The 72,089-nt window shown below is 44.7% G+C and overlaps 3 protein-coding genes and 2 non-coding genes across 5 annotated transcripts; 1 reads left to right on the top strand and 4 right to left on the bottom strand.

The window, feature by feature from the left end:
* Window positions 1-36,366: 36,366 nt before the first annotated feature.
* On the bottom strand, window positions 36,367-36,438 carry TRNAH-GUG (transfer RNA histidin (anticodon GUG)). The gene has a single exon. It is a non-coding gene; the product is annotated as a tRNA-His (tRNA).
* Window positions 36,439-36,639: 201 nt separating this feature from the next.
* Window positions 36,640-38,147, bottom strand: LOC123133789 (uncharacterized). The gene is made up of 3 exons (XM_044553197.1): window positions 37,988-38,147; window positions 37,663-37,899; window positions 36,640-37,592 (listed from the first exon to the last, which is right to left on the bottom strand). The coding sequence occupies exons 1-3, from the start codon at window positions 38,039-38,041 to the stop codon at window positions 36,846-36,848; spliced, it is 1,038 nt and encodes a 345-aa protein (XP_044409132.1). The 5' UTR covers window positions 38,042-38,147; the 3' UTR covers window positions 36,640-36,845.
* Window positions 38,148-55,533: 17,386 nt separating this feature from the next.
* On the bottom strand, window positions 55,534-55,605 carry TRNAH-GUG (transfer RNA histidin (anticodon GUG)). The gene has a single exon. It is a non-coding gene; the product is annotated as a tRNA-His (tRNA).
* A 5,461-nt stretch (window positions 55,606-61,066) lies between these two features.
* Window positions 61,067-62,429, top strand: LOC123136224 (fatty acid desaturase 4, chloroplastic-like). Its single transcript, XM_044555555.1, has one exon. The coding sequence runs from the start codon at window positions 61,353-61,355 to the stop codon at window positions 62,196-62,198; it is 846 nt and encodes a 281-aa protein (XP_044411490.1). The 5' UTR covers window positions 61,067-61,352; the 3' UTR covers window positions 62,199-62,429.
* Window positions 62,430-62,599: 170 nt separating this feature from the next.
* Window positions 62,600-66,898, bottom strand: LOC123136223 (CRS2-associated factor 2, mitochondrial). Its single transcript, XM_044555554.1, has 7 exons — window positions 66,731-66,898; window positions 65,969-66,543; window positions 64,866-65,482; window positions 64,251-64,378; window positions 63,920-64,145; window positions 63,637-63,764; window positions 62,600-63,264 (listed from the first exon to the last, which is right to left on the bottom strand). The coding sequence occupies exons 3-7, from the start codon at window positions 65,404-65,406 to the stop codon at window positions 63,151-63,153; spliced, it is 1,137 nt and encodes a 378-aa protein (XP_044411489.1). The 5' UTR covers window positions 65,407-65,482; window positions 65,969-66,543; window positions 66,731-66,898; the 3' UTR covers window positions 62,600-63,150.
* Window positions 66,899-72,089: the final 5,191 nt, after the last annotated feature.

Here is a 72,089-nt window from a genome sequence, read left to right as displayed (position 1 = left end):
CTTAAGGCAAACTTGTTTAACTTATGTCTGTACTCAGATATTGTTGCTTCCACTGACTCGTCTATGATCGAGCACTTGTATTCGAGCCCTCGAGGCCCCTGGCTTGTATTATGATGCTTGTATGACTTATTTACGTTTTAGAGTTGTGTTGTGATATCTTCCCGTGAGTCCCTGATTTCGATCATACACATTTGCGTGCATGATTAGTGTACGATTGAATCGAGGGCGTCACAAGTTGGTATCAGAGCCGACTGCCTGTAGGAATCCCCCTTCCACACTCCTTGGCCGAAGTCGAGTCTAGTCATTGCAAAACTTTTACTAACATGGCTGTGTGCCTTACGGGCCCACGTCGCCATTGGGCGGTATTAGGATCTTTTACTCCTCGATCTTTACTCTGGGATTCTGAACTCTCTTCTATTCGGGTTAAACGATTTTTACTAAAATCTAACTTTAGGATCTCGTTACTACATCCTCCCGGAGAACCCCTCACTACAGGTGATTGCTCCGTGAACCAGAAGAATTTGAAGGTACTCTCCGATATTCTCTCGAGACCTTGTGCCTGTCGCTTTTGTAATTCCCGACCACCGATAAATCCTTATGGATAACTACTTACACTTGCCATTCATACGATCATCCCCCATTGATCTTGTTGTTACAAGATACCCCGAAGTTTTCGCTATTATTCCGAGAATACTTTGTGCCTACTGCCTGGCAGTTCTTTGCCACATGAATACCCCTTCAAATAAATCCTCGCACTTGTCGAAAATCCGCTCATCCCTAGTTGTTCATGTGTTTCACAAAAGTATTCAAAATACTATTCGATCTTCCGAAAATCCTCTGGAGCCTTTTGCTCTTGAAATTCTTGCTTGCTTGCATTATGGTTAATCCCATAAGTCTCGTAGTCTTATTGGCATTCCTTGTCATTATCATTTTGAGTCTGTTGACTCAATATGTTTGCGAATACACGCAATCATCATTGATCCTTATAAATTACCTTCCCGGCTGAGCTGCCATTCTTTTAACTGGAATTGGTTCTCGACCAATCCAATTGTCGTTGATTGTACCCTAAGGCTATTCAACTTATACATCCCTAATCAGAGCATTGCTTCTGATCCCTTGATTTGGAAATGATAATTCCTTTGCATTTGACAATTGAGTTAGTCAGTTGTTCTATAATCTGATCTCCTTGCATTCTTCTTCCCCTAGTTGAGTAACGATGCTCACGTCAGATCCCTTGTGGACCACCAGATCCTTTGTTGGATTTTATTTGACAACGCCCTTCATATTCAATAACCTTGTGAGCCTTTCCTCTGATACATAACGCCTTTGGTAAATTGTATCCTCTGCTTTCTCAACCATGCTCTGCCTTCGAGCTTGAGTTAATTACTTCTAAAAGATTCTGGTATATGATTCTAAGATGCCCCGATGGGTAGAACCAGTGCCTTCCCTTATCGGGGCGAACCCGAAAGATTTCACGGGTCATACTTATCTGGTATTGCACCAGGTAAAACTTTCAAACAACTAATGTCATTTTCGAAAAGCGAGAGGTGAATGGAAGGTTTTACATTGAAGAAGTGGGAGTCGACCTTGAACTTGTGTTCATGCCCATGGACACGATGTAGATCCTATCATGGAAGCTTCTGGTAATAATAACTACTGCCTTGATATAATATCATCTGGTATCTGTGAATTGATCCTTTGCAATCATGGTTCCGACCATATTTTCTACTTGATCCCATTTCTCAAGCAAGTGGAAACACTTGTCTTCTGCAGATCAATACATCCCCGTAACCCCTATGTCAATCAACCTTCGAGTATTATTCCCCTGGTATCTCGAGGATATCATGCCATTGCACTACATCTTATGAATTGGTGCTGGAGTAATACCTTTCCCTATCAGAGTCACTCCATGAGTTCTGGGATGTCGTCAACCGAGAACATCGATAAATGAATTGATTCCGCGCTCCAACCTTCGATACGACAACTCTAAGTAATTTTTGTAGCTTATGAGTTTAATAATCCTTCAAGTCATTCCTAGCCTGATTGGCTATATCATTATCGTGCTAAATTTTAACCGTGCTACCTAGTCCTTCCCGAAGCATAATTTTCGACGATGAGCTAAGCTTACGTCAATATTCCTCGTCATATTATTACACCTTGGACAGCAAGCTTGATTCTGTGTTTGTCCCATACCCGTGGTTCCAATAACCTTTTGCTTCATCATTCCTTTGACTTGATGTCATCGTCGATCGATTACATCTTCATGAACTCTCGTGACAAAGGTGTCGTGATCATCAACATTCTGAGCTCATCCAGGATATCAATTGAATTCATGATGAGAAATACCATCCTTGCCCTCGATGAATTGTATTATCATCGACCACTTTATTGCCTTCCCACCAACACAAGCTTGATCATGTTTGGTGTTATACCTTGAGTTCCTTGCTATCCAGCAATTGTTCTTCTTTACCTTGGAGTATTACCATCCTTTATGTCAAGGATGTCGTGGGAATTTCACCACCTCTTAAGAATTCTTGGTATGGTGATACTTCTCACCATCATCATTCTTCCTTGGTCCCCGTGTTGTTTTTAACTAGCATACCAATAGATGTTGTTTGAGTTCTGTACTTCTAGCAACCCTATTGCTTTGAAGTTAACGATCGACAGTTCATTCTTAGACCGTCGATTATTGAGTCGTCCTTCTATCATTGATCGTGCTACCTAGTCCCATATTTCGGTTGCACCTTTAACCAATGTTTAACTGTGTATGTTTTCCTCAAGCATACATCATTATATCATTAGATCTCACTAATGTTATCTCCTTGTTCACATAATTGTGGAAACCCACCTTTTTGGAAATCTCGAGGATTTTCGTTGATTCCATCAGCTACCCCCTCATCCTTTCCTTGGTTTAAGGAAGAACTGTTGCTTCAAGAACCCGCTCCCATAGTTCATTTCCTGAGAATCTTGAAATGTCATTTCGTCTATTTATGTTGCACCTTTTCTTCTCGGACATCCTGAGTCTGAGGTATCATGACACCAATCGGATCTGAATCTCGGTCAGATATGATGGTTGGGACAACTTTCCAAGAGTTATGTTGTTGGCCCTTTGGTGACCTGGTAACAGGATGTCATGCCTAGCACCCCCCCCCCTGGCAAGAGGACCTATCATTATGGTTTATTTGCAAGGATAACCATTCTTCTTGGAGGAAATTGTAAGACTTATTCTACAAGTTATTCCTGATGGATCCTTCGTGTTTCCAAAGTCTGATCTTCACCTGAAGACCATGTCAATGCTATCTCAAAGCATGTCAATGGTACTCCGATTTGCAACAGGAACATTTGAAGCACGATGCTAGATTTTATTTATCATTTATCCTAACACTGTTGTATGGGTAATATCATGAGATTCCTCCCCCCTTACCTAACTGGTTTTCTACTTTATATCCTGTCATGGATATCTTGCTCTGCTTGTCCTTGGGAAGGATATACCCTTGAAATATGTGTTTAAACATATTTTCCTTTCCATTGTTCTGTTTAATCTGATGATCATATTTTCCTTCCATTGGTTTGTTTAAACCTTTTCTATGATCTATATGATATAAGCAGTAATAATCCACTGCTTGTGCAAACACCTCGATGTACAACTCTGTCAGTAAGACCTTGTTACTATTGTTGATGACATTCCGGTAACCACCGATGGACGGGAACCTATGTTGTTACGCCTCGTTTCAACGAGCAGGAAAATGGTTCTCTTAGTCCCTCGCCCTTGGTACCTATGTTGTTGCCGACATGACCCTCAGACTCTCCTCTGACATGCCTTGCTTACATGGTCGTGCAAGATGTCACCGACCTTCCTACTTTTAACCACATGGTGGGCCCATAACCCACAGTTTCACAGGATCGAAACCTGACTCTCCTGTACACCCCTCGTTCCCAAAGTTATTCCTCCCGCTTGGACTCGTATGTAATTCATGGGCCACCTTCTGATGAGATCATCAATTCTGGCATCGGACACAATAATTATTCCGTTGCTTGAAACCCCTTCACCTTCTGACTAGGCATAGAACGGTCGCCTGCTTGCTCGAAACTTCCCCTGAAACCTCATTACTTTGCTCTCGATATTTTCTTAAGTTTAAATTCGAGAGTTACTTTCTGCCACCTTCCCCAATGTTATCGACCAGATAGTCAACCTTGTAGAGGTTCGTTCTCCTGGAATACCCCTTATTCTTTCGTAAGTACGATGGAACCCCCGAAGAAAGGATACCGACTTCATCTTGATGACTTGAAGCAGAAAAATGAAGGCATCAACGTAATGGATCGACCTCTTCGAGAAGAACAACCAAGACCGATAAGATTCGTTAGAATTTCGTAACCAGACCTTTCCCCTTAGTCTCCCTCTTAAATCTCGGGACGAGATTTCTTGTAGTGGAGGAGAATTGTGACGCCCGGATAATTAAGCCACAGTAACCCTCCGCTAAAGATGCCACGTCACCTCGATTACTGTTGCTAATCTCGCGTTAGTTCGAAATCGCGTCAAATTAAAATTTAAAATTAATGTCGACAATAAAAGTTTTCGAAAGTAGAAACAAAAATGTTCGGTGGGTGCCAAATATTACAAGGGTAGTTATGGTACAGCAATCACATTTTTAGAAGATGTCTAAATAATTTAAAATGATAAAAAAACAGAAAGGAAATAAATAAAAGGAAAAGGTCAAAAATAGAAAAGGAAAAACAAAACAAAACAAGCAAAAGGAGAACAAGCCCCCCCTCCCCACATGGGCCAACCGGCCCAGCCAGCCAACCCAACTGGCCCAGGCCAGCCCACCCCTGGCCTACACATGCCCCCCCCCCACGACACCCGAAACCCTAACCCATTCCCCACTCGCTCCCACTCCCCCTCTCCCGATCCGATCTGGATCGGGATCGATCCCCCACTTCCCCGCCCCACGCCGCTCTGCCTTTCCCCGATCGGATCGGGGCAGCGCCCCGCCGCTTGCCCCGACGACCGCGCTCGACGCCGCCACCGCTCGGGGGCGCCCGAACCCCGCGCCCCGCCGTCGCCGGAGCCACCCACCGGACCGCACCCGCTCGTCATCGCCGTGCGCCACCACCACCACCGCCGCCGAAGGCCCCGCCGTCGCCGCTCGGACCGACCGCCTCCTTGCCGGACCTCGCGTCCTTGTCCTCCTCCCCGAGCTCCGCAGGACGTCGTGTTCGTCGCCCCGACGCCAATCGCCGCCACCCGGAGCTCCTCCGCCTCGACTCCGTCAACGTCGTCCCCATCCTCCTCCTCGCCGGTCCTCCCCAACCTCCCCCGAGCCCGCTGCCCCGTGCCCTACGCTCCCTCGGTGAGGACCCCGGTCCTCCTCCTCCTCCCCGTCCCCTCTCGCCGGCCACCGCTCGCCATGGCCGAGGCTCGCCATAGCCCGTGCCGTTCGCCACCTTTGCCGGTGCCTCGCTGCTACGGTGGCCCCGTGCTCCCCCGCCTCTCCGTCGGCCGCCCCGGCCACCACTGCGTCTGGCCTCGCCCCCGCTTCCCCTTGTCGGCGCCGCGCCGCCGGCCACGGCCTTGCCGGCGCCCCGTTCGGGCGAGCGCCCGCACCCGCGCGCCCGTTTAGCCTCATGGGCCCGCACCCATAACATTTTAATAAAAAAAGGAGGAATTTAAAATAATAATAATAATAATAAATAATGACAATAATTAATTAATTAATTAATTAACTAATTAATAGACTTAATTAATTCTGGTTAATTAAACTAAACAGTTAATTAAGCTAACTAATTAACCTAAACCCTAATTAACCTAAACAGAGAATGACGTGTGGGTCCCACTGGACCCACACGTCAGGTTGACCAGGTCAATGGTCAACGTTGACTACTGACATCACCCTGATGTCATGCTGACGTCAGCATTTACTATTCTGGATAATGTTGGATTTAAATAAATAATTAAATAAAATCGGAAAATGATTAAATCTTTAGAAAATCATATCTTTTAATCCATAACTCGGATTAAAATATTTTCAACATGAAAGTTGCTCAGAACGACGGGACGAATCCGGATACGCAGTCCGTTCGTCCGCCACACACCCCTAACCTATCGAACCCGCAACCTTTCCCCCTCCGGCTCCTCTGCCCGAAAACACGAAACACCGGGGATATTTTCCCGGATGTTTCCCTCCCTTAACCGGCACCACCTCATACCACGTTAGGGCACGCCTAGCATCGTTACTTGTCATGTCATGCATCGATATGCATATGTTTGCATGGTATTCATTGTTTCTTCCCCCTCTTCTCTCCGGTAGACCACGAGACCGACGCTGCTGCTGCCCAGTTCGACTACGGAGTTGACGACCCCTCTCTCTTGCCAGAGCAACCAGGCAAGCCCCCCCCCCTTGATCACCAGATATCGCCTATTCTACTCTATACTGCTTGCATTAGAGTAGTGTAGCATGTTACTGCTTTCTGTTATATCTATCCTGATGCATAGCCTGTCCTTGTTACTACTGTTGATACCTTTACCTTCAATCCTATATGCTTAGTATAGGATGCTAGTATTTTCATCTGTGGCCCTACATTCTTGTCCATCTGCTGTGCTATACTATTGGGCCGAGATCACTCGGGAGGTGATCTCGGGTATATACTATATACTTATACATGATACATGTGGAGACTAAAGTCGGGTCGGCTGGTGGAGCACCCGCGAGTGGATCTTTGTGGCGGAGCGTCAGGGCAGGTTGAGACCGCCTAGGAGAGAGGTGGGCCTGGCCCTGTTCGGCGTTCGCGGATACTTAACACGCTTAACGAGATCTTGGTATTTGATCTGAGTTGGTTACGAGCCTATACGCACTAACCATCTACGCGGGAGTAGTTATGGGTATCCCGGCGTCGTGGTATCAGCCGAAGCACTTCGTGACGTCAGCGACTGAGCGGCGCGCGCCGGATTGGACTGGAACGCCACTAGGCTAGGTCTGCTTCCGGCCGCGTACGCAACGTGCAGGTGTGCTCAGGGCGATGGGCCCAGACCCCTGCGCGCTTAGGTTTAGACCGGCGTGCTGGCCTCTCTGTTGAGCCTAGGTGGGGCTGCGACGTGTTGATCTTCCGCGGCCGGGCATGACCCAGGAAAGTGTGTCCGGCCAAATGGGATCAAGCGTGCTGGGTAAGTTGGTGCACCCCTGCAGGGAAGTTAATCTATTCGAATAGCCGTGATCTTCGGTAACAGGACGACTTGGAGTTGTACCTTGACCTTATGACAACTAGAACCGGATACTTAATAAAACACACCCTTCCAAGTTCCACAGACAACCCGGTGATCGCTTTTCCACAGGGCGACGAGGGGAGGATCGCCGGGTAGGATTATGCTATGCGATGCTACTGGAGATGCTACTTGGAGTTGCTACTTGGAGATGCTACTTGGAGGACTTCAATCTACTCTCTTCTACATGCTGCAAGACGGAGGCTGCCAGAAGCGTAGTCTTCGATAGGACTAGCTATCCCCCTCTTATTCTGGCATTCTGCAGTTCAGTCCACTGATATGGCCTACTTACACATATACCCATGCATATGTAGTGTAGTTCCTTGCTTGCGAGTACTTTGGATGAGTACTCACGGTTGCTTTCTCCCCCCTTTTTCCCCCTTTCCTTTCTTTCTGGTTGTCGCAACCAGATGCTGGAGTCCAGGAGCCAGACGCCATCGTCGACAACGACTCCTACTACGCTGGAGGTGCCTACTACTACGTGCAGCCCGCTGACGACGACCAGGAGTAGTTTAGGAGGATCCCAGGCAGGAGGCCTGCGCCTCTTTCGATCTGTATCCCAGTTTGTGCTAGCCTTCTTAAGGCAAACTTGTTTAACTTATGTCTGTACTCAGATATTGTTGCTTCCGCTGACTCGTCTATGATCGAGCACTTGTATTCGAGCCCTCGAGGCCCCTGGCTTGTATTATGATGCTTGTATGACTTATTTATGTTTTAGAGTTGTGTTGTGATATCTTCCCGTGAGTCCCTGATTTCGATCATACACATTTGCGTGCATGATTAGTGTACGATTGAATCGGGGGCGTCACACTACTTACGTCAAACATAACCCAGAAACCGTGTTCACTTCCCGGACTCCGCCGAGAAGAGACCATCACGGCTACACACGCGGTTGATGTGTTTTAATTCGGATCAAGTGTCAAGTTATCTACAACTGGACATTAACAAATTCCCATCTGCCACATAACCGCGGGCACAACTCTCTAAAGTTTATACCCTGCAGGGGTGTCCCAACTTAGCCCATGATAAGCTCTCGCGATCAACGAAGGATATACCTTCTCCCAGGAAGACCCGATCAGTCTCGGAATCCCGGTTTACAAGACATTTCGACAATGGTAAAACAAGACCAGCAAAGCTGCCCGATGCGCCGACAATCCCGATAGGAGCTGCGCATATCTCGTTCTCAGGGCACACCGGATGAGCAAGACGTCGGGTTGGCATAGACCCTGGTTGCCCAGGGGGCGCCGGACATCGCTCGGTTTGGACCAACACTTAGACAAGCATTGGCCCGGGGGGGCTAAAATAAAGATGACCCTTGGGTTAATTACTCCCAAGGGAAAAGTAGGTGGTGGTGAGGCAAATGGTAAAACCAAGGTTGGGCCTTGCTGGAGGAGTTTTATTCAAAGTGAACTGTCAGGGGGGTCCCATAAATCACCCGACCGCGTTAGGAACGCAAAATCCGGGAACATAACACCGGTATGACGGAAACTAGGGCGGCAAGAGTGGAACAAAACACCAGGCATAAGGCCGAGCCTTCCACCCTTTACCAAATATATAGATGCATTAATAATATAAGAGATATTGTGATATCCCAACAAAACCCTGTCCACCATGGAGTAATCTTCAACTTCACCTGCAACTAGCAACGCTATAAGAGGGGCTGAGCAAAGCGGTAACATAGCCAAACAACGGTTTGCTAGGAAGGGTGTCAAAGGTTAGAGGTTCATAGCAATTTGGGGAGGCTTGAAGAGCAAATGATAGGTAACGCAGCATAGCGATAGAACGAAGCAACTAGCATAGCAATGATAGTAGTGAGATCCAGGGTAGCGGTCATCTTGCCTGAAATCCCGCAAGGAAGAAGAACGAGTCCATGAAGAAGATGAAGCCACGAAGACGAACCACACGTAGACGAACGAATCCTCACGATCGCAACAAAACGGGAACTATCAAGAAGAAGCACACAACATGGTAAACACACCACACATGACAAGACATGATGCACAACAAGCATGATGCATGAGAAAGCTAGATGAGGCTTCTCATGGCAAGAGATGATGCAAACAAGAACAACACATCAAGGCAAGTTTAAATGAGGCCGGGAACAACATATAACAATTCCGGTAAGTCCTCATATGCAAATTTCGAAATTGGTCCAGATCTGAACAAACCTTATGTTCAAGTTGTTAAATAGCAAGTTAAAGAGCACCAAAAGGATCTACACGAAATTCTAGTCAAGTTACATATAAAGTTCATTAGATTTGGAGCTACGGCCTAGAAGATATGAGCAAAACAAGTTAAACATGGCATCGATACAAAATGCATACAAACATCAAGCAAACACCTCAAAACAAGGATGCAACATGATAATATGGAACTACATGCAAAATCAAGCAAGTTTCATATAGAGCACACTCAAAACGGAGAACAGTTCAACACATACACTCTATACAAGTCATAACAACAATCTGTCCAAAACAGCAACTAGGCATATTGCAAGCATCAAAACAACATGCTACAGCACCCCAACATAATAACAAAAGGCATGGGCATGAAGTACTGGTAAAGCATGACAAAACATGAACGCTGAGCTATCTCCATAAATCACTAGATCATGCTCAAAAAGACATGGGAAGATTGCAAATATTAACAGTTTCAGGCTTTGCAGAAATAACATCAGGTTGCAATGTTTAGAGCTATCAAACAACATGTTACAGGAACTTATCATGCCAAACAAAGGCATGGAATGATACTACTAAATGCATAGAACAAGAGTCCCTTACTGACCATGAGCCAAAAAGGCACAGAAGTTAAGATGGCACCCATGTAAACATGGCAAGTTATATAACAGATTCATACATGGCAGGAACAACAATAAGTAGGCATGTTGGTGAGCTTGAACCACTCACCACAGAGCAATACATGGTATGGCAAGGCAATCAACAGTAAGAAGACATGTTTATGAATCTAAGCATGGCAAGAACAAGTTCATAGGGTGCATGTATCACTAGAAAAGCACATGGCCAAAACTGAACTTCATGTTAACAGGTTGACATCAACATTATTTAGCAACTTTGGAGCAAGATTACAACAAGCTACAGCAGGCTATAATTGCAACCAAGGGCATGAATGGATAGAGCATGACATGTATATCAAATCATCCTTAGTGAACATCTCCAAAATAATGCACGAAATGACTTGTAGCAGCAGGTTTACATAGCAACAAAATATAACAAAATCTGTCAGGAAAACAGCAACAGCAAGTACTCTCCTTAACAAGCTTGATGCACTCAGTACTCAACTCACAAAAATACATGGATAGCACCCCTGGAAAGATGGCATACCATAGATCAAAACACATGTGGACATCAACCTCATAGGATGCACACATCAAACATGGCAAAAATGACAAATGAGCAAGTTATAACAGTTTCAGCAGGTTAACAGCAACATGCACTCTTCCAACAGCATTTCGGGCATCAAGATGAGCTCAAATGAAAATGATGCAATGGAGTGAAATGAAGTACTCGTTGAGGCGAACAATTTGACAAATTACACGCACGAAACGGAGAAGCGGATGCAGAGATATCGTGCGATGAACAGAGCAACATATTATGATAATTTCGGGACTTAGCAGATTTTTGAAAAAAAACGGACGGACGCAGTTTAACTAAAAGGTGCTCGGGTGGGATTTAGGGGCTGCTCACCTCACGGGCCGTGGCCCAAAACGGTGAGGTGGTGAGGCAGGTGGGCCGGGCAGAGCTGGGCTGGGCCGGACGCGAGGCGGGGCCCACGCGGTCAACGGGGCAGGGCGGATCGGGGCTCCTCCACGATCCTGTCACGCGGCGGCGGCGACGGGCCAATCCTGCCGGCCGGCAAAGGCGGCGGGGAGCTTCGGCGCGGGGGCGGCGCGGAGGAGGGATGCCGGCGCGGGGCGCGGGGGCGGCGGAGGAGGCTGGATCCGGCGGTGGCGCGGGGCTCGGGGGTCGGCCGGCAGTGGACCTTGGCGGCGGCGGAGCACGGGAGCTGGCGGCGGGGTTCCGCGCGGGGAAGACGGCGTGCGCGGGTGGCGAGACGGCAGCGCGCTCCGGCGCGGCGGAGCAGTGCGCGGAGGCGGCGGCGGCGCACGCCGGCGGCGGGGCGGAGGCTCGCCGGTGGCGGGGGCGAGCGGGGATCCAGGCGGCGGGGCGCACAGGCTCGGGCGGGCTTCCCAGGGCCCGATCTGGGTCCTGGCGGGCCCGCGGTGGGAGGCGCTGACCGGCGGCGGGGTTTGCGACGTGTCCGGTCCGGTCCGGACATGTCCTGTGGTGGCTGGGGAAGAGGCTAGGGTTTTCATCCGTGAAAAATGGAAGGGGAGGGCATATTTATAGGTAGAGGGAGCTAGGAGAGTCCAAATGAGGAGCGGTTTTCGGCCACGCGATTGTGATCAAACGACCGAAAGCATGGAGGGGAGTTTGCTGGGTTTTGTGCCACTTTGGAAGGGGTGTTGGGCTGCAAGGAGAAAGAGGCTTTTAAGGTTACCCGGTTAACCGTTGGAGTATCAAACGACCTTCAAATGGCATGAAACTTGACAGGCGGTCTACCGGTGCTATACCAAGGCCGCTTGGCAAACCTCGGGCCATTCCGAGAAAGTTTAACACCCGCTCACAACGAGAGACAAAAAGGGTACGCCGGAGGACATAGGAGTGCCGGATCACAAAACAGACAACGGGGAAAAATGCTCGGATGCATGAGACGAACACGTATGCAAAATGAGATGCACATGATGACATGATAAAATGCAACACGCAAGCAAATGACAAGGCAAAGACGGCGAATAACTGACAGACACCTGGCGCATCGAATCCGGGGCGTTACAGGGACGGGGCGGCCGGCCAAGGAGGGGCGCGCCAGGGGGGAGTCCTACTCCCACCGGGAGTAGGACTCCCTTTCTTTCCTAGTTGGAGAAGGAGAAGGGGGGAAAGAGGAGGAAGAGGGGAAGGAAAGGGGGGGGGCGCCGCCCCCCTTCCCTTGTCCTATTCGGACTAGGAAGGGGAGGGGCGCGCGGCCACCTCCTGCATCCTTCTCTCTTCTCCCTCAAGGCCCATGTAGGCCCAATAACCCCCCGGGGGGTTCCGGTAACCCCCCGGTACTCCGGTAAAATGCCGATTTCACCCGGAACGATTCCGATGTCCAAATATAGGCTTCCAATATATCGATCTTCATGTCTCGACCATTTCGAGACTCCTCGTCATGTCCGTGATCACATCCGGAACTCCGAACAACCTTCGGTACATCAAAATACATAAACTGATAAAGAAACTGTCATCGTAACTTTAAGCGTGCGGACCCTACGGTTCGAGAACAATGTAGACATGACCGAGACACGTCTCCGGTCAATAACCAATAGCGGGACCTGGATGCCCATATTGGTTCCTACATATTCTATGAAGATCTTTATCGGTCAGACCGCATAACAACATACGTTGTTCCCTTTGTCATCGGTATGTTACTTGCCCGAGATTCGATCGTCGGTATCCAATACCTAGTTCAATCTCGTTACCGGCAAGTCTCTTTACTTGTTCCATAATACATCATCTCGCAACTAACTCATTAGTTGCAATGCTTGCAAGGCTTAAGTGATGTGCATTACCGAGAGGGCCCAGAGATACCTCTCCGACATTCGGAGTGACAAATCCTAATCTCAAAATACGCCAACCCAACAAGTACCTTTGGAGACACCTGTAGATCACCTTTATAATCACCCAGTTACGTTGTGACGTTTGGTAGCACACAAAGTGTTCCTCCGGTAAACGGGAGTTGCATAATCTCATAGTCATAGGAACATGTATAAGTCATGAAGAAAGCAATAGCAACATACTAAACGATCGGGTGCTAAGCTAACGGAATGGGTCATGTCAATCAGATCATTCAACTAATGATGTGATCCCGTTAATCAAATAACAACTCTTTGTCCATGCTTAGGAAACATAACCATCTTTGATTAACAAGCTAGTCAAGTAGAGGCATACTAGTGACACTTTGTTTGTCTATATATTCACACACATGTATTATGTTTCCGGTTAATACAATTCTAGCATGAATAATAAACATTTATCATGATATAAGGAAATAAATAATAACTTTATTATTGCCTCTAGGGCGTATTTCCTTCAAAGGGTAGTTAGCAACCGATGTTTGCTTTGAAATAACAACTAAGATTTGGTATGGATAAGAAAGTACGGTCAACAAGTGACAAAGAAATGCAATTATGATGTCTCTCTATATGTCGCAACATGCATTTGGAAACTCAAGTGGGACCTTTAGCTAACCAATTAAATGTGTCGGTTAACTAATATCAGTATCATATCACAATCATACTTGAACAACTAAGCTTTCGAATTCTGAGTGTTGTGTTGTTTAGCTTGAATGGTGGAGTAATGATAGTACGACAGAAAGCACCTATGAAGATCATAGTAGAGTAGATAAAAGGGGAAAACCCTAAGCATTAAGAGAAAAATCAGGAAAGTGGAACTAGCTGGACCAGTGGGTGGCGCACATGCTTTTCGAAACGAATGTAGGAACATTAGGTGACCAATTAAATGTTCTCTGTTTTAGTGATATGAGCATCATATCAGATTCGTATTTCAACACGTAAGCTTTGGGTTGAGGTCTTGAGGAGCAGTGCTAGCTGATGACCCACAAGTATAGGGGATCTATCGTAGTCCTTTCGATAAGTAAGAGTGTCGAACACAACGAGGAGCAGAAGGAAATGATAATCGGTTTTTAGCAAGGCATTCTCTACAAGTACTGAAACAAGTGGTAACAGATAGTTTTGTGATAGGATAATTTGTAACGAGCAACAAGTAACAAAAGTAAATAAAGTGCAGCAACGTGGCCCAATCCTTTTTGTAGCAAAGGACAAGCCTGAACAAACTCTTGTAATAGGAAAAGCGCTCCCGAGGACACATGGGAATATCGTCAAGCTAGTTTTCATCACGTTCATATGATTCGCATTCGGTACTTTGATAATCTGATATGTGGGTGGACCGGTGCTTGGGTGCTGTTCTTACTTGAACAAACATCCCACTTATGATTAACCTCTATTGCAAGCATCCGCAACTACAACAAAAGTATTAAGGTAAACCTAACCATAGCATGAAACAAGTGGATCCAAATCAGCCCCTTACGAGGCAACACATAAACTAGGGTTTAAGCTTCTGTCACTCTAGCAACCCATCATCTACTTATTACTTCCCAATGCCTTCCTCTAGGCCCAAATAATGGTGAAGTGTTATGTAGTCGACGTTCATATAACACCACTAGAGGCTAGACAACATACATCTCATCAAAATATCGAACGAATACCAAATTCACATGACTACTAATAGCAAGACTTCTCCCATGTCCTCGGGAACAAACGTAACTACTCACAAAGCATATTCATGTTCATAATCAGAGGGGTATTAATATGCATAAAGGATCTGAACATATGATCTTCCACCAAATAAACCAACTAGCATCAACTACAAGGAGTAATCAAGACTACTAGCAACCTACTAGTACCAATCCCGGACTTGGAGACAAGAATTGGATACAAGAGATGAACTAGGGTTTTGAGAGGAGATGGTACTGGTGAAGATGTTGATGGAGATTGCCCTCTCCCGATGAGAGGAGCGTTGGTGATGACGTTGGTGATGATTTCCCCCTCCCGGAGGGAAGTGTCCCCGGCAGAACAGCTCTGCCGGAGCCTTAGATTGGTTCCGCCAAGGTTCCGCCTCGTGGCGGTGGAGTTTCGTTCTGAAAGGTTGCTTCTTATTTTTTCTCGACGAAAGACCTCATATAGCAGAAGATGGGCATCGAAGGGCCGCCATGGGGCCCACGAGGTAGGGGGCGCGCCCTAGGAGGGGGGACGCGCCCCCAACCCTCGTGGACAGGGTGTGGGCCCCCTGGCCTTCATCTTTGGCGAGGATTTTTTATTATTTATTGTAATATATTCCATGGAGTTTCAGGACTTTTGGAGTTGTGCAGAATAGGTCTCTAATATTTGCTCCTTTTCCAGCCCAGAATTCCAGTTGCCGGCATTCTCCCTCATTATGTAAACCTTGTAAAATAAGAGAGAATAGGCATAAGTATTGTGACATAACGTGTAATAACAGCCCATAATGCAATAAATATCGATATAAAAGCATGATGAAAAATGGACGTATCAACTCCCCCAAGCTTAGACCTCCCTTGTCCGCAAGCGAAAGCCAATAACGATAAATATGTCCCCATGTTTAGAGGTAGAGGTGTCGATAAAAATAAAATACAGACATGAAGGCATCATGATTATTCTCATAACAACAACATATATAGATATTGTCATATGATTTCTTATGTTCAAGTAATAATCCATTCACAATGCAGAGTACAAATCATAAACTTTATTGAGAACCAACAAACAATAATCTCAGTCATTGAAGCAATTGCAATTTATCATAACATCGGAAAGAGTCTATGTCAGAGCTTAATAGCAAGTCCACATACTCAACTATCATTTAGTCCTTCATTCTTAAGTAATATGATTAATTGAACTTAAATTTATCATGAACTTAGTCCTGGTAGTATTTTGCAAATTATGTTGTAGATCAATAGCTCGCATTGTTACTTCCCTATGTTTTATATGTGTTGCTAGAGAGAACTAAGTTGAAAGATGTTAGTAGCAATTATGCGGATTGGATCCGTGATCTGAGGATTGTCCTCATTGCTGCACAGAAGAATTATGTCCTTGATGCACCGCTAGGTGACTAACCTATTGTAGGAGCAGATGCAGACGTTATGAACATTTGGCTAGCTCAATATGATGACTACTTGATAGTTTAGTGCACCATGCTTAACGGCTTAGAATCGGGACTTCAAAGACGTTTTTGAACGTCATGGACCATATGAGATGTTCCAAGAGTTGAAGTTAATATTTCAAGCAAATACCCGAGTTGAGAGATATGAAGTCTCCAACAAGTTCTATAGCTAAAAGATGGAGGAGAATTGCTCAACTAGTGAGCATGTGCTCAGATTGTCTGGGTACTACAATCGCTTGAATCAAGTGGGAGTTAATCTTCCAGATAAGATAGTGATTGACAAAGTTCTCTAGTCACCGTCACCAAGTTACTGGAACTTTGTGATGAACTATAGTATGCAAGGGATGACGAAAATGATTCCTGAGCTCTTCGTGATATTGAAATTGGCGAAGGTAGAAATCAAGAAAGAGCATCAATTGTTGATGATTGACAAGACCACTAGTTTCAAGAAAAGGGCAAAGGGAGAGAAAGGGAACTTCAAGTAGAATGACAATCAAGTTGTCACTCCTGCGAAGAAGCCCAAAGCTGGACCAAAGCCTGAAACTGAGTGCTTACACTGCAAAGGAAATGGTCAATGGAAGCGGAAATGCCCTGAATATTTGGTGGATAAGAAGGATGGCAAATTGAACAGGGGTATATTTGATATACAGGTTATTGATGTGTGCCTTACTAGTGTTTATAGTAGCCCCTGAGTATTTGATACTTGTTCGGTTGTTGTGATTAGTAACTCGAAATAGGAGTTTCAGAATAAACAGAGACTAGTTGAAGGGGAAGTGACGATGAGTGTTGGAAGTAGTTCCAAGATTGATATGATCATCATCACACACTCCCTATATTTTCGAGATAAGTGTTAAACCTAAATAAATGTTATTTGGTGTCTGCGTTGAGCATAAATATGATAAGATCATGTTTATTGCAATACGATTATTCATCTAAGATAGAGAATAAATTGTTATTCTGCTTACATGAATAAAACCTTCTATGGTCATACACCCAATGGTGATGGTTTATTGAATCTTGATCATAGTGATACACATATTCATAATGTTGATGCCAAAGATGCAAAGTTAATAATGATAGTGCAACTTATTTGTGGCACTACCGTTTGGGTCATATCGGTGTAAAGCGCATGAAGAAACTCCATAAAGATGGATTTTCGGAATCACTTGGTTATGAATCATTTGATGCTTGCGAACCGTGCCTTTCGGGCAAGATGACTAAAACTCCATTCTCCGGAACAATGGAATGAGCTACTGACTTGTTGGAAATAATACATACCGATGTATGCGGTCCAATGAGTGTTGATGCTCGTGGCGGATATCGTTATTTTCTGACCTTCACAGATGATTTGAGCAGATATGAGTATATCTACTTAATGAAGCCCAAGTCTGAAACATTTGAAAAGTTCAAAGAATTTCAGAGTGAAGTGGAGAATCATCGTAACAAGAAAATAAAGTTTCTACGATCTAATCATGGAGGAGAATATCTGAGTTACGAGTTTGGCTTCATATAAAACAATGTGGAATAGTTTCACAGCTCACGCCACATGGAACACCACAGCATAATGGTGTGTCCGAACGTCATAATCGCACTTTATTGGATATGGTGCGATCTATGATGTATCTATCGATTAACCACTATCGTTTTGGGGTTATGGATTAGAGATAGCTGCATTCACGTTAAAATAGGGCACCATCTAAATCCGTTGAGACGACACCGTATGAACTATGGTTTAGCAATAAACCTAAGCTGTCGTTTCTTGAAGTTTGGAGTTGTGATGCTTATGTGAAAAAGTTTCAAGCTGATAAGCTCGAACCCAAATCAGAGAAATGCATCTTCATAGGATACCCAAAGGAGACTGTTGGGTATACCTTCTAATCACAGATCCGAAGGCAAAATATTCGTTGCTAAGATGGATCCTTTCTAGAGAAGGAGTTTCTCTCGAAAGAAGTGAGTGGGAGAAAAGTAGAAACTTGATGAGGTAATAGTACCTTCTCCCGAATTGGAAACTAGTTCATCACTGAAATCAGTTCCAGTGATGCCTACACCAATTAGTGAGGAAGCTAATGATGATGATCATGAAACTTCAAATCAAGTTACTACAGAACCTCGTAGGTTTTTTCAGAGTACGGTCCGCACCAGAGTGGTACGGTAATCCTATTCTGGAAGTCATGTTACTAGACCATGATAAACCTACGAACTACGATGAAGCGATGATAAGCCCAGATTCCGCGAAATTGCTTGAGGCCATGAAACCTGAGACGGGATCCATATATGAGAACAAATAGTGGACTTTGGTGGTGTTGCTCGATGATCGGCAAGCCATATTGTATAAATGGATCTTCAAGAGGAAGACAGACGCTGATAAGTAGTGTTACTATCTACAAAGCTAGACTTGTCGAAAAAGGTTTTTGACAAAGTTCAAGGTGTTGACTACGATGAGATTTTCTCACTCGTAGCGATGCTTAGGTCTGTCCGAATCATGTTAGCAATTGCCACATTTTATGAAATCTGGCAAATGGATGTCAAAACTGCATTCTTTAATGGTTTTCTTAAATAAGATTTTTATATGATGCAACCAGAAGGTTTTGTCAATCCTAAAGGTGCTAACAAAATGTGCAAGCTCCAGCGATCCATCTATGGACTGGTGCAAGCATCTCAGAGTTGGAATATACGCTTTGATAAGTTGATCAAAGTATATAGTTTTATACAGACTTGCGGTGAAGCCTGTATTTACAATAAAGTGAGTGGGAGCACTACCGCCTTTCTGATAAATATATGTCAGTAACATATTGTTGATCAGAAATGATGTTGATGTAGAATTTATCTGTTGGGGAACGTAGTAATTTCAAAAAAATTCCTACGCACACACAAGATCATGGTGATGCATAGCAACGAGAGGGGAGAGTGTTGTCTACGTACCCTCGTAGACCGAAGCGGAAGCGTTGACACAACATAGAGGAAGTAGTCGTACGTCCTCCCGGTTCAACCGATCCAAGCACCGTTACTCCGGCACCTCCGAGTTCTTGACACACGTACAGCTCGATGACGCACCCCGATCTTCGATCCAGCAGAGGCACGGGGAGGAGTTCCGTCAGCACGACGGCATGATGACGATATTGATGTTCTACTGTCGCAGGGCTTCGCCTAAGCACCGCTACAATACGACCAGGTGTAATCTCGTGGAGGGGGGCACCGCACACGGCTAAGTAACGATCTCAATGATCAACTTGTGTGTCTATGGGGTGCCCCCCGCCCCCGTATATAAAGGAGGGAGGGAGGAGGAGGCCGGCCTAAGGGGGAGGCGCGCCCTAGGGGGGTCCTACTCCCACCGGGAGTAGGATTCCCCCTTTCCTAGTCCAACTAGGAGTCCTTCCATGTATTAGGAGTAGGAGACAAGGAAGGGGAAGAGAGAAGGGAAGGAAGGAGGGGGTGCGGCCCCTCCCCCTAGTCCAATTCGGACTAGGCCATGGGGGGGGGGCGCGGCCTGCCCTAGGCAGCCCCTCTCTCTTTCCCGCAGGGCCCAATAAGGCCCAATACTTCTCCCCGGTGAATTCCCGTAACTCTCCGGTACTCCGAAAAATACCCGAATCACTCGGAACCTTTCCGAACTCCGAATATAGTCGTCCAATATATCGATCTTTACGTCTCGACCATTTCGAGACTCCTCGTCATGTCCCCGATCTCATCCGGGACTCCGAACTCCTTTGGTACATCAAAACTTATAAACTCATAATAAAACTGTCATCGAATGCTTAAGCGTGCGGACCCTACGGTTCAAGAACAATGTAGACATCACCGAGACATGTCTCCGGTCAATAACCAATAGCGGGACCTGGATGCCCATATTGGTTCCTACATATTCTACGAAGATCTTTATCGGTCAGACCGCATAACAACATACGTTGTTCCCTTTGTCATCGGTATGTTACTTGTCCGAGATTCGATCGTCGGTATCCAATACCTAGTTCAATCTCGTTACCGGCAAGTCTCTTTACTCGTTCCGTAATACATCATCTCGCAACTAACTCATTAGTTGCAATGCTTGCAAGTCTTAAGTGATGTGCATTACCGAGAGGGCCCAGAGATACCTCTCCGACATTCGGAGTGACAAATCCTAATCTCGAAATATGCCAACCCAACAAGTACCTTTGGAGACACCTGTAGAGCACCTTTATAATCACCCAGTTACGTTGTGACGTTTGGTAGCACACAAAGTGTTCCTCCGGTAAACGGGAGTTGCATAATCTCATAGTCATAGGAACATGTATAAGTCATGAAGGAAGCAATAGCAACATACTAAACGATCGGGTGCTAAGCTAACGGAATGGGTCATGTCAATCAGATCATTCAACTAATGATGTGATCTCGTTAATCAAATAACAACTCTTTGTCCATGGTTAGGAAACATAACCATCTTTAATTAACAAGCTAGTCAAGTAGAGGCATACTAGTGACACTCTGTTTGTCTATATATTCACACATGTATTATGTTTCCGGTTAATACAATTCTAGCAGGAATAATAAACATTTATCATGATATAAGGAAATAAATAATAACTTTATTATTGCCTCTAGGGCATATTTCCTTCAGTCTCCCACTTGCACTAGAGTCAATAATCTAGATCACATCACCATGTGATTCACATCGATAGTTCACATCATCATGTGATTAACACCCATAGTTCACATCACCATGTGACCAACATCCAAAGGGTTTACTAGATTCAGTAATCTAGTTCACATCGCTATGTGATTAACACCCAAAGAGTACTTAGGTGTGATCATGTTTTGCTTGTGAGAGAATCTTAGTCAACGGGTCTTTCACATTCAGATCCGTTATGTATTTTGCAATTTTTTATGTCTACAATGCTCTGCACGGAGCTACTCTAGCTAATTGCTCCCACTTTCAATATGTATCTAGATCGAGACTTAGAGTCATCCAGATCGGTGTCAAAACTTGCATCGACGTAACCCTTTACGACGAACCTTTTGTCACTTCCATAATCGAGAAACATATCCTTATTCCACTAAGGATAATTTTTGACCGCTGTCCAGTGATCTACTCCTAGATCACTATTGTACTCCCTTGCCAAACTCAGTGCAGGGTATACAATAGATCTGGTACACAGCATGGCATAATTTATAGAATCTATGCCAAGGCATAGGGAATGACTTTCATTCTCTTTCTATCTTCTGCCGTGGTCGGGTTTTGAGTCTTACTCAATTTCACACCTTGTAACACAGGCAAGAACTCTTTCTTTGACTGTTCCATTTTGAACTACTTCAAAATCTTGTCAAGGTATGTATTCATTGAAAAAACTTATCAAGCGTTTTGATCTATCTCTATAGATCTTGATGCTCAATATGTAAGCAGCTTCACTGAGGTCTTTCTTTGAAAAAACTCCTTTCAAACACTCCTTTATGCTTTGCAGTATAATTCTACATTATTTCCGATCTACAATATGTCATTCACATATACTTATCAGAAATGTTGTAGTGCTCCCACTCACTTTCTAGTAAATACAGGCTTCACCGCAAGTCTGTATAAAACTACATACTTTGATCAACTTATCAAAGCGTATATTCCAACTCCGAGATGCTTGCACCAGTCCATAGATGGATCGCTGGAGCTTGCACATTTTGTTAGCACCTTTAGGATTGACAAAACCTTCTGGTTGCATCATATACAACTCTTCTTTAATAAACCCATTAAGAAATGCAGTTTTGACATCCTTTTGCCAGATTTCAAAAAATGTGGCAATTGCTAACATGATTCGGACAGACTTTTAAGCATCGATACGAGTGAGAAAATCTCATTGTATTCAACATCTTGAACTTTGTCAAAAACCTTTTTCGACAAGTCTAGCTTTGTAGATAGTAACACTACTATCAGCGTCCGTCTTCCTCTTGAAGATCCATTTATTTTCTATGGCTTGCCGATCATCGGGCAACTCCACCAAAGTCCACACTTTGTTCTCATACATGGATCTCATCTCAGATTTCATGGCCTTAAGCCATTTCTCGGAATCTGGGCTCATCATCGCTTCCTTATAGTTCGTAGGTTTGTCATGGTCAAGTAACATGACCTCCAGAACAGGATTACCGTACCACTCTGGTGCGGATCTTACTCTGGTTTACCTACGAGATTCGGTAGTAACTTGATCTGAAGTTACATGATCATCATCATTAGCTTCCTCACTAATTGGTGTAGTAGTCACAGGAACAGATTTCCGTGATGAACTACTTTCTGATAAGGGAGAAGGTACAATTACCTTATCAAGTTCTACTTTCCTCCCACTCACTTCTTTCGAGAGAAACTCCTTCTCTAGAAAGGATCCATTCTTAGCAACGAATGTCTTGCCTTCGGATCTGTGATAGAAGGTGTACCCAACTTTCTCCTTTGGGTATCCTATGAAGACACATTTCTCGGATTTGGGTTTGAGCTTATCATGATGAAACTTTTTCACATAAGCATCGCAACCCCAAACTTTAAGAAATGACAACTTTGGTTTCTTGCCAAACCACAGTTCATATTGTGTCATCTCAACGGACTTAGATGGTGCCCCTTTTTAACGTGAATGCAGCTGTCTTTAATGTATGACCCCAAAATGATAGTGGTAAATCGGTAAGAAACATCATAGATTGTACAATATCCAATAAAGTACGGATATGACGTTCGGACACACCATTATGCTGTGGTGTTCCAGGTGGCACGAATTTGTGAAACTATTCCACATTGTTTTAATTGAAGACCAAACTCGTAACTCAAATATTTGTCCCCGCGATCAGATCGTAGAAACCTTATTTTCTTGTCACGATGATTTTCCCACTTCACTCTGAAATTCTTTGAACCTTTCAACTATTTCAGACTTATGTTTCATCAAGTAGATATACCCATATCTGCTCAAATCATCTGTGAAGGTCAGAAAATAACGATACCTGCCGCGAGCCTTAACACTCATTGGATCGCGTACATCAGTATGTATTATTTCCAATAAGTCAGTTGCTCGCTCCACTGTTCCGGAGAACGGAGTCTTAGTCATCTTGCCCATGAGGCATGGTTCGCAAGCATCAAGTGATTCATAATCAAGTGATTCCAAAATCCCATCAGCATGGAGTTTCTTCATGTGCTTTACACCAATATGACCTAAACGGCAGTGCCACAAATAAGTTGCACTATCATTATTAACTTTGCATCTTTTGGTTTCAATATTATGAATATGTGTATCACTACGATCGAGATCCAATGAACCATTTTCATTGGGTGTGTAACCATATAAGGTTTTATTCATGTAAACAGAACAACAGTTTATTCTCTTACTTAAATGAATAACCGTATTGCAATAAACACGATCAAATCATATTCATGCTCAACGCAAACACCAAATAACATTTATTTAGGTTCAACACTAATCCCGAAAGTATAGGGAGTGTGCGATGATGATCATATCAATCTTGAAACTACTTTCAACACACATCGTCACTTCACCCTTAACTAGTTTCTGTTTATTCTGCAACTCCCGTTTAGAGTTACTACTCTTAGCAACTGAACCAGTACCGAATACCGAGGGGTTGCTATAAACACTAGTAAAGTACACATCAATAACATGTATATCAAATATACCTTTGTTTACTTTGCCATCCTTCTTATCCGCCAAATACTTGGGGTAGTTCTGCTTCCAGTGACCAGTTCCTTTGCAGTAGAAGCACTTAGTCTCAGGCTTAGGTCCAGACTTGGGCTTCTTCACTTGAGCAGCAACTTGCTTGCCGTTCTTCTTGAAGTTTCCTTCTATCCCATTGCCCTTTTCTTGAAACTAGTGGTCTTGTTAACCATCAACACTTGATGTTCTTTCTTGATTTCTACCTTCATCGATTTCATCATCATGAAAAACTCGGGAATCATTTTCATCATCCCTTGCATACTATAGTTCATCACGAAGTTCTACTAACTTGGTGGTGGTGACTAGAGAATTCTGTCAATCACTATCTTATCTGGAAGATTAACTCCCACTTGATTCAAGCGATTGTAGTACCCAGACAATCTGAGCACATGCTCACTAGTTGAGCGATTCTCCTCCATCTTTTAGCTATAGAACTTGTTGGAGACTTCATATCTCTCAACTCGAGTATTTGCTTGAAATATTAACTTCAACTCCTGGAACATCTCATATGGTCCATGACGTTCAAAACGTCTTTGAAGTCCCGATTCTAAGCCATAAAGCATGGTGCACAAAACTATCAAGTAGTCAGCATATTGAGCTAGCCAAACGTTCATAACGTCTGCATCTGCTCCTGCAATAGGTCTGTCACCTAGCGGTGCATTAAGGACATAATTCTTCTGTGCAGCAATGAGGATAAACCTTAGATCACGGATCGAATCCGCATCATTGCTACTAACATTTTTCAACACAATTTTCTCTAGGAACATATCAAAGTAAACATATGAAAGCAACAATGCAAGCTATTGATCTTATAACATAATTTGCAAAATACTACCAGGACTAAGTTCATGATAAATTTAAGTTCAATTAATCATATTACTTAAGAACTCCCACTTAGACAGACATCTCTCTAGTCATCTAAGTGATCACGTGATCCAAATCAACTAAACCATAACCGATCATCACGTGAGATGGAGTAGTTTTCAATGGTGAACATCTTATGTTGATCATATCTACTATATGATTCACGCTCGACCTTTCGGTCTCCGTGTTCCGAGGCCATATCTGCATATGCTAGGCTCGTCAAGTTTAACCTGAGTATTCTGCATGTGCAAAACTGGCTTGCACACGTTGTAGATGGACGTAGAGCTTATCACACCCGATCATCACGTGGTGTCTGGGCACGACGAACTTTGGCAACGGTGCATACTCAGGGAGAACACTTCTTGATAATTTTAGTGAGAGATCATCTTAAAATGCTACCGTCAATCAAAGCAAGATAAGATGCATAAAGGATAAACATCACATGCAATTCAATATAAGTGATATGATATGGCCATCATCATCTTGTGCTTGTGATCTCCATCTCCGAAGCACCATCATGATCACCATCGTCACCGGCGCGACACCTTGATCTCCATCGTAGCATCGTTGTCATTTACACCATCTATTGCTTCTACGACTATCGCTACCGCTTAGTGATAAAGTAGAGCAATTACAGGGCGTTTGCATTTCATACAATAAAGCGACAACCATATGGCTCCTGCCAGTTGCCGATAACTTCGGTTACAAAACATGATCATCTCATACAATAAAATATAGCATCATGTCTTGGCCATATCACATCACAACATGCCCTGCAAAAACAAGTTAGACGTCCTCTACTTTGTTGTTGCAAGTTTTACGTGGCTGCTACGGGCTTAAGCAAGAACCAATCTCACCTACGCATCAAAACCACAATGATAGTTTGTCAAGTTGATGTTGTTTTCACCTTCGCAAGGACCGGGCGTATCCACACTCGGTTCAACTAAAGTTGGAGAAACTGACACCCGCTAGTCACCTGTGTGCAAAGCACGGCGGTAAAACCAGTCTCGCGTAAGCGTACGCGTAATGTCGGTCCGGGCCGCTTCATCCAACAATACCGCCGAACCAAAGTATGACATGCTGGTAAGCAGTATGACTTATATCGCCCACAACTCACTTGTGTTCTACTCGTGCATATAACATCAAACCATAAAAACCTAGGCTCGGATGCCACTGTTGGGGAACGTAGTAATTTCAAAAAAATTCCTATGCACACGCAAGATCATGGTGATGCATAGCAACGAGAGGGGAGAGTGTTGTCTACATACCCTCGTAGACCGAAGCGGAAGCGTTGACACAACATAGAGGAAGTAGTCGTACGTCCTCCCGTTTCAACCGATCCAAGCACCGTTACTCCGGCACCTCCGAGTTCTTGACACACGTACAGCTCGATGACGCACCCCGATCTTCGATCCAGCAGAGGCACGGGGAGGAGTTCCGTCAGCACGACGGCGTGGTGACGATCTTGATGTTCTACTGTCGCAGGGCTTCGCCTAAGCACCGCTACAATATGACCGAGGTGTAATCTCGTGGAGGGGGGCACCGCACACGGCTAAGGAACGATCTCAATGATCAACTTGTGTGTCTATGGGGTGCCCCCCGCCCCCGTATATAAAGGAGGGAGGGAGGAGGAGGCCGGCCTAAGGGGGAGGCGCGCCCTAGGGGGGTCCTACTCCCACCGGGAATAGGATTCCCCCTTTCCTAGTCCAACTAGGAGTCCTTCCATGTATTAGGAGTAGGAGACAAGGAAGGGGAAGAGAGAAGGGAAGGAAGGAGGGGGTGCGGCCCCTCCCCCTAGTCCAATTCGGACTAGGCCATGGGGGGGCGCGCGGCCTGCCCTAGGCAGCCCCTCTCTCTTTCCCGCAGGGCCCAATAAGGCCCAATACTTCTCCCCGGCGAATTCCCGTAACTCTCCGGTACTCCGAAAAATACCCGAATCACTCGGAACCTTTCCGAACTCCGAATATAGTCGTCCAATATATTGATATTTACGTCTCGACCATTTTGAGACTCCTCGTCATGTCCCCGATCTCATCCGGGACTCCGAACTCCTTCGGTGCATCAAAACTCATAAACTCATAATAAAATTGTCATCGAAACCTTAAGCGTGCGGACCCTACGGTTCGAGAACAATGTAGACATGACCAAGACACGTCTCCGGTCAATAACCAATAGCGGGACCTGGATGCCCATATTGGTTCCTACATATTCTACGAAGATCTTTATCGGTCAGACCGCATAACAACATACGTTGTTCCCTTTGTCATCGGTATGTTACTTGTACGAGATTCGATCGTCGGTATCCAATACCTAGTTCAATCTCGTTACCGGCAAGTCTCTTTACTCGTTCCGTAATACATCATCTCGCAACTAACTCATTAGTTGCAATGCTTGCAAGTCTTAAGTGATGTGCATTACCGAGAGGGCCCAGAGATACCTCTCCGACATTCGGAGTGACAAATCCTAATCTCGAAATATGCCAACCCAACAAGTACCTTTGGAGACACCTGTAGAGCACCTTTATAATCAACCAGTTACGTTGTGACGTTTGGTAGCACACAAAGTGTTCCTCCGGTAAACGGGAGTTGCATAATCTCATAGTCATAGGAACATGTATAAGTCATGAAGGAAGCAATAGCAACATACTAAACGATCGGGTGCTAAGCTAACGGAATGGGTCATGTCAATCAGATCATTCAACTAATGATGTGATCCCGTTAATACAAGCTAGTCAAGTAGAGGCATACTAGTGACACTCTGTTTGTCTATATATTCACACATGTATTATGTTTCCGGTTAATACAATTGTAGCATGAATAATAAAAATTTATCATGATATAAGGAAATAAATAATAACTTTATTATTGCCTCTAGGGCATATTTCCTTCATTCTCTGGATAGCATAAAGGAGTATTTGAAAGGAGTTCTTTAAAAGAAAGATCTCAGTAAAGCTACTTACATATTGAGCATCAAGATCTATTGAGATAGATCAAGACGCTTGATAAGTTTTTTCAATAAGTACATACATTGTCAAGATTTTTGAAATAGTTCAAAATGGAACAGTCAAAGAAAGAGTTCTTGCCTGTGTTGCAAAGGTGTGAAATTGAGTAAGACTCAAATCCCGACCACGGCAGAAAATAGAAAAGAGAATGAAAGTCATTCCCTATGCCTCAGTCATAGGTTCTATAAAGTATGCTATGCTATGTACCAGACCTATTGTATACCTGGCTCTGAATTTGGCAAGGGAGTACAATAGTGATCTAGGAGTAGATCACTGGACATTGGTCAAGAATATCCTTAGTGAGGACTAAGGAAATATTTCTCGATTATGGAGGTGATAAAAGAGCCCGTCGTAAAGAGTTACATCGGTGCAAGCTTTTACACCGATCCAGATGACTCTAAGTCTCAATCTGGATACATATTGAAAGTGGGAGCAATTAGCTATAGTAGCTCCGTGCAGAGCATTGTAGACAAAGAATATTTGCAAAATACATACGGCTCTGAATGTGACATACCCGTTGACTAAACTTCTCTCACGAGCAAAACATGATCATACCTTAGTACTCTTTGGGTATTAATCACATAGAGATGTGAACTAGATTATTGACTCTAGTAAACCCTTTGGGTGTTGATCACATGACGATGTGAACTATGGGTATTAATCATATACAGATATGAATATTGGTGTTAAATCACATGATGATGTGAACTAGATTATTGACTCTAGTGCAAGTGGGAGACTGAAGGAAATATGCCCTAGAGGCAATAATAAAGTTATTATTTATTTCCTTATTTCATGATAAATGTTTATTATTCATGCTAGAATTGTATTGACCGGAAACTTGATACATGTGTGAATACATAGACAAACATAGTGTCACTAGTATGCCTCTACCTGACTAGCTCGTGAATCAAAGATGGTTAAGTTTCCTAGCCATAGACATGAGTTGTCATTTGATTAACGAGATCACATCATTAGGAGAATGATGTGATTGACTTGACCCATTCCGTTAGCTTAGCACTTGATCGTTTAGTATCACTACGGGAAACAGGTAATTTGCCGTCAGGGGGCGTCTTTGCCGTCAGCTTTTCGTCGGGCAGACGGCAAAGAAACGGTTTGCCATCATCAACAGACGGCAAAGAAAAACTAACGGCAAAATATACTTTGCCACCAACAAAAAACAAACACAGACGGCAAAAAGCTCACTTTGCCGTCTGTAACAAAAAAACAGACGACAAAGATTTTTGCCGTCTGTGGCGAAGATCTTTGCCGTCTGTATTTTTTATTACAGACGGCAAAATATGATCTTTGCCGTCTGCAATAAAAAACACAGACGGCAAAGAGAAAACACAGCACACGGATCAATCCCACGGATCGATGACGTGGCAGCAGATCCATCGCGAGGCACAACCCACCCCGCTATCTCTCTCTCTGCCCGTTGTTGGGGCCCACCCTGACCACCCGCGGCCCACCCCTCCCTTATCCCCACGATCCTCTCTCTCTTCTCACGATCCCCTCTATCTCTCACCCCCGCAATCTCTCTCTCTTATCTCTCTTTACTCCCGATCCGATCCACATCTAGCCGGTGCCCTTGCCCCGACCTCGCCGGCCACCACGTCATCGGATCCACCCATGGCGCCCCGTTCCCAAGCTCCTCTCCTCCGCGCCCGCACCCTGGCTGGCTGGCTTGCTGCTCGGTCGGAGCTCGCTGGAGGAAGCCGGCGACCAGGCCAGCCACACCTCCCCGGCGTCGGTCCCATCCCCGTCGCCTTGGAGACTAGGCCAGCCGCACCTCGCCGGCCCCGTCTCCTCGCGCGCCTCGCCGGCCCCGTCTCCTTGCACGCCTCGTCGGCCCCGACCCCATCGCCGCCGCCGGTCCCTGCCCCGACCCCGACCGCATGGCCCTAGCTGGCCCCGGCCCCGACGACATCGCCCCCGCCGGCCCCGACCCCACCCTCTGCCGCCTTGCGCGTCGTGCTGCACCGGCCACCGCTAGCCGTGTCGGCCATGGGGTCAATCCGGTTCTAGTAGTGCTCCATAGGTTTTAAGGCAAATTCTCCATAGATGATTGTCATATTTCCTATCTGTATGATCTAGTATGTGGTGATTTGTGTATGCGATTTTGTTGTTCCATTCGTGCTGGGAACGGCAAGGATTTTGCGCTCCGAATGGCAAAGGATTTTGTTTTTTATTCAGAGAAGATTGTCAGGCTACTAGAACATGGCATACGTGAACTATTATCAGACTATAAAAAACGCAAGTGATGATTTTGCCAAGGCTTTCGAACATCTCTGGCCACTGCAATTGGACTGTTAGTCCTGTTTATTTCAATAAAAAAATACTTTGCCGTCTGGGATGTATCTGGCTTACGGCAAATAAGGAGTCTGGCTGGCAGCAAAACACTTAACACCATCCGTTCCGTCTGTTGCCAGTTTTTTGCTGTCTGGTTTACCTGCTGACGGCAAACAATATAGACTGACGGCAAAGACCTTTGCCGTCATCCTAAAAAAATAGCAGACGGCAAATTATTCTTTGCCGATTTATCTTTGCCCTCTGACTTTGCTGTCTACTTCCTGACAGCAAATTCTTTGCCGTCTGGATTTACGTCTTTGCCGTCTGTAATCAACAGACGGCAAATTACTTGTTTCCTGTAGTGTATGTTGCTATTGCTTTCTTCATGACTTATACATGTTCCTATGACTATGAGATTATGCAACTCCCGTTTACCAGAGGAACACTTTGTGTGCTAGCAAACGTCACAACGTAACTGGGTGATTATAAAGGAGCTCTACAGGTGTCTCCGAAGGTACATGTTGAGTTGGCATATTTCGAGACTAGGATTTGTCACTCCGATTGTCGGAGAGGTATCTCTGGGCCCTCTCGATAAGGCAAATCACTATAAGCCTTGCAAGCAATGTGACTAGTGAGTTAGTTACGGGATGATGCATTACATAACGAGTAAAGAGACTTGCCGGTAACGAGATTGAACTAGGTATTGAGATACCGACGATCGAATCTCGGGCAAGTAACATACCCATGACAAAGGGAACAACGTATGTTATTATGCGGTTTGACCGATAAAGATCTTCGTAGAATATGTAGGAGCCAATATGAGCATCCAGGTTCCGCTATTGGTTATTGACCGAAAACGTGTTTCGGTCATGTCTACATAGTTCTCGAACCCGTAGGGTCCGCACGCTTAAGGTTTCGATGACAGTTTTATTATGAGTTTATGAGTTTTGATGTACCGAAGGAGTTCGGAGTCCCGGATGAGATCGGGGACATGACAAGGAGTCTTGAAATGTTCGAGATGTAAAGATTGATATATTGGACGACTATATTCGGACATCGTAAAGGTTTCGAGTGGTTCGGGTATTTTTCGGAGTACCGGAGAGTTACGGGAATACGGGGGAAGAAGTATATGGGACTTATTGGGCTTTAGGGGAGAGAGAGAGGCAGGCCGTCCCCCCCCCCCCCAATGACTAGTCCAAATTGGACTAGGGGGAGGGGCGGCGCCCCCTCCTTCCTTCTCTTCCCTCTCCCCCTTCCTTGTCTCCTACTCCTACTACATGGAAGGGGAGGAATCCTACTCCCGGTGGGAGTAGGACTCCTCCAGGGCGCGCCATAGGGGCCGGCCCTCTCCCCCTCCTCCACTCCTTTATATACGGGGGCAGGGGGCACCTCTAGACACAACAATTGATCTCTTGATCTCTTAGCCGTGTGCGGTGCCCCCCTCCATCATAGTCCTCCTCGATAATATTGTAGCGGTGCTTAGGCGAAGCCCTGCGACGGTAGAACATCAAGATCGTCACCACGCCGTCGTGCTGACGGAACTCTCCCTCGACACTCGGCTGGACCGGAGTACGAGGGACGTCATCGAGCTGAACGTGTGCAAGAAGTCAGAGGTGTCGTAGTTTCGGTGCTTGATCGGTCGGGCCGTGAAGACGTACGACTACATCAACCGCGTTGTTCTAACGCTTCCGCTTTCGGTCTACGAGGGTACGTGGACAACACTCTCCCCTCTCGCTTCTATGCATCACCATGATCTTGCGTGTGCGTAAGAAATTTTTTGAAATTACTACATTCCCCAACAGATACTTCCATGGCAAAGGATCCACACTGTCATATGGTATGAGAGTACTACATGATTATATGTTGATGTGCTGTTTGGTTTAATTTTTCCCTGTCCAATTATGTTGGTGAGAGGAAGCACAACATGTATGGTACCCTAATCGTTATGGCACTGAGCAAACAGGAAGATATTTTTTTGCCTTACACATTGCATAGTTTATTTTTTTCAGAAATGCTGCAAATAGAATAAGAACTCAATTCCTTGAGGTGCTGCAGGTACAATATATATGAATGAGGTGCCCCATGTTTCATTGGAGGAAGGATTACATAGTTCACTTTTACATAAATGGGTGCATTTGATTATCACTTTATGGGTTCTATCAGGTGACCTATTTTTTTCCTTTCATTTTTGAGGAAAATTGATTGTCATAGCCAACTCTATACTGAAGTTCTTGCATTGCCTGATATTGTCCATGTCAGTTATAAGGTAAGAGTTATATTGTGTACAGTGGCGGAGCCAGCTCAATCAGATTGCCCGGGCAACATATAAAGGCTCCTGGCCGACAGCCATTTGCCTATGGAAAAGCTTGATTGGTTCTTCATGCCTGCTATTATTTCAAGGAAATGACCACAGGCAGAGCTCGGGCAGCTGCCCCACTGATTGTGTAAATAGATCGGAGCTGTCATGAAGGTTCATAACACTGGATGTAAGCTCTTTGTGAAGGCTCGATAATATATGGAAACCACGCTAATTTTGCATCTACTGTATGATGTGAGCATACAATTGTTATTGACTGCCCTCGGAAGTTTTTTAGGCCTATGTCTGTTTTAATAAGCGTATTTATTTGTTTTTTGTTTCTGTATACTTTTGACACTAAAAGGGGTTATTACTCATGCATCCAACAAAGCTGAAATGGTTGCTTCTGCTAATTCATGATTAGTATATCAGAGACATAAGTCTCGAGTGGTGTTTTTTGTTGCAATGCCATGAGTATATAGTTACACTGGACTCCGAAGATGGATGGTTCTTTTTTCTTCTGAAAACACTTGTTATCGGCATGTTGCATTGGCAATATTACAGCACGTATGTCATGGTTATTAGTCAATGTGATTGGCTTTGAATGAAGTTATTGCACCAGTATTTCTTCCATGGTGAAGCCTTAAGGATGGAATTTTTGTTGCACCAGAAATATTACACCTTGCAGCTACATGAGAGTTTGAGAATTCTTATTAGAACAAGGTGTTGGAGCTATTCTGGACATTTTAGTGGCATATGATCAGTAGGAGTTACTTTAGGTATTGAATCTTATACTCCCTCCGTTCCTAAATATTTGTCTTTCTAGAGATTTCAACAAGTGATTACATGAGTGAATCTACGCTCCAAAATATGTCTACATACATCCGTATGTGATAATCCATTTGAAATGTCTAGAAAGACAAGTATTTAGGAACGGAGGGAGTATATGGGAAGGTTATGTTATTGACAATAGTTTCCATGTTATCGTTACATACTTAAAATAAGAATATATAATAGCCACATTGTAGCTTAGATAGTGAAACATGCCATTGATGAATTATGGTGATGATTCTCGGCGCAGCAAAGCGCGCGAATGATTCTAGTCATCTACTATATCTAAATAGCTAGTCTCCACTACTAGGAATTCTCTCGCTTCTCCTTAAGCCACATCACCTAAATTAATTTAGCCGTTGAATATACTTGATCAGACTACAATAGCCATTGGATCTACACATTAAGAGCCACTGACGCATGCATGAAGTGCAAGTAGTAATTGACTCCTAAAGAGTGTTTTACTTTAATCAATACACAAACTGATGCATGCACGCAACTCATACTCCCGTGCTCTATGAAAGGAAGTGACGCATGGATGCACATTTTGTTTTGTTTTCATCCAATTCTGCACTTATACATAAAGATGTACATTTATTTTATTAAAAATATTGATAAAAAAATTAAATACATGAGAAATCATAAAGACACTAGCTATGTTGATTCGTACATCACAAATTTTATTTCATACAAACTCTCGCAACAACGCGCGGGGCATTCATCTAGTAATAAGAATGGATAGTTCACAGTTAAATGAGCTTATTATTTTGAATGGGATCATCGGCATGGCCGGAAGTTACGATCACAAGACCATATGATACTTCCTCACGTAATCCGGTACGGAAAGCATTATGGAATTTAAAAACTCCAGCTAAGGTTAAGATCCACTGTTGGCGTGCTTTGTATGGCACAATCTCATGCTATGGTGTACTTGAAAATCGTCATATACAGAACTGAAGTGAATGCCCTATCTGCTTAATCGGTTGTGAAAACATTGACCATATTTTCTTTAAATGCCAAAGAGCAAAAGAAATCTGGTCTCACCTAGGGATGAATGGAATTGTTGATGAGGCTTCTCTTGCGGAGGTGGATGGGATTGGCCCCCCTTGAATGGCTACTGTTAGACACTAACAATGTGCCTATGATAGCAGGTATCTGGAGGTGTGATCTTGTGGCTGTAGCCTCTTGATACGCATGGTGGGAACGAAGAAGTTCACAAGAGGTGAGGCGCTGCAAGCGTCGGTCAGGTCAGTTCAAGCCATCTCGATGCTGGCTTTAAACTTTGCTCGAGTGAAAAAATTCAGAACTGCCAAAGTGATCACACATGACTAGACTAAACCAGCCGATGGATTTGTGGAATTAAATGTTGACACTGTTTTAATGAGGAAACAGGCATAGGCGAACAGGGGCAATTATTCGTGATTATACAGGAGCTCCAATTGGAAGTGTGTGCACTTCCGTGATGGTTTGATCATTGTAGGTAATGTAGGATGCAACAAACTCCTAGTCAAAAGTGATTAGATGGAAGTTGTGAAAGGCAATTCTATCATTGCAGGTAATGTAGGATGCAACAAACTCCTAGTCGAAAGTGATTAGATGCAAGTTGTGAAAGGCAATTCTCTAGGTGTGGCGTGGCGGCATCCATTTATGAAGAACGTACTTTTCTGTGCCGTAATTTTACACGTGTAATTTTCTCAGAGTAGAACCTTCAGTTTTCATTCGTGTCGTTTTAGTTGCTGATGTAATTGTGATTCCAGATCAATAAAAATCGTCGCGATGGCTTTCCTCGAAAAAAAGAGAATAACAGAAATGCAAAAAGAAAAGAAAGAGAGGTAAAAAATATAATGTGTAATGTAGCATGCAACAAACTCTTAGTCGAAAGTGATTAGATGGAAGTTGTGAAAGACAATTCTCTAGATGTGGCGTGGCGGCATCCATTTATGAAGAACGTACTTTTCTATGCCGTAATTTTCTATGCAACAAACTCCTAGTCGAAAGTGATTAGATGGAAGTTGTGAAAGGCAATTCTCTAGGTGTGGCGCAGCGGCATCCATTTATGAAGAACGTACTTTTCTATGCCGTAATTTTACATGTGTAATTTTCTTATAGTAGAATCTTCAGTTTTCATTCGTGCCGTTTTAGTTGCTAATGTAATTGTGATTCCAAATCAATAAAAATCGCCGCGATGGCTTTCCTCGAAAAAAAGAGAATAACAGAAATGCAAAAAGAAAAGAAAAAGAGGTAAAAATATAATGTGTAATGTAGGATGCAACAAACTCCTAGTCGAAAGTGATTAGATAGAAGTTGTTTCTCTAGGTGTGGCGTGGCGGCATTCATTTATGAAGAACATACTTTTCTATGCCGTAATTTTACACGTGTAATTTTATCAGAGCAGAACCTTCAGTTTTCGTTCGTGCCATTTTAGTTGCTGATGTAATTATGATTCCAGATCAATAAAAATCACCGCGATGGCTTTCCTCGAAAAAAAAAGAGAATAACAGAAATGCAAAAAGAAAAAAAAGAGAGGTAAAAAATATAATGTGTAATGTAGCATGCAACAAACTCTTAGTCGAAAGTGATTAGATGGAAGTTGTGAAAGACAATTCTCTAGGTGTGGCGTGGCGGCATCTATTTATGAAGAACGTACTTTTCTATGCCGTAATTTTCTATGCAATAAACTCCTAGTCGAAAGTGATTAGATGGAAGTTGTGAAAGGCAATTCTCTAGGTGTGGCGCAGCGACATCCATTTATGAAGAACGTACTTTTCTATGCCGTAATTTTACATGTGTAATTTTCTTATAGTAGAATCTTCAGTTTTCATTCGTGCCGTTTTAGTTGCTAATGTAATTATGATTCCAAATCAATAAAAATCGCCGCGATGGCTTTCCTCGAAAAAAAGAGAATAACAGAAATGCAAAAAGAAAAGAAAAAGAGGTAAAAATATAATGTGTAATGTAGGATGCAACAAACTCTTAGTCAAAAGTGATTAGAAATGCAAAAAGAAAAGAAAAAGAGGTAAAAATATAATGTGTAATGTAGGATGCAACAAACTCCTAGTCAAAAGTGATTAGATAGAAGTTGTGAAAGGCAATTCTCTAGGTGTGGCGTGGCGGCATTCATTTATGAAGAACATACTTTTCTATTCCGTAATTTTACACGTGTAATTTTATCAGATTACACGCGTAATTTTATCAGAGCAGAACCTTCAGTTTTCGTTCGTGCCATTTTAGTTGATGATGTAATTGTGATTCCAGATCAATAAAAATCGCCGCGATGGCTTTCCTCGAAAAGAAAAGAGAATAACAGAAATGCAAAAAGAAAAGAAAGAGAAGTAAAAATATAATGTGGCTGCTGGGATTCGAGCCCAGGTCTCCACGGCCACAACGTGGAATTCTCACCACTAAACTACAGCCACTTCGGTGGTAAGTTTCATAATAATACTTATATATCTCCATTTTACTTGGTTATCTTAATCAGGTGACAGTAGGTTGCCAAGTGATCGATTGATTCCGACTGCGTGTTTGCAAAGGCAAACCTCCACTCCCTGAGCCCTATATGAATCAACGCCAAACCTGAACATCCAGGTGATCAGATACTCAAGTATGGACAATATATATCACACTTCAACAACAAAGCGATGTAAATTAGGTCGAACACTGCTGCGATACGAAACAACGCATTACAGATGCAGACTGCAGAGCGAGCTTCTGCCAAGCAACACAACCATTAAAACTTGGCCTCCTCTGCAACCTACCTATCTAACCTCGCTACGTAGTCCACTGCGCTGCTGCTAGTCGAGCTAGTTGAGCGTCAACCTTAAAACTAGTCCCAGCTCCCGCTGAGCAGCGGCTTCACGTCGGCCACCTCGCCGAACATCTTCACCAGGTCTGAGCACCCCGCCCCGGCGCGGCCGCCCTCGCCGCCATCACCACCAGCGCCTCGCTCCGTCTCCTCCTCCGTCTCCGTCTGCAGCTCCAGGCCCAGCTCCTCCTCCACGTCGTCGGACGCCGAGATCAGCAGCAGCTCGCACCCCTCGTAGTTGAGCAGGTCCGGCGGGTCGGCCGGCGCGTAGCGGTTGCTCCCGAACCGCCCCTGCAGGTGCTCCGGGAACGCGGCCTTCCGCTTGCCCTGCAGCCCGCCGAACCCTCCGCCTCCGCCCCCGCCCCTGCCCCCGCCGCGCTGCTCGGGGTTCTTGATCTGCACCAGGAACGACGCCTCCGGCTCCACGTTCATGGCCTCCTGCGGCTCCCCGACGGCGCCCTCCTCGCCGCCGCGCGAGGGCAGCTCGAGCTTGTAGACGAGGTGGGTGTGCGGGCGGCCGCCGCGGCCCTCGTGCTTGAGGATGCGGTACACGCCCTCGCCCATCGCCCTCGCCGCGGACTGGCGCCGCTTGCCGCGCGTCGCCGTGTCGTACTCCGCCCCCTTGAGCGCGTCCTTGATGTCCTCGATGTCGGTCGTGACGAGGTCGACGTAGCCCCAGAAGGGCCGGCCGTGCTTCGCCGGGTCCGGCAGGCTCTTCTTCCCCATCACGATCAGCCGGAGCAGCGGCTTCTCCTCCACGTTCACCTCCTGCAAAAGAATCAGACAATGACTAGGATCCAGTGTTTGGGACAAACACTTGAAGAACCTCATTTCGTACCTCCTTCCCGTGGCCGCCTTCGTTGCCGCCGTCCGCCTGCCCCTTCTCATCGCCGCCGTGGCGGGTCTTCCTCTTCTTGCCCTCCTTGCCGGAGTCCGGCGCCTGCTTCTCCTCGACGGCGCGGTCGGGGACGGACTCCGGGCGCAGCACGACGTACATCCGCTGCACGTCGTCGGGGCCGTGCGCCTTCTCCTTGTCCACCTTGGGCCGGTAGAAGAAGAACACCTCGCCCTTCTCCTGCACGCAAAGCTTACATCAATCATCCACCATCGCCATTGTTACTGCACGGACTACTTCACGTGTTAAAATCCGTCGACTGATTGACCTGGATCTCCACTTTGGGGTCCTCCCTGGTCTTCACCTCCGTGCCTTGACCCATGGCGCTCGCTCGCTCGCTCAGTTGCTCAACCGTCCACAGCTGCAGAGTGTGGATGAAGAAGATGCAGTGAAGTGTTCGTGTTGAGGTTGGTGCGGCCGGCGGATGCTCTCTTAAACTACGGCGGTGAGCTCGCTTACGCCGTTACACGTGCGCGGGTACGTGGCCGCCGGAAGCGTCTGGGTCCGACATGGTGTGGCGCGCAACGAGGTGGCCGGTCGACGTGTGGCGTGCAACGTGTCTCGCGGCAGAGCCGGCACGTGGGGTCACGAGAAGAGCACGGGCGACAGCGGATCTTCAGTTGCTGCCGTAATACTTCCTGCTGTTGTATGAGAGATTATTGAAAGGTTGCTTGCTGCCGTATTACTTACTGCTGTTGTGTGCGTACCAGAAATTTAGCCGTGTGTTGTTTTGTGTCGGGTGAAGAGCGGGAGGAACAATTTCTACATAAAAGAGAGAGGTGAGATGAACAACTCCGTCCTATCCTATCTCTCAAATCAAACACCAACTGTAACCATTCCATTCCTTTAAATCACCCTTACCAAACAGAAGAACGAACCTTACTCATTTCTAGTGGAATGACGCCATGACATTTTCATTCCACTTTGTCCGTGAACCAAACACACCCAGAAACAACAGATGAAATTCACTGCTTCAACATGGCCCTTTTGACAAAGCAAGCTTCGATGAGTAATTGACAACCCATAATTCTTGTGCGTATCTATATTCATAGCCAAAAAATAATAATCCTTGTGAAGATTTACCAAATGCAAAGAGAAAGGATAGGTCATCTTATACTGGACATTGACAGAGCATCTTAGCAGGAGAAGAAACCGTGAAAGTGTGAAACATGGTCATGTATGGAAAGTTGGTGATGATAACATTACAAAAATATAAAATGATGCATGTGATATTTATATCTCCTTCAAGGATGGTTATTACCAGAAGAACAAACTAGCTATTAACATCCAATTTTATCGATCCAACAACTGGAGAGTGGGGCGAACAGTTGGTTGGTCAAACATTTTGGAGGTAGATGCACGTTGCATTCTTTCAATACCTCTATCGGTTCATGAGATGGATTATTTTATTGCATGAAATTTGACTAAAATGGGCACCGTCTCGGTACGGATAATACCATGCAAAATGGCTACGTCAATTTGGACATAAAATTGTGAGTGTGAATGGAGTTCGAGCTGCTAACTTGAACCCTTTATGGGATGAATTATGAAAGTTGCACTCTCTAGTGAAGGTGAAGATTTTTCCTCTGAATATCTTTACATGATATCTTGCCATGTCGCGCAACATTAGCTGATAGACATATCAAGGTGCAATTGTTGTGTCGTACGTTGCAAGACGGATTTAGACAATGTTGGTCTGCTCTGGGCTTCGAGGAGATTATTGAACATGCATGCATATTTGATCACTCGGGTGAGGCTACCCTAGAGTTTCTTCTTCGCCAGTCGCATTAGTGACCACAAGCGCTTGGACTGAGAAAAGTTGATCATGTTACCGAAGTGTGCCGGTGGTACTTGTGGTGGGAGAGTGGGTATGGCAGTTAGAGCTTTGGTATCCAGCTATTATGTTTCTTACTCGTCGAGTGCCTCTGTCAGGCACGATGGTTGGTCACCTCCTCCAAGGGGTTACGTCAAACTCAATGTTGGTGTGGGTTGCAGTCGCAACTATCTTGCAAGATCAGTTCAGAAGGTCATTACTGCGGCTAATAGCCTCATTCAATGGTTCTCCAACATCTTATCAACAGAAGTCATAACACTGAAGTTTGGCCTCAATCTTGCACAATCCTTGGGGTGTAAAGGGCTCCTGGTGAACTCAGATAATATGGACATCATTGAGGTGATGCAACAAGGGGGGGGGGGGGGGGGGGGGTTGCAGGAAGCAGAGCGGCTATTTTTTATTATTCTTATCACATGTTGAGAGATTTTTTGCACATATCTTTTGAGCACTCGCATAGATCAGCAAATACGATAGCACATGAACTTGCTTCCGTAGCAAAAAATTTCACCCTCTAGTGTTTTAATTGTTGATGCACGACCATCGATCATTCCCCTTATTGTAAAGGATGTAATATTGGTTTCAAATGAATAAAGAGGGGTTCCGATGTGAAAAAGGATATAAAATAATTTAATACTAAACTAAAAGGTCAATATTTCTAAAACAACAACCAAATAGATAAATCATATCTGGTAATTGGGATTTGTGAATCAGGAACTACTCTGGAAATATGGTGAAACTTTAATTCGCCCGTTCAAAACAAGAAATAAATGGAGCATAGGTATGCTATAAAAAGGAAACGGAAATTTAAGAAACAAAAAAAATACAAAACATAAGTTTCTATGAGAACATGCCATTTTCATTTGTCTTTTTTATATAGCCACACAATCATAGTTCATATACACTTTAGGTCCAACCAACTTGTGTGATCCTCATCCTTATGACCACATGCTACCTAATACGAGTCTCCATGTCGGCTTTCCAGCACGCCTTGTCATCTCTTCCTTGGCAATGGAACTTTTTTTTGTTTGGCTGTGTTCCTTCTGAATCGTTCCTTGGGCTTTTTGTTCCAGTATACTTTGTTTTCGTACTTGTCTCCACACCATATCTGTGATGAATCTGCTTATTTATTTATGATATTTTCATGTTTATTTACACATGCATAAAAAACCAAAAAAAATAACTTCCGCATGATTTTCATTCATACTCCCCGTCACCGCATTACTCGGTCAAAATTGAGTCCAGGCTAGAATAGTCTTTCGATCAGAAAATGTTTCAGACAATTGTTTTCTAGGATGATGTTTGAGTTAGACAAATCTTCACTCATAACATCTCTAAGCCATCAAAAACAAATTAATTTCCAAAAAGGTGTCTCTTTAGGGTATTATAGCCATCCACCCATTCCCATACCATTTTGTTCAAAATACATTTTTTGACAAACCGAAGAACTCATCATGCGTTCCAATGAGGTCGGAGGTCTTGTTCCCTCCCAATCCTCAATTCCTGATATAAATATTTGGCAGATGAAATCTCCTTCCCCGACTGCCACCTCCAATGCCGCCAAAGTCACCACCGATGACATCTCTGACCTCGTCGACCACCCATGCCCAATCATGGCATACCCATGCATTCATGGTGCCATAGTTATTTATCTCGGCATCCCGAGCCTCCTTCTATTAAGGCCACCGAGCCGGAGCTTGTGCCCTTCGCTACCCCTTGTCGCCGCCACTCGCTGAGACTCCACCTGCACCCAGCGCACCTCCTCTGGTGTTTTGGTCATTTCCTACACCGCCACGGCCTCAAGTGTCAGCGAGGTCGAATATTCGGTCATGGCACCTCTATGTCTCTACTCGCCCCACCTCCGACCACTGAAGCTTCTATGGAGAGCTCACGCCTGCCGTGCTCTCCTGTCGACATCAGACGGAGCGTGTTCGATGAAATGGCCAATGGAAATTTTTCCTCTTTCTTCCTTTCCTTGTGTTCTATAGTAATGTGAAAATGTAGTTTTTTTTTGTTTTATGTAAAATAAGGTAATTATAAAAAAGGTGGAACTCAGTTTTGAGGATGGGTTAGGTGCCACCCTCCCAATACCCATGATTTTTGGGGATGTGCTTTGGGGAACTAAATATTTTGGATGGATCAAAGTTGTTCTTTGATTCCAGTTTAATCAATATATATATATATATATATATATATATATATATATATATATATATATATATTGATCAACAAAATTTGATGGTTGACCAAGTCATAAGTGGTGGTTAGTGTGAGCTTACCTTTCATTTTTCGTTCATGTCAACGGAGTTAGAAGAATGGGAGGAGCTTCGCCAGGGTTTGCAAGAGGTGACGTTTTAGGGTGAGCGAGATGAGGCATGTTGGCCTTTTATTTCAGACGAGTTACATAGCTCAAAGCCATTGTACAAGATGATCATTTGAGGGGGCATGATTTGAGGATGATAGATTTGTGTACTTAGAGAATTTGAGGATCGGTTGACTAGAGATGTCCTTAGGCTATCCCTCACTCGATTTAATGGGTGGTGTCCGAAAGAAACTTTGGTCGAGATTTTCAATGTGTCTTGATGTTTTTATTCTAGTTGGGCTAGGGAAGTGAGGAGAAAAACTAACTAGGTTGGTTGGGTATTTTTGGAGCGCTTGCTCGGTCAATTTGGGCATTGAAAAATGATGTTGTTTTCTAGCATTATGTTTTCCCTCTTCTTTCCTAAAAAAAGTGTTCTGGTCCTTCTTCTGATACATGACATCTATAAAATGTAAAAACAAAAATGAATTTGTGCATCACTCACTGAAAAAGGGCATATCTTCCCATCACTTCCCTCTATTTGGGCTTTTAAGTAAACTACCCTAAGATGGTTTAGGGCTTCGAACGCGAAACATGTCTTAATATATTGGCAGGAGGAGTTGCTTTTTGGCTAGTGTCCAAATTTTTTTAGGGACTTAGATACTATTGCGGATCAATTGACTAGAGATGCCCTTAGTCTACCCCCTCGCACCATTTAATTGGTTGTGTTCGAAAGAAGCTCGGCTGGTCGAGATGTCCAACATGCTTTGATATTTCATCCTTGTTGGGTTAGGAAAACGAAGGGGGAGACCAACTATTGGGTGATCTATTTTTGAAATGCTAGTTTCATCAATTTGGGCATTTTTTATGTTGTTTTCTATCATAAAGTTTCGCCTCTTTTTTTTGTAAAAGGGATAATATCATTGATCAACGAGAGTTATGTTGGGGATCGTTGCAGAAATTAAAAAATTTCTACGCATCACCAAGATCAATCTATGGAGAGACTAGCAACGAGAGAGAGGGGAGTGCATCTTCATACCCTTGAAGATCGCGAAACAGAAGCGTTGCAAGAACGCGGTTGGTGGAGTCGTACACGTAGCGATTCAGATCGCGGTCGATTCCGATCTGAGCGCCGAACAACGGCGCCTCTGCGTTCAACACACGTGCAGCCCAGTGACGTCTCCCGCGCCTTGATCCAGCAAGGAGGAGGGAGAGCTTGGGGAAGAAAAATCTAGCAGCAGCACGGCGGCGTGGTGGTGGTGGAGCAGCGGTTCTCCGGCAGGGCTTTGCCAAGCTCAAATGGAGGAGGAGAGGTGTTGAAGAGGGGGAAGGCTGCGCCTTGGATGAGGTGCTGCTGCCCCCCCTTCTCCCCTCTATTTATAGGGCAAAGGGGGAAGGGGCCCGACTCCTCTAGATGAGATCTAGAGGGGGGGGCGGCGGCCAAGGGGAGGGGGTTTGCCCCCCTTAGGGTTCCCCCCCCCCAACCCTAGGCTCATGGGCCCTAGGGGGGATGGCGCCCAGCTCACTTAGGGGCTGGTTCCCTTCCATATACAGCCCAAAGGGCCCCCCGGGGCAGGTGGACCCCCGGAACCCCTTCGGTGGTCCCAGTACAATACCGGCAAACCCCCGAATACTTCCGGTGATCGTATGATGACTTTCCATATATAAATATTCACCTCCGGACCATTCCAAAACTCCTCGTGACGTCCGGGATCTCATCCGGGACTCCGAACAACATTCGGTAACCACATACACACTTTCCTTATAATCCTAGCGTCATCGAACCTTAAGTGTGTAGACCCTACGGGTTCGGGAATCATGCAGACATGACCGAGACATCTCTCCGGCCAATAACCAATAGCGGGATCTGGATACCCATGTTGGCTCCCACATGTTCCACGATGATCTCACCGGATGAACCATGATGTCAAGGATTCAAGCAATCCTGTATACAATTCCCTTTGTCAATCGGTACGTTATTTGCCCCAGATTCGATCGTCGGTATCCCAATACCTTGTTCAATCTCATTACCGGCAAGTCACTTTACTCATTCCGTAATGCATGATCCCGTGACCAACTACTTAGTCACATTGAGCTCATTATGATGATGCATTACCGACAAATCCCAGTCTCGATTCGTGCCAACCCAACAGACACTTTCGGAGATACCTCTAGTGCACCTTTATAGCCACCCAGTTACGTTGTGAGTTTGGTACACCCAAAGCATTTCTACGGTATCCAGGAGTTGCACAATCTCATGGTCTAAGGAAATTATACTTGACATTAGAAAAGCTTTAGCAAACGAACTACACGATCTTGTGCCATGCTTAGGATTGGGTCCTGTCCATCACATCATTCTCCTAATGATGTGATCCCGTTATCAATGACATCCAATGTCCACAGTCAGGAAACCATGACCATCTGTTGATCAACGAGCTAGTCAACTAGAGGCTCACTAGGGACATGTTGCGGTCCATCTATTTACACATGTATTGCGGTTTCCGGTCAATACAATTATAGCATGAACAATAGACAATTATCATGATCAAGGAAATATAATAATAACCATTTTATTATTGCCTCTAGGGCATATTTCCAATAGTCTCCCACTTGCACTAGAGTCAATAATATAGTTACATTGTGATGAATCGAACACCCATAGAGTTCTAGTGTTAATCATGTTTTGCTCGCGGAAGAGGTTTAGTCAACAGATCTGCGGCATTCAGATCCGTATGCACTTTACAAATATCTATGTCTCCATCTTGAACATTTTCACGAATGGAGTTGAAGCGACGCTTGATGTGTCTGGTCTTCTTGTGAAACCTGGGCTCCTTGGCAAGGGCAATAGCTCCAGTGTTGTCACAGAAGAGAGTCATCGGGCCCGACGCATTGGGAATAACTCCTAGGTCGATAATGAACTCCTTCATCCAGATTGCTTCATGCGCTGCCGAGGCTGCCATGTACTCTGCTTCACATGTAGATCCCGCCACGACGCTTTGCTTGCAACTGCACCAGCTTACTGCCCCACCATTCAAAATATACACGTATCCGGTTTGTGACTTGGAGTCATCCAGATCTGTGTCGAAGCTGGCATCGACGTAACCTTTTACGGCGAGCTCTTCATCACCTCCATAAACGAGAAACATATCCTTAGTCCTTTTCAGGTACTTCAGGATATTCTTGACCGCTGTCCAGTGTTCCATGCCTGGATTACTTTGGTACCTCCCTACCAAACTTACGGCAAGGTTTACATCAGGTCTGGTACACAACATGTCATACATAATAGACCCTATGGCTGAGGCATAGGGGATGACGCTCAACTTTTCTCTATCTTCTGCCGTGGTCGGGCTTTGAGCCGAGCTCAATTTCACACCTTGCAATACAGGCAAGAACCCCTTCTTGGACTGATCCATATTGAATTCTTCAATATCTTATCAAGATATGTGCTTTGTGAAAGACCTATGAGGCATCTCGATCTATCTCTATAAATCTTGATGTCTAATATGTAAGCAGCTTCTCCAAGGTCCTTCATTAAAAAACACTTATTCAAGTAGGCCTTTATGATTTTCAAAAGTTCTATATGATTTCCCATCAATAGTATGTCATCCACATATAATATGTGAAATGCTACAGAGCTCCCACTCACTTTCTTGTAAACGCAGACTTCTCCATAAGTCTGCATAAACCCAAATGCTTTGATCATTTCATCAAAGCGAATGTTCTAACTCCGAGATGCTTGCACCAGCCCATAGATGGAGTGCTGGAGCTTGCATACCTTGTTAGCATTCTTAGGATCGACAAAACCTTTCGGCTGCATCATATACAATTCTTCCTTAAGGAAACCATTAAGGAATGCCGTTTTGACGTCCATTTGCCATATTTCATAATCATAGAATGCGGCAATTGCTAACATGATTCGGACAGACTTCAGCTTCGCTACGGGTGAGAAGGTCTCATCGTAGTCAACCCCTTGAACTTGTCGATAACCCTTAGCGACAAGCCGAGCTTTATAGATGGTGACATTACCATCTGCGTCTGTCTTCTTCTTAAAGATCCATTTATTTTCTATCGCTCGCCGATCATCGGGCAAGTCTATCAAAGTCCATACTTTGTTTTCATACATGGATCCTATTTCAGATTGTATGGCTTCAAGACATTTGTTGGAATCTGGGCTCGCCATCGCTTCTTCATAGTTTGAAGGTTCACCGTTGTCTAACAACATGATTTCCAGGACACGGTTGCCATACCATTCTGGTGTGGAACGTGTCCTTGTGGACCTACAAAGTTCAGTAGCAACTTGATTCGAAGTACCTTGATCATCATCATTAACTTCCTCTCTAGTCGGTGCAGGCACCATAGAAACATCTTCCTGAGCTGCGCTACTTTCCGGTTCAAGAGGCAGTACTTCATCAAGTTATACTTTCCTCCCACTTACTTCTTTCGAGAGAAACTCTTTCTCCAGAAAGGACCCGTTCTTGGCAACAAAGATCTTGCCTTCGGATCTGAGGTAGAAGGTATACTGATACGTCTCCAACGTATCTATAATTTTTGATTGTTCCTGTTGGGGAACGTGGTAATTTCAAAAAAATTCCTACGCACACGCAAGATCATGGTGATGGCATAGCAATGAGAGGGGAGAGTGTTGTCTATGTACCCTCGTAGACCGTCAAGCGGAAGCGTTATGACAACGCGATTGATGTAGTCGTACGTCTTCACGATTCGACCGATCCAAGCACCGAACGTACGGCACCTCCATGTTCAGCACACGTCTAGCTCGATGACGTCCCCCGGGCTCCAATCCAGCGAAGCGTCGGGGATGAGTTCTGTCAGCATGATGGCGTGGTGACGATGATGATGTTCTACCGACGCAGGGCTTCGCCTAAACTCCGCGACGATATGACCGAGGTGGAATATGGTGGAGGGGGGCACCGCACTCGGCTAAGGAACGATCCGTAGATTAACTTGTGTCATGATGGGGTGCCCCCCTCCCCCGTATATAAAGGGGAAGAGGAGGAGGGGGCCGGCCAAGGGGGGAGGCGCGCCCTAGGGGGGCAATCCTACTCCAAGCAGGTTTGCCCCCCCCCCCTTTCCTATTAGGAGTAGGAGAGGGAAGGAAGAGAGGGGAGGGAAGAAGGAAAGGGGGCCCGGCCCCGTTCCCAATTCGGATTGGGCTTGGGGGGCGCCCCCTCCTTTTCTCCTTCTCCCTCCTTTCCACTAAGGCCCAATAAGGCCCATATACTTACCGGGGGGTTCCGGTAACCTCCTGGAACTCCGGTATAGTCCCAATCTCATCCGGAACCTTTCCGGTGTCCAAATATATCCGTCCAATATATCAATCTTTATGTCTCGACCATTTCGAGACTCCTCGTCATGTCCGTGATCACATCCGGGACTCCGAACAAACTTCGGTACATCAAAACTTATAAACTCATAATAAAACTGTCATCGTAACGTTAAGCGTGCGGACCCAACGGGTTCGAGAACTATGTAGACATGACCTAGAACTATTCTCGGTCAATAACCAATAGTGGAACCTGGATGTTCATATTGGTTCCTACATATTCTACGAAGATCTTTATCGGTCAAACCGCATAACAACATACGTTGTTCCCTTTGTCATCGGTATGTTACTTGCCGAGATTCGATCGTCGGTATCCAATACCTAGTTCAATCTCGTTACCGGCAAGTCTCTTTACTCGTTTCGTAATACATCATTTCATAACTAACTCATTAGTTACAATGCTTGCAAGGCTTAGGTGATGAGTATTACCGAGAAGGCCCAGAGATACCTCTCCGACAATCGGAGTGACAAAACCTAATCTCGAATTAGGCCAACTCAACATGTACCTTTGGAGACACCTGTAGAGCACCTTTATAATCACCCAGTTACGTTGTGACATTTGGTAGCACACAAAGTGTTCCTACGGTAAACGGGAGTTGCACAATCTCATAGTTGCAGGAACTTTGTATAAGTCATGAAGAAAGCAATAGCAACATACTAAACGATCAAGTGCTAAGCTAACGGAATGGGTCAAGTCAATCACATCATTCTCCTAATGATGTGATCCCATTAATCAAATGACAACACATGCCTATGGTTAGGAAACATAACCATCTTTGATCAATGAGCTAGTCAAGTAGAGGCATACTAGTGACAATATGTTTGTCTATGTATTCACACATGTATCATGTTTCCGGTTAATACAATTCCAGCATGAATAATAAACATTTATCATGATATGAGGAAATAAATAATAACTTTATTATTGCCTCTAGGGCATATTTCCTTCAGTTCCATGCTATTATATTACCCCTTTTGGATGTTTATGGGCTTTATTTTACACATTTATATCATTTTTGGGACTAACCTACTAACCGGAGGCCCAGCCCATATTGCTGTTTTTTTTGCCTATTTCAGTATTTCGAAGAAAAAGAATATCAAATGGAGTCCAAACGGAATGAAACCTTCGAGAGCGTGATTTTTGGAACGAACGTGATCCAGAGGACTTGAAGTGCAAGTCAAGAAGCAGCCGAGGCAGCCACGAGATAGGAGGCCGCCCCCCCCCGTAGGGCGCGCCCCCTGTCTCGTGGGCCCCTCGGGCGGCCACCGACGTACTTATTCCTCCTATATATACCTACGTACCCCGAAAACAGCCAGGAGCACCACTAAACACGATTTCCACCGCCGTAACCTTTTGTATCCGCGAGATCTCATCTTGGAGCCTTCGCCGGCACTCTGCCAGAGGGGGAATCGACCATGGAGGGCTTCTACATCAACATCCTTGCCCCTCCGATGGGTTGTGAGTAGTTTACCACAGACCTACGGGTCCATAGTTATTAGCTAGATGGCTTCTTCTCTCTTTTTGGATCTCAATACAATGTTCTCCCCCTCTCTTGTGGAGATCTATTCGATGTAAACTCTTTTTGCGGTGTGTTTGTCGAGATCCGATGAATTGTGGGTTTATGATCAAATTTATCTATGAATAATATTTGAATCTTCTTTGAATTCTTTTATGTATGATTGAGTTATCTTTGCAAGTCTCTTCGAATTATCAGTTTGGTTTGGCCTACTAGATTGATCTTTCTTGCCATGGGAGAAGTGCTTAGCTTTGGGTTCAATCTTGCGGTGTCCTTACCCAGTGACAGAAAGGGTTGCAAGGCACGTATTGTATTGTTGCCATCGAGAATAACAAGATGGGGTTTATATCGTATTGCATGAGTTTATCCCTCTACATCATGTCATCTTGCTTAATGTGTTACTCTGTTCTTATGAACTTAATACTCTAGATGCAGGCAGGAGTCGATCGATGTGTGGAGTAATAGTAGTAGATGCAGGCAGGAGTCGGTCTACTTGTTATGGACGTGATGCCTATACACATGATCATGCCTAGATAATCTCATAACTATGCGCTTTTCTATCAATTGCTCGACAGTAATTTGTTCACCCACCGTAATACTTATGCTATTTTGAGAGAAGCCTCTAGTGAAACCTATGGCCCCCGGGTCTATCTCTTATCATATTTGCTTTCAATCTACTTTTATTTGCATCTTTACTTTTTGCATCTATCTTATAAAATACCAAAAATATATTTATCTTATCTTACTATCTTTATTAGATCTCACTTTCGCAAGTGGCCGTGAAGGGATTGACAACCCCTTTATTGCGTTGGTTGCGAGTTCTCAATTTGTTTGTGTAGGTGCGTGGGACTTTTGAGGAGCCTCCTACTGGATTGATACCTTGGTTCTCAAAAACTGAAGGAAATACTTACGCTACTATCGTTGCATCACCCTCTCCTCTTCGAGGAAAACCAACGCAAGCTCAAGACGTAGCATATACCCAATGGTTTCCTTAGGGTATCCTATGAAGACGCATTTTTCCGACTTGGGTTCGAGCTTTTCAGGTTGAAGTTTCTTGACATAAGCATCGCATCCCCAAACTTTTAGAAACGACAACTTAGGTTTCTTCCCAAACCATAATTCATACGGTGTCGTCTCAACGGATTTAGACGGTGCCCTATTTAAAGTGAATGTGGCTGTCTCTAAAGCATATCCCCAAAACGATAGCGGCAAATCGGTAAGAGACATCATAGATCGCACCATATCCAATAGAGTGCGATTACGACATTCGGACACACCATTATGCTGAGGTGTTCTAGGCGACGTGAGTTGTGAAACAATTCCACATTTCCTTAGGTGCGTACCAAATTCGTGACTCAAATATTCTCCCACACGATCTGATTGTAAGAACTTTATTTTTCTGTCACGTTGATTCTCTACCTCACTCTGAAATTCCTTGAACTTTTTAAAGGTCTCAGACTTGTGTTTCATTAAGTAGACATACCCATATCTACTTAAGTCATCAGTGAGGGTGAGAACATAATGATGGCCACCGCGAGCCTCAACGCTCATTGGACCGCACACATCAGTATGTATGATTTCCAACAAGTTGGTTGCTCGCTTCATTGTTCCGGAGAACGGAGTATTGATCATCTTGTCCATGAGGCATGGTTCGCATGTGTCAAATGATTCATAATCAAGAGACTCCAAAAGTCCATCTGCATGGAGCTTTTTCATGCATTTGACACCAATGTGACCAAGACGGCAGTGCCACAAGTATGTGGGACTATAATTATCAACCTTACATATTTTGGTATTCACACTATGAATATGTGTAACATCACGTTAGAGATTCAATAAGAATAAACCATTGACCAGCGGGGCATTGACCATAAAACATATCTCTCATATAAATAGAACAACCATTATTCTCGGATATAAATGAGTAGCCATCTCGCATTAAACGAGATCGAGATACAATGTTCATGCTCAAAGCTGGCACTAAATAACAATTATTGAGGTTTAAAACTAATCCCATGGGTAAATGTAGAGGTAGTGTGCCGACGGCGATCACATCGATCTTGGAACCATTCCCGACACGCATCGTCGCCTCGTCCTTCGCCAGTCTCCGCTTATTCTGCAGCTCCTCTTTTGAGTTACAAACATGAGCAACCGCACCGGTATCAAATACCCAGGAGCTACTACGAGTACTGGTAAGGTACACATCAATAACATGTATATCACATATACCTCTGGTGTTGCCGGCCTTCTTGTCGGCTAAGTACTTGGGGCAGTTCCGCTTGCAGTGACCGTTTCCCTTGCAATAAAAGCACTCAGTCTCATGTTTGGGTCCATGCTTTGGCTTCTTCCCGGCAACTGTCTTACCGGCCGCGGCAACTCCCTTGCCGTCCTTCTTGAAGTTCTTCTTACCCTTGCCTTTCTTGAAACTAGTGGTTTTATTGACCATCAATACTTGATGTTCCTTTTTGATTTCCACCTCCGCTGATTTCAGCATTGAAAATACCTCAGGAATGGTTTTCACCATCCCCTGCATATTGAAATTCATCACAAAGCTCTTGTAGCTAGGTGGAAGTGACTGAAGGATTCTGTCAATGACCGCGTCATCCGGGAGATTAACTCCCAGCTGAGACAAGCGGTTGTGCAACCCAGACATTTTGAGTATGTGCTCGCTGACAGAACTATTCTCCTCCATCTTACAACTATAGAACTTGTCAGAGACTTCATATCTCTCGACTCGGGCATGAGCTTGGAAAACTATTTTCAGCTCTTGGAACATCTCAGATGCTCTGTGCTGCTCAAAACGCTTTTGGAGCATCGATTATAAGTTGTAAAGCATGCCGCACTGAACCAGGGATTAATCATCACTACGCGACTGTCAGGCGTTCATAACGTCTTAAGTTGCCGGGAAAACAGGTGCTTCACCTAGCGGTGCATCAAGGACATATGCTTTCTTGGCAGCTATGAGGATGATCCGCAAGTTACGGACCCAGTCCATATAGTTGCTACCATCGTCTTTTAACTTGGTTTTCTCTAGGAACGCGTTGAAGTTGAGGGCAACATTAGCATGGGCCATTTGATCTACAAGACATATTGCAAAGATTTTTAGACTAAGTTCATGATAATTAAGTTCATCTAATCAAATTATTTAATGAACTCCCACTCAGATAGACATCCCTCTTAGTCATCTAAGTGACACATGATCCGAGTCAACTAGGCCGTGTCCGATCGTGACGTGAGACGGACTAGTCATCATCGGTGAACATCTTCATGTTGATCGTATCTACTATACAACTCATGTTCGACCTTTCGGTCACTTGTGTTCCGAGGCCATGTCTGTACATGCTAGGCTCATCAAGTTAACTAAGTGCTTTGCATGTGTAAATCTGGCTTACACCCATTGTATGCGAACGTTAGAATCTATCACACCCGGTCATCATGTGGTGCTTCGAAACAACGAACCTTTGCAACGGTGCATAGTTAGGGGGAACACTTTCTTGAAATTTTATGAGGGATTATCTTATTTATGCTACCGTCGTTCTAAGCAAATAAGATTCAAAAACATGATAAACATCACATGCAATCAAATAGTGACATGATATGGCCAATATCATTTTGCTCTTTTTGATCTCCATCTTCGGGGCGCCATGATTATCATCGTCACCGGCATGACACCATGATCTCCATCATCGTGTCTTCATGAAGTTGTCTCGCCAACTATTACTTCTACTACTATGGCTAACGGTTTAGCAATAAAGTAAAGTAATTACATGGCGTTATTCAGTGACACGCAGGTCATACAATAAATTAAGACAACTCCTATGGCTCCTGCCAGTTGTCATACTCATCGACATGCAAGTCGTGATTCCTATTACAAGAACATGATCAATCTCATACATCATATATATATCATTCATCACATCCTTTTGGCCATATCACATCACACGACATATGCTGCAAAAACAAGTTAGACGTCCTCTAATCGTTGTTGCAAGTTTTTACGTGGTTGTTATAGATTTCTAGCAAGAACGTTTCTTACCTACGCCAAAACCACAATGTGATATTCCAATTGCTATTTACCCTTCATAAGGACCCTTTTCATCGAATCCGATCCGACTAAAGTGGGAGAGACAGACACCCGCTAGCCACCTTATGCAACAAGTGCATATCAGTCGGTGGAACCCGTCTCACGTAAGCGTACGTGTAAGGTCGGTCCGGGCCGCTTCACCCCACGATGCCGCCGAATCAAGATAATACTAGTAACAGCAAGTAATTGAGAAAATCGACACCCACAACAACTTGTGTTCTACTCGTGCATAGAAACTACGCATAGACCTACCTCATGATGCCATTGTTGGGGATCATTGCAGAAATTAAAAAATTTCTACGCAACACCAAGATCAATCTATGGAGAGACTAGAAATGAGAGAGAGGGGAGTGCATCTTCATACCCTTGAAGATCGTGAAACGGAAGCGTTGCAAGAACGCGATTGGAGGAGTTTTACACGTAGCGATTCAGATCACGGTCGATTCTGATCTTAGCGCCGAACAACGGCGCCTCCACGTTCAACACACATGCAGCCCAGTGACTTCTCCCGCGCCTTGATCCAGCAAGGAGGAGGGAGAGGTTGGGGAAGACAAGTCAGCAGCAGCACGACGGCGTGGTGGTGGTGGAGCAGCGGTTCTCCGGCAGGGCTTCACCAAGCTCAAACGGAGGAGGAGAGGTGTTGGAGAGGGGAAGGGCTGCGCCTTGGTTGAGGTGTTGCTGCCCTCCCTCCTCCCCTCTATTTATAGGGTGAAGGGGTAAGGGGGTCGGCCCCTCTAGATGAGATCTAGAGGGGGGGGGCGGCCAAGGGGAGGGGGCTTGCCCCCCAAGCCAAGGGGGATGCCCCCCTTAGGGTCCCCCCCCCCCAACCCTAGGCGCATGGGCCCTAAGGGGGATGGCGCCCAGCCCACTTAGGGGCTGGTTCCCTTCCATATACAGCCCATAGGGCCCTCCGGGGCAGGTGGACCCTCCCGATGGACCCCCGGAACCCCTTCGGTGGTCCCGGTACAATACCGGGAAACCCCCAAATACTTCCGGTGATCGTATGATGAATTCCTATATATAAATCTTCACCTCCGGACCATTCCGGAACTCCTCGTGACGTCCAGGATCTCATCCGGGACTCCGAACAACATTCGATAACCACATACAAACTTTCCCTATAACCCTAGCGTCATCGAACCTTAAGTGTGTAGACCCTATGGGTTCGGGAATCATGCAGACATGACCGAGACATCTCTCCGGCCAATAACCAACAGCGGGATCTGGATACCCATGTTGGCTCCCACATGTTCCACGATGATCTCATCGGATGACCACGATGTCAAGGATTCAAGCAATCCCGTATACAATTCCCTTTGTCAATCGATACGTTACTTGCTCGAGATTCGATCGTCGGTATCCCAATACCTCGTTCAATCTCGTACCGGCAAGTCACTTTACTCGTTCCGTAATGCATGATCCCGTGACCAACTACTTAGTCACATTGAGCTCATTATGATGATGCATTACCGAGAGGGCCCAGAGATACCTCTCCGTCATACGGAGTGACAAATCCCAGTCTCGATTCGTGCCAATCGAACAGACACTTTCGGAGATACCTCTAGTGCACCTTTATAGCCACCCAGTTACGTTGTGACGTTTGGTACACCCAAAGCATTCCTACGGTATCCGGGAGTTGCACAATCTCATGGTCTAAGGAAGTGATACTTGACATTAGAAAAGCTTTAGCAAACGAACTACACGATCTTGTGCTATGCTTAGGATTGGGTCTTGTCCATCACATCATTCTCCTAATGATGTGATCCCGTTATCAATGACATCCAATGTTCATAGTCAGGAAACCATGACCATCTGTTGATCAACGAGCTAGTCAACTAGAGGCTCACTAAGGACATGTTGTGGTCCATCTATTCACACATGTATTACGGTTTCCGGTCAATACAATTATAGCATGAACAATAGACAATTATCATGAATAATGAAATATAATAATAACAATTTTATTATTGCTTCTTGGGCATATTTCCAACAAGTTATTGCAGTCCTTGGAGCAAAGCTCTCGAATCTCTGCTGGCTTAACATGGAGCCAAACAACAATACATGGACCAGCTCTCCCCATCTAGCACAACTTATGACTAACTTCATTTTATCCTCGATGAACATGTGATAGTGCATGCTCTTTACCTACACTCAGGAGCCTTTTAGTCTCATTCACCATGGCTGCCAAAGGGGAATGGTCCCTGGCTGGGCCTCGGATCATATCCACCGCAGTGGTGCAGTCCATCTCTAGGATGAACGGGAGAGTACTCCACTCCATTGTAAGATCCATGTCGTCCACGACCACTGCTAATTCAGCTTCAAGGTCACTTGAGTAATTCTGCAGGTAGCGGCTGGAAGCAAAAAATGATGTCGCACCATACATGCGCCTCCATCTCCTACATCTTCAACATAGGCGACATCAACATTGAGCTTAGCCCACCCCTGGGGAGGCTTTTTTTTAAAAGAGCCAAAAGAAAAATGAACTTGTTGCTTGGGTTAGGAAAATAGTTGGGCTAGGTAAAAACGCTGTTGTTTTCCACGGCAACATTTCGCCTCTTTGGATACATATGACATCGACAATGATCAACAGAAAAGAAAATGAACTTGTGATTGCTGGGCTCTTTTCAGAGGGCTTCGCTTAGTCAATTTTGGTCACGAAGAAATGATGCTGTTTGTTTTTGAAGGAATAATGGTGTTTTGTACTGTACGTATAACATCTGTAAACTGGAAAAGAAAAAAAATTGTGGCTGCTGGGATTCGAGCCCAGGTCTCCACGGCCACAACGTGGAATTCTCACCACTAAACTACAGCCACTTTGGTTATGTAATTCACACAGAAAGTTTTACTATGTCAGTTACAGTACAGTGTCCAGGTATCCTTATGTTTTCCACTCAGTTTTGACTTTTGAGGCTACGAAAGGGTGATTAACAGTTCGTTGCCTGGTCACCAGTGACTTCGATCGCGAAAACACTAATCACCACACTTCATCGTGCATGTCCATGCTTTGGCACTGCGAATACGGAAGCCTACCAGACAAGATCGATATGAGGCCGCATAACCCCTAAACAGATGTGCATAAACTTGTATTTTTTCAAAGAGTAAAATGCACTGGTGGTCATTGAACTTATCGGATTCGCTCACTTTGGTCACTGCACTTAAAAATACGGTCAATACGGTCACTATATATGCGTTGTGGTGATTATACGGTCACTGCAAAATCGTGTGGCTCCGTATTCCATCTGATTGACCGGTCAAATAGTCCACATGGCCCCTTGTCAGGTCGCTTTCTCTCTATGACTACGTGGGTCTTATCTATCAGTGTGTGAAAGAAAGAAGTAGAAAAAAAAATGTGCCGATGGGGTCTCGAACCCAGACCCAACGCCAAAAGGCCAGCAAGCTAACTACTTGTGCTGAAGTAAACATTTATATATCGTGCTCACATTCACAACATGACAGTCATTGAGGTTTCTACCGTTTTCGCGTGGCCGACGGACGCTGACACGACCGAACTGGAACCCCAACAGCACGAGCTTTAGCTTAATTACAGTCCACGACAGTACATCGTCTCGAGTTAGCAAGGCCACGACAGTACAGTGCGTGCTCCGGTTGCATGCCGAAGCAAGTGGCGAGTCTTCGCTCTACGACATCATTCCGTTCAAGGGAACGAAGACGACGCATGGGGCCTGCAGGCCAAGTGATTGAATCGATCGACCGAGCTCGTGCGGTCGTGCCGTGGTCATGACTTGATCGTGATAATTTTTATTTTTTTGCAAGGAATTTTGTTTGGAAGTTCTGCAAAAAATTAGGGTGGTACATACAGGTGCAAGGAATTTTGTTTGGAAGTTCGGCAAAAAATTAGGATGACACGTACAGGTAAAACATCATAACTGTTTATGTTTTCTCCGTAGATCTGGTGGCGACATGGAACACTTAAATGTCCTCCATATTTCTCTTTGAATAAAACTGCTAGTAGTGCTGTCTTCCTAATCATATGTACGAGTACAGAGTACTGCCACATGAAACGGTTATGATTTAAATTCCAATGACTGTCACGTAAATGAAAAAACCCGCACAAAAAGTTGTCTTTCTTATTTAGACACGATCTGGGACAGACAAACTGATTAGCCCGCTGCCCTATTAGCGTGAAGTCTGCGGGTTGAATCCCATCGGCACACAATTTTATTTTTCCCTTTACTTTTTTCTTTCACCAGCCGACAGATAGGACCCACATAGGCAGAGAAAAAGTGAGCTGGGTTGTTTGACTGGTCAACAAATGGAATACGAAGCCATACAATCTGGCAGTGACCGTATAATTATCACAACACATATATAGTGATCGTATTGACCGTATTTTTAAGTACAGTGACCAAAGTGAGCGTACACGACAAGTTCAATGACCATCGATGTATTTTACTCTTTTCCAAAGATCAGAATGCACCGGTCACCATTAACTTTTGCAGAACACTTTAGTCCATAAACATGCAAGTAGTTAAATCAAACCTCTATTACTATGCTAAAAAAACCTCAAGTATATACATGAATCGCTTTTTCCGCAACCTGCTTCCACCCTTGGCGGCGACTGATCTGTTCCGTCTCCTCGGCAAGACCGCGGAGGGGCCCCTGTCATCTTTTTTTCGATAAAGGGCGATTTTATTATCTCAAATGTAGCATCAAGCGGATACAAAACATTATGAGTAACACCCGGCCTCTGCATAACTAGGATGCACACAGCCAAACACCAAAGTCTGACACTAGAAAATGTAAGAAAACCGACAAAACGACAACAGTAGAGTCCTATGGACCGACACTTTGCCTATGTCGAACTCGGCGATGGATCGATCCGGAGGTTATGCTGCCACCCATGTTGGGAAAAAACCTCCATAGCCGTCTGCTCCAACCATGTACACACCGCCTTGAACAGCGGTTGGTGCTCCGCCTGTTGTAGCGTAGACCACGTACGAAGCAAGTGCGTACAACGGAAAATAACCTGCAGAGGAGAAGCATTTTTGTCATTAAAAATCAAATCATTTCTACATAGCCAAAGCGACCATAGTAAGGCATACGCCCCCACCCTTATTAGCGTTTTGAAACTATTTGAAATTCCGTCCAACCAATGACCAAATATATTGGCAATACTCGTTGGCGGATACAAATTTGACGCTATTTGGATGACTGACCATGTAGAACGTGCAAACTTGCATTGGAAAAAGAGGTGTTTGATTGTCTCGTCATGAGCACAAAAGCAACACTTCTTACTTCCTGGCCAGTTGCGCCGTGCAAGATTGTATTTGGTTAGCACAACTCCCCTACGAAGATATCACATAAAGATTTTAACTTTTAGTGGAATCTTAGACTTCCAAATTTTCTTGTTATTATTCACTGGCACCTCGGAATGCATAAGCGCACGGTACATCGAGTCTACTGTGTAGGACCCTGATGTTGTGAGTTTCCAGTGAAACACATCCCGGCCTTGTGTCAGATTAATCGAATGCAGACGGGATAAAAGATTATGCCATGACAAAAGTCGGGGGCCAATCAAATTCCGCCTGAACGAAATATTTGGTGGGGATGAACTAAGCACTTGCGCAATAGTATTACTCTTATCGCGAGCAATGGCATATAAGGATGGGTATTGCTCTCAGAGACTGGCATTGCCTAGCCACATGTCTTCCCAGAAACGAACCTCTGACCCATCCATTATCGTGAAAGACCCAAAACGAAAAAGATGTTTCTTTGCCGCCATTAGGCCAGCCCAAAAGTGTGAGTCACCAGGTTTCCAATAAGTCTGAGACACCGCCTTTTGGCCTAGATACTTGTTGCGCAATATAGTTTGCCAAACACCATCCTCAGTAAGAAGTTTGAACAACCATTTACTAAGTAGGGCCTCATTCTTGACCTGTAGGTCATGAATTCCAAGGCCATCTTGGTCTTTCAGCCTACAAACCATGCTCCATTTGGCCAGCCTATATTTTTTCTTTTCACCATCTCCCTGCCAAAAGAATCTGGATTTAAAATAGTCCAGTCTTTGGAGGACCCCTTTTGGGTGTTGAAAGAAAGAAAGCATATAGAGAACCATATTTGCGAGGACAGAGTTAATTAAAACCAACCGTCCTCCAACTGAGAGCAACTTGCCTTTCCAACTGCTCAGTCGTTTCTCTAGACGCTCCTCAACATGCTTCCACTCCGCAATGGTGAGACGCTGATAGTGAACTGGTATTCCCAGATATTTAATTGGGAATTGACCATGTGCACAACCAAACAGGTCAGCGTAATCTGCAGCCGCCTCAACGGCTTCTCCAAAGCAGAAAAGTTCACTTTTATGGAAGTTAATTTTGAGCCCCGACATTTGCTTAAATGCTGAAAGCAATAGTTTCAGGTTTCGAGCCTTGTCCAGGTCATGTTCCATAAAAAGAATTGTGTCATCAGCATATTGCAAAATAGAGAGACCACCATCAATAAGGTGTGGCACTACTCTTGCAATCTGGCCGTCCTGCTTGGCACGCTCAATCAGAATAGCCAACATGTCAACAACAATGTTAAATAACATTAGGGACATGGGGTCACCCTGTCGTAGTCCTTTTTTTGTCTGTCCGCCGCTCCAGCTACGAGAGGTGGCAGAGACCCCAAGACTTCGGTCCCAAGGTAGTAGAGTTCGTGATAAAATTAGATTTTGTCTCCGATGGGCAGGGGCGAGACAATGGCGTCGGCGGCGGCGTAGAATAAGGTCGTTCGAGTTCACCATCGTTACAGTGATACTCCCTCCGTCCGGAAATACTTGTCATCAAAATGAATAAAGAGAGATGTATCTAGAATGGAAATATGTCTAGATACATCCTCTTTTATCCATTTTGATGACAACTATTTTCGGACGGAGGGAGTACTTTGTATTCTTAGAGGCGTGTGCAGGATGATGTGTCCACAGATCTAATTCTTTGGGTCTGCATTTTTCTTCTGCATGCTTGTCTTGGTGGCGTAGTCCTGCAGAGCGGGGTAACATGGCTATGCGTCTTGGTCATCCCCGGCTCCAATTCCAACCATTGGAGATTTGTGTTCCCCGAACAACTCTGGCTTGACCCGAGGCGTTCTATAGGCCCTCTATGAAGTTTTCTTCTTCAAGGCGGCGATTTGCTACATATATCGTGGTCGTCATCGTCTTCTAGCCTACATCGATGACATCTCGACCATTGTTTTGACAAGCTCATAAGTTTCAACAAGATGAGACAGGGGCCCACATGTGGCAACGAGCTTTGCTACTTGGATGTATTTTCCATTTTTTCTATAAGGGTGATTTTGGAGGATTTGTGCTACTTAATATATGGTCTTTGGTCTTTCAGGAATAGTAATAATAATAATAATAATAATAATAATAATAATAATAATAATAATAATAATAATAATAATAATTCAAAGCACTAAATTTGGGGGGCAGATTATTTTGGACCACGGTCATACAACACAACTTTTACAAACATGGTGTGCTTTGCCCGTCTGTTTCCTTCGGTAATGGCAAGGGAAGGAGGAGGAGGGGCAAGGTGGCGGCTAGGGTTTGAAATCTCAAGCCGCTCCGAGAGCGACGCAGGGCATGGGAGTCTTCATGGTAAAGGGTCTATGGCTTGGACTGTGGTCGCCATGGTGTGTGTGTGTGTGGGGGGGGGGGGTGAGTTCGCCAGAGCGATCAACACGACAAGTGGGTTCGATCTAGCTGGTGTGTCACGGTGGTGTCCCATGTGTTATGGTCTAATGATGGCCTCATATCGGATGGTGGGTGCTCGGGCTCCGTTGCTTGTTTGGTTTTCGGCATGATTTCCCTCGGCCATTAACATTTTCGATACGGTTTCAACTCTCTTCTTAGTGAATTGCAAAAATGTCTTGAATCTTTGGGGTTTGGCGCAAAAAAAAAGGCAAAACCACAATTTGTGCATGTGCTAAAGGCTCAAGCATTGATGAACGTTTAGAGTGCATGGAAATAATGGCATTGCTTTAACATCTTGGAGCACTGATTTTTTTTCAAGGACTTCTGCGAATGTCATTCCATGATAAAACTTTGCAAGCACTCAACACATTCAGCAATGTTTTATACACACACAAAAAGTTCATATTCTTTTGAGAAAATTTACCATTATTTTTGAGTTTACTGTTCACGGCAGGTGCATATGTGCTCGAGTGCAGAAGAGCATTTTGGCCATGTCCATTGCTTTCAAGTGTCAGTACAATTTTGTTAGAATTGCACTGAGTCAGGATGACGCACCTTCTTTTGAGCAAACACCACAAGTTACCACGTAGTTCATCACTCCACCACATACATGGCTCACAAGTAAACAGCCATAGCCGTGCACTTTCCCAGAGAGAAAGCGATTTGAGAGGGAGAGAGATGAGACGAGGGGAGATGGAGAGAACTCCCTACATACGAGTTCATCACTCCACCACTAATAATTCGCCGTCGTCGACTCACCATTTGCTATGATCTACTCCTATAAAGCCAGCAGACTGCGCAACTTCTGGCTGGAATTCGTTTTGAACGAAAGCCGATCACGCGCGTACGTGGAAGCAGAGGCCAAGCCATGCCAGCCATGTACGCGCTGACCCCCCGCTGCACCCTCCCGCCGCACCGCCGGGCGCCGCCGCCGTGCCGGGCGGCCTCGCCGACGCCGGCGGCGCTGGCCCGCGCCGACCCGGACGAGCTGCGGTCCACGTGGCCGCAGCGCGCGTGGACGCTGGCCGGCTCGGCCGCCGTCCTCTCCTCGCTGTCCGCGTCCGCCTCCCTCGCCGCTGACTCCGGCTCCTACGCCGAGCCGCTCGCCGCCGCGCTCGCCGCCTACACCGTCGCCGACCTCGCCACGGGCGTCTACCACTGGCTCGTCGACAACTACGGGGACGCCTCCACGCCGCTCGTCGGCGCGCAGATCGCCGCCTTCCAGGGCCACCACCGCCACCCCTCCACCATCACGCGCCGGGAGCCCTGCAACAACCTGCACGCGCTGGCGCGCGCCGTGGCGCTCGCGCTCCCCGCCGTGGAGGCCGCGGCCGCGGCCGCCCACGCGCCGGCCGCCGCGCACGCCTTCGCGGGCACCTTCGCGGCGTGCGTGGTGCTGAGCCAGCAGTTCCACGCGTGGGCGCACGAGAAGCGCCGCCGGCTGCCGCCCGGCGTCGAGGCGCTGCAGGCCGCCGGCGTGCTGGTGTCGCGCGCGCAGCACGCCGCGCACCACCGCCAGCCCTACAGCACCAACTACTGCATCCTCAGCGGCGTGTGGAACGGGGTGCTGGACAGGCACAAGGTGTTCGAGGCGCTGGAGATGGTCGTCTTCTTCCGCACCGGCGTCCGCCCGCGCTCATGGGACGAAACGCAGGCCGCCTGGATGGAGGACACCGGCAGCGCCGCCGCCGTCGCTCTGACTGACAGTTCGTAACATACATCGAGCATCTTTTTTGAGTGATGGCCTGTACATACATACTACGGTTCAAAAGGTATACAGAGGATGAACTGGGATTGAATGGATTCAAGTAAACGAGTTTAGCTAGGTGGGAAAATATAAATATTTAATGTATATTTTAGGTTGGTTTTGAGGATGCAAATCTTGTGGTGTATGCAAAGAGAAAAGAATTCTTTTCAATTGAAAATGTGATGATTTTTCATGGTCTTCAGTCTGTCTACGACAACTTTTGTTACCCACGGCTTTCTTGTGGTGCAAATGCATTTGTTCTGGTGGCATGTTCGTCGGATATCCATATCTTCTTGTCCACTTGCCAGAAAAAAGCACAACCAGTTGAGATGATCAACTCTTTGCAATCACAGAGCCACACATGCATATGTCTTAAATCTACATATATCTATCGAGTACTATGTGTTAATTCATCCACCAAAAGTGCGTACAACATCGGCTAAAAAGCTTATTTGAGACTCAGATCTGCTCGATCCTGGATCAGGCAGCTTAAGCAATAGAAATAAGCTGACACTTCCAAAACTGCGGAGGGCGCAACCCAGACGACCGAAAACTGAAGATGAACCCCTCAGCTAAAAGAACTGCTGACCATAGCAATCGCTTCGAAGCAAGGAGATGCTGCTGCATATCTTAGAAATTGTCTTTCTATGCACCCAAAAGAAACCCACTTTCCAGTTGTACCTTGTAAGGTCCACATGCTCTCAAGATAAAATTACTTCAAAGAGCAGCAAGAGATGCTGACAAACAATTAGATCATTTCTTGTAGACTGCAGATCCTTATACTGGTGTAATCGAACGATAGATGGTGGTATTCTCCAGTGAACACAACTCATGCAGCTCACATAAATAACCCAAAAAGCAGGCCTGCTTCAGCTAGCTGCTAATGTGAGCACAGAGCTACAGATTACATGCACTTGCATCACTGTGGTCGAGAAGTACAATGAGCTGAAACAGAGTCCTCCTGACTCTGCTTCCCTCTCCAGAGAATAATTTGTTCATCTTTAAATAGTATAGGGATGCATGGAACCAAATCCTATGAAACCAAAGGAAAGAAACAACAAAGTTAAATAAAGCATTCCGAGTGCTATGTTTGCAAGAGATAAAGGAGTATCTAGTTTCTATCGTAAACTCTCCGGTGTTTCTTACTGTTGTGTTGCAAAGGAGATGTCTTCTGTCTGAAATTCTAAGCAAATTCTAAGGCATAATATACTTTAGCTGCATATATGACGAGCGAACTGCAAACTGCAGGAGGGTCGTTATATCTCAACTGCAAGCTAACTACTACACCAGCACACCTGTTTGATTAGAGCTTTTATTGAAATTCTTTCCAGTTTCATTGTTCTTCCATGTGAATGCAAGACTGATGGGATTAATTCATAGAGAGCATTAGAAAGTTACAACATACCCTCAGCTTCACACCAATTTTTTTGCAATCACTAGTACCGCAATGAGAGCAATCTAGTCTCACAACTTCCAAAGTCTTAAAGGCCTCTCTCACTTTGTCAACAACATTAACATAAACACCATTCCTAGCTGCACAAGACAGAAATATCACAACATAGGAGCGACAATATATTGGCAACAAGATAGTGAGATGGCAGTATGCACTTATGTGATTCGAAATGGTCTTGCTAGAAATATGCGCTTATGTGATTCAAAATGGTCTTGCTAGAAATATTCCAACTTACTCAGTTTCATAAGCGGTGGCGAATGTAATCCTTTGTTTCTCATTTCTTTTGTTTCCTCAAAAGTCAACCCTTCAGCAACATTTTGGACAACCTTAGGATAAATAGGAGCCAATGGCTTCCACAACATCAATGGTATGACAGGCCGTTGTTTTGGATCATAGTTCCGGCCACGATATAGGATGAGTATATTTATGCTACGGTATATGATTCTCCCACCTGTTTTATCCTGCAAAATGGTGCACTCACATCAGAAATTGATGGATAACTGAATTCAACAGAAAAGGAGAGTTCAATCCCTAATTTTCTCAAGCATGTGGCAACACATTATGACCTCAAGATGGAAGCATATATTGTGCATGTCAAGAGTTGCAACCCCAAGACATTTGATTCTGACTGCTTCTGCACGTCTCCAGTGGTTGTGGATGTCATCGAGCATATTATGAGTTACACCATCTTTCCCTGAGAACACGACACATCTTATTTATAGCAGGAACAAGGGAATGCTTTTTAAGAAAAATGCAATTTTTCCTGAGCTACGCGAATGACCAAATGTTCAAATATAACAGTTGCAACAACATAATCTGCACAAATATGCACAATGGCATCTGTAAACAAATATAATCTGCACAAATATGCATAAGCTTCCCATATACTTCCTCTGTAAACAAATATAAGACGTTTTAGATCACTAAACACTTATATTTGTTGACAGAGGGAGTACTATGGAAACAATTGATCCAAATTTTATTACAATGTAAAATATGCAATCTTTTATCACGGATTTGGCACAATTCAATGCTAAAAATTCTAGTACTCGTTATTCCCTCATCAATCAAACAAAATGTGCAATAAGATTGGGATTTGTAATGCAAAAGCTTGGACAACTAAAATCATCAGACAGAAACGCCATTTCAGCACTGAGTTGCTGAGAGCACCAAGAACTCACCCAAATTGATCTGCCGGGAGCAGTCGCTGTGCCGGTACCTCTCCACGAGCTCTGCCACCTCCGCTTCCGACAGCGCCTCGCCAAGCACCTCATCCCTACGACTCAGACCGCCATAAACATCCTCTCTGTTCCCTTCGGTGCTCGCGGCGGCGGCGACGCCGTCCCAAGGCCGGTCAAGGCGGCCGGGGCCAAAGGGCGAAAACCGGGTCGGCTCGCGGAATCCAATGGGCTTCCAAGCCGGGTCAGTCTCCGAGTACGAGTACTGGAAGTCGAAGGGAAGGTCGGAGTGTGCCGGCTCGTCGGGGCTGATCTTGGCAGGCTGGTCTTTGGGCTTCAGCGGCAGTGGCGGCGTTGGACCTCGAGGTGGACTTTTGGGGATTCGTGTAAACGGGGGATCATCATCGTCGAGGTTGGTTGGGTAGAAGGCGCAAAATAGGCGGCGGAGCAGAGCAGCCTGGGCTTGTGACTGCCTGGGGCACGGCCATGAGAGAAGTTTTGGACTGAAGAGCATAGTGGGATACTGAGATTGGACCCAAGACATTTGATTCTGACTGCTTCTGCACGTCTCCAGTGGTTGTGGATGTCATCGAGCATATTATGAGTTACACCATCTTTCCCTGAGAACACGACACATCTTATTTATAGCAGGAACAAGGGAATGCTTTTTAAGAAAAATGCAATTTTTCCTGAGCTACGCGAATGACCAAATGTTCAAATATAACAGTTGCAACAACATAATCTGCACAAATATGCACAATGGCATCTGTAAACAAATATAATCTGCACAAATATGCATAAGCTTCCCATATACTTCCTCTGTAAACAAATATAAGACGTTTTAGATCACTAACACTTATATTTGTTGACAGAGGGAGTACTATGGAAACAATTGATCCAAATTTTATTACAATGTAAAATATGCAATCTTTTATCACGGATTTGGCACAATTCAATGCTAAAAATTCTAGTACTCGTTATTCCCTCATCAATCAAACAAAATGTGCAATAAGATTGGGATTTGTAATGCAAAAGCTTGGACAACTAAAATCATCAGACAGAAACGCCATTTCAGCACTGAGTTGCTGAGAGCACCAAGAACTCACCCAAATTGATCTGCCGGGAGCAGTCGCTGTGCCGGTACCTCTCCACGAGCTCTGCCACCTCCGCTTCCGACAGCGCCTCGCCAAGCACCTCATCCCTACGACTCAGACCGCCATAAACATCCTCTCTGTTCCCTTCGGTGCTCGCGGCGGCGGCGACGCCGTCCCAAGGCCGGTCAAGGCGGCCGGGGCCAAAGGGCGAAAACCGGGTCGGCTCGCGGAATCCAATGGGCTTCCAAGCCGGGTCAGTCTCCGAGTACGAGTACTGGAAGTCGAAGGGAAGGTCGGAGTGTGCCGGCTCGTCGGGGCTGATCTTGGCAGGCTGGTCTTTGGGCTTCAGCGGCAGTGGCGGCGTTGGACCTCGAGGTGGACTTTTGGGGATTCGTGTAAACGGGGGATCATCATCGTCGAGGTTGGTTGGGTAGAAGGCGCAAAATAGGCGGCGGAGCAGAGCAGCCTGGGCTTGTGACTGCCTGGGGCACGGCCATGAGAGAAGTTTTGGACTGAAGAGCATAGTGGGATACTGAGATGGGAGCCAGTGGTGAAGCCAGGATTGAAGCAAACACCAATTTCTATTTCTGTAAAATAAATCAATCGAGTTCCATCAGCACATTAGACATACAGACATACTCACATAGTCACATACACAATCCATTCCATTTAAATTTCAGTTCAACATTTACATTTAAATCGTCTATCCACTGTGACAATCAGACAATGCATATACCAATTCACCAAAGACCAAAAGACCAGCGAGATAATTACCAGCCAGAGGAGGGACGCCGCGGTGGCAGTAGGCAGAAGCAGGCCACACAGCCGGCGGCGGCAGAAGCACGGGGCCGGGGCGCAGAGGAGGGAGGCCGGGGCGCAGAGGAGGGAGGCCGTCGTCGCCGCCGCGGCCAGCAGGGGGCGCACGGCCAGGCTACGCGGCGCGGAGACGTTGACCGGGGGGGGGGGGGGGGGGGCAAAGGGGGACGGCGCCGGCGGAGTGCAGACACTGGGCGGCGGCGTGCGTGCTCGTGGCGTTTGGGCTGGGATGCGTTTTGTGCGTTAGGCTGTTAGAGAAGAGAGAAGAGGGAGAACAGGGCCTGCGCTGCGCTGGCTGGACCCCAGGCCCATATAGAAATATGTGTAGGCTTTTTCATTTGAAGGGGGAGAAATCCGGGAGCTCCTATTGGGCGCCACAGGCGCCAGAAGTCCTCCCTGGCGCCTACTACACCGCTGAGTTGGGCCGGCCCAGCAAACGTATGCAACATCGAAAAATCATAGCGTTTAAACAATTACAGAAATAAATGCCCTGGACAGGTTTCGAACTCGTGCAGTTCTACTCACATATGAGTTCTGCTAACCAGTCAGAATACTTGCCACTTGTGATAGGTAACAGGCACAAATTATATAATAACAATGTTTTCTCGCTATTTTATTGCACAAAACGGTACCAATTACTATTTTTTGAATTATTTGACAAAAAAATCGTGAATTTGAAAAGCCTCATAGATATCGAACAAAGTCCAGAAACTTGAAAAAAAGTTCATCAATTTTTGAAAAGCTCATCAAATTTGAAAAATTCATCGAAATTGAAAAAAGTTCATGGATTTTCAAAATTAGTTCATCAATTTTCAAGAAAAGTGCACAAACCTAAAAAAAGTTCATCAATTTTCAAACAAAAAGTTCATCGGTTTTGAAAAAGTTCATCAAATTTGAAAAAAAGTTCATTGAAATTAAAAAAAGTTCATGGATTTTTAGAAAAAATCATTAATTTTGAAAAAAAATCATCGGATCTAAAAAAAGTTCATCGAAATTGAAAAGGATTCATTGATTTTGAAAAGGTTCACAGAATTTGAAAAAGGATGAGGAACAAAGAAAAAGAAAACCCGACCTGGCGTCAGCAAATAAATTAATGGACTGAAGTTCCTGTTCGTAGGAGTGGTCCTGGCCTGGTGGCTAGAGCCTTGCGCTCTCAGCGACGTGGTTCCAGGTTCGATCCTTGTTTCACGCAATTTTTTTGGCTTCTCTAAAAACAGAAGAAGAAAAACAAACCAAAACGGGCCGAGCCCATCTAACGCGGCTGCAGGCGCCCGTTTGCAACTTGCACTGTAAACGGGCGCTTGCAGCGCCAAATAGGAATTGCCGAGAAATCCAGCCAAATCCTATTCGGCGCCTTAAGCGCTGAATATAGGCCAGCTCGTACAGGGCGCACACCCCCCGATCTCACATCGTCGCTATATGGGCCGGCCCTTTTATTTCTGTTTTGAAAGCGCAAAAGCAAAAGAAAAGCGGGTGCAGTAGGAATCGAACTGGGTACCTGCTGTTTCATCGTACACTACACAAATCACCACGCCATCAAGCCTACTCTGATTATGTGTTCCTTTTCTAGTTCTTTTCTTCCTTGAGCTTTTCTTTTATCATTTTTTGTTTTCCTTCTTTTCTTTTTCTTTTTTCTTTCTTACTGTTCGACACAAAATCGATGAATTTCTCAGATTCGATGAACTTTTTCAAAACTCCATGAACTTTTTTGAAACTTGATGAACTCTTTTTAAACTCGATGAACTTTTTCAATCTCGATGAAATTTTTTCTCAAATTTGATGAACTTTTTTCAAACTCGATGAACTTTTTTCTCAAATTCGATGAACTTTGTTCAAACTTGATGAACTTTTTTCAAACTCGATGAACTTTTTTCATATCCATGAACTTTTTTCTCAAATTCGATGAACTTTTTTCAAACTCGATGAACTTTTTTCAAACTTGATGAACTATTTTCATATTCATGAACTTTTTTATGAAAAGTGATGAACTTGTTTTAAATCTATGAACTTTTTTCAACTTTGTGGTCTTTTTTATCAAAATCGATTAAAAAATTACAAATTTGTGAACTTTTTGAGAATTCATGAACTTTTTTTTCTCAAAACCGATGAACCTTTTTCAAAATCCGATGAACTTTTTTCAAATCTGTGAACTTTTCTTTGAAATCCGCGACCTTTTCAAAATCGGTGATCTGTTTTTTAAATTCCTGAATTCTTTGTTCAATTTTTCGTTCCCTTTTACCAAATAATTTGCACTGCCGCAGAAATTCGGGGTCAAATAAAATTGTTTTCGTACATAGAACATCAATGTTATGATGGTGCTGTGGTTGAAGCCGCAAGAATGTGAGCAAAGGCACGTGGGTTCAAATCCCTCTTTCTACATATATTTTTTGGCCGTTTCTTTTTTATCTTCAGAACGAGGGCTACATATATTTCGGCTCGTTCTTGGGCCGGCCCGCATAACCAGGTGCGTGGGCGCTCGGTTCGTTTGCTGGCGCATAAGGCGCCAGCGAGGAGCTCTCAGAAATCCACGAGAGCTATGTCTTGCATTAGCGAGACAGAAGCTACTCTCACATCGAGAGTCTACAGTGACGGAAGGAGTGCGCGGCGATTCGATCCCGGGTCTCCTGGATAATTCGCAGGGCAGCTAAGAAGTGTGCTATTGTTGAATTACTGATGAAATGTATGACACGTCCTGCTTAAGGAGAGACGGTCTGGTTTTCCACTATTTTTTCCCTTTTCATCGTCTTTTCGCTGTTCTCAAATGAAAGTTTTACTCGTTTTGGAAAGATGGTTTTTCTTCATTTCTTTCCTTATTTTTACTTGTTTTTTCTTTTCTTTTTTTCTTTCTTCTTTCTTCATTATTATTCAGATTTCTCCTTTTTTTTCTTTTTTCCTTTTCTTTTGTTTATTTTTTGGTTTTGCTATATATTCTCCCTTTTTTTTCCTTTTCCTTTTTATTCTGTTCCCATCATTGATTTTATCGGTTTTTTCATTCTTTTTGCATTGGTTTCATCGGTTTTATTTTTCATTTTCTTTTTCCTTTCGTTTATTTTGTTTCCATTTCAATTTTCATCTTTTGGTTTTCTTTTTGGTTTTCATTATATACTGTATATGTAAACAACATCTTTTGATACACATTTAACATTTTTCCAATACAAAATTAATATTATTTTAATATATGGTCAACATTTTTCTATGTGTATTTCTAAAAAAATCAAATGCTTGATTAACATTTTTGGAATACATGGTTAACATTTTTTTCTACAGATTTGTAATATTTTTTAATACATGGTCAACATTTTTTGTTTATAGTTACTAAATGCTTGATTAATAGTTTTGAATAAAAAGGTTAAAAAATTGAATACATGTTCAACATTTTTTCCATACCCATTAACATTTCCAAATGATTGATTAACATATTTAAACACTTGTTCAACATTTTTTTCAAATGTTGTACTAAGATTTTTATATACATGATCAAAATTTTCCATCATTTATTTAGTACATGGTAAACATGTTTTCTATAAACATTTCAACATTTACCAAATGCTTGATTAAAAAATTTCAAATGCTTGATTAACATTTTAAACATGATCAACAGTTTTTCTATACATGTTCAAAATTGTAGAAATTGTTTTTTTTAATATCTGAGCCCAAAAACTCGTTTACTTTTTCCTTTTTGGAAAGCATAGTTGTGTTTTGCCCTTTTCGGCAAGTATGGTTGTGCTCCTCGCGAAAGAACAAACCGTGTTTCTCCTTTTACGGAAGAGTGACAGTGCTTCTCGTAGAAGAATGGGTTGTGTTTCTCCTTTCTCGGGGAAGCACAACTTTTTTCCATTTTAGGGAACCACAAGTGTGCTTCTCGCAGAAGCACATGTTGTGATTTTCTTTTGGGCGGCTATGTTTTCCCTTTTTGGGAAACACAATTGTACTTCTCACAGAAGCGCATGTTGTGCTTCTCACGAAAGAGCATGCTTCCCCAAAACTAGAGGTTGAGTACAGAAAACGGTACAATGCACGACATGAATGCAAGGAGACATGAGCATGGGGTCCGGAGAAGAGAGAGAGAAGGGGTGCCCAGCCCAAAGAAGGAGACTCACACAGCTAATCCCACCAAGCCTAAAACTAGAGGAGCAAACCGAATCAGCCTGTCAAACATCTTCAATTCCAACACCAGGGACTCCGCGAGCAAGCAAGATAGCGCCTCCAAGAAAGGGAATGACGTCGTGATGCCGCCGCCATCCAATCCGAAGAACCGTACCTAGGGTTTTCCCTGATGCTCGAAGAGGGGCTCGGATAAAGGCCATGGCAACGCGTCTAGGAAGGGAAACGACACCCGTAAGTGTCGCTACGGCCAGCATCGGCAAGCAGAGCATGGATTTCGCCTGGCCTGATTCCGAGCAATCCCATAGCCGCCAGATTATGATCCAAAGCTGTGATAGTCAACCTGCCTGTTGCCTGCTACCACAAAAAGGTGGTGGATGGGGTTGCTTTGGAACCGACATGACGTTTATGGACACCTTGAATCCTAGGTGCTCGGGGGCAGCTCCGCTCTTGATGGGAGCGAGAGGAAGAGAAAGAGAAAATTGAATATTTTTTGCTTGTTTTTCGCCACCCAGCTCATGGACACCTTGATCGCGACACCATTTCCCCCTCTATTACTGATTTTCTTTTTCTTCTATTTACAAGCACTTGAATAGACCAGATTGATCCTAGCTCTTCCAACCTTATCTGTTCCGTACGTTGCTTTGTTGGTCAGAATGCTGTGATGCTGGCTTACCGGCGTTGCTCACAGTCATAGCTCATCCACGCCTTCACGCGCCGACGAAGTTTATTGTTGCCATTGTTCTCTCGTTAAGGTTCCGTCGTGGCTTGGTTTTCAGTGGTTATTCTCTCATGAGCTTATGGTGCCTTATTGGTAGCACGAATGACCCCACGACAATAGTTTTGGTCCACTTACAGCCGCATCACCGTTGTGAGAGGCGTCCTCTGCCATCGGCGTTGGATCATCCATGTAGCAACACTGTCGACACATACGCATTTATGGAGCGAAAATGATGAAAGAGGGGAACCAAACACAATATGGGTGACTAAAATAGCAGAGTTTCTCATTTCCACGCAGAGAATGACCATGAAATTCCAAAAAAATGTGAAAGTTTATAGTATGAATACGAGGTTGAAGTTTAAATATCAAAAATTATGAAATTCATCGGCACAAGTTTCTGGGACCCACTTGCATGAATTGATCCGTAAATAAGCTCAAAGTTGCTCCTTGCACATGTATGTTGCTCATAATTCTCATATATACTTGCTGAAA

Source organism: Triticum aestivum, chromosome 6B (assembly GCF_018294505.1).
Source record: "Triticum aestivum cultivar Chinese Spring chromosome 6B, IWGSC CS RefSeq v2.1, whole genome shotgun sequence".
Lineage (NCBI taxonomy): Eukaryota > Viridiplantae > Streptophyta > Magnoliopsida > Poales > Poaceae > Triticum > Triticum aestivum.
This window is presented reverse-complemented; position numbering and strand designations above follow the sequence as displayed.

Coding starts and splice junctions, on each gene's coding strand:
- LOC123133789 (XM_044553197.1), bottom strand. CDS start 38,041: ATGGGTCAAGGCACGGAGGTGAAGACCAGGGAGGACCCCAAAGTGGAG. Junction 37,900..37,987: donor ACCCCAAAGTGGAGATCCAG/GTCAATCAGTCG, acceptor CTTTGCGTGCAG/GAGAAGGGCGAGGTGTTCTT. Junction 37,593..37,662: donor AAGGCGGCCACGGGAAGGAG/GTACGAAATGAG, acceptor ATTCTTTTGCAG/GAGGTGAACGTGGAGGAGAA.
- LOC123136224 (XM_044555555.1), top strand. CDS start 61,353: ATGCCAGCCATGTACGCGCTGACCCCCCGCTGCACCCTCCCGCCGCAC.
- LOC123136223 (XM_044555554.1), bottom strand. CDS start 65,406: ATGTCTTGGGTCCAATCTCAGTATCCCACTATGCTCTTCAGTCCAAAA. Junction 64,379..64,865: donor CTCCCGGCAGATCAATTTGG/GTGAGTTCTTGG, acceptor TCGTGTTCTCAG/GGAAAGATGGTGTAACTCAT. Junction 63,765..63,919: donor GCCACCGCTTATGAAACTGA/GTAAGTTGGAAT, acceptor TGTCTTGTGCAG/CTAGGAATGGTGTTTATGTT.